The 72089-nt window shown below is 48.4% G+C and overlaps 2 pseudogenes; one reads left to right on the forward strand and one right to left on the reverse strand.

Annotated features, from left to right (window-relative positions):
* The first annotated feature begins 38833 nt into the window (after window positions 1-38833).
* Window positions 38834-39944, forward strand: LOC144128906 (uncharacterized; annotated as a pseudogene).
* Window positions 39945-43445: 3501 nt separating this feature from the next.
* On the reverse strand, window positions 43446-44462 carry LOC144107403 (uncharacterized; annotated as a pseudogene).
* Window positions 44463-72089: the final 27627 nt, after the last annotated feature.

The raw sequence follows: 72089 nt of genomic DNA on the forward strand, positions 1-72089 counted from the left end.
GCGTGTCGTGCCCCATGTTGCGCGGACGATGTCGGTCGGCAATCAGGTGGCCGATGACCCATTAAAGACAGCCGGAGAGCGCTGAAGAGCGGACTGTACGAGTTTATTTTACATATTTACAGATCTAGAAGAAGCATCAATTCAAAGAAGCCTCCATCGCATAGCCATGCGGAGGGTTTTATGCCCTCTTATGCCCGTAGCTCCCCAACTGGGGGATCTCAGCAATGGATGAGTGTCCAGTCATGGATCTCACGAGCAGGCTTCGGTTGCCGCCCGCCCACCGCACAGTATCCCTATCGTAGCGGATCAGGTGATGATGATGATGATGAAGTTGCAACCGTGACGCAACACTTCTTGCAGCGACGGCGGTTCACCACCAGCTTGAACAGAATTCGCTGAAGCCGAGCCTCGAGCTTCGTTGGGGGGGGGGGGGGGGGCAACTCCTAGGATGTCATCCTCTTTCTGTACGCGGGCAGCGTGGGAAAAAACAGTTGCTGCCGCCGCTGTACTCAGTACAGGGAGCCTTTCTTCCCCGCTGCTGTCTGCTGTCCGGTTCATTCAGTCTTGCGGTTCATTCAGTCTTGCGGCCAGCAGGGGCGGTAGAGACAGAATCTTCTTTCCCGAGACAAAAAGGGATCCGGCGTGCAATCGCCGCGAGGATGTCGGGGTTGTTGACAGCTCACGGATAAGGCGTGATCCGGTCCGCGTTGCTAGAAGTACGAGCATAACAGCACATTGAAATCTATTATACGGAAATAAAGCGAGCTGCTTTTCTTTGCAACATTTCTATCTTGTACAAAGGAAGTTAATGAATGTTTTAGAAAACATTGCATTTTATCTCAGGAGGTATATTTTGCGCAACTTCAACCTCCAAACTGGTTGCCGTTTATTGACGTGTGTGACTTCAGCAATGCTGATGTGCGGGAGGAATAAGATGGCGATAGTGGCGTGAGGCCGTTTGCCGAGGTCGCTGGACTTGACCCGGCCAAGTAAGGCACGACGGGATTCAGGCAAGTTCCTGATAGTCCATGCGACAGCAGTAAAAAGAACCTTCGGAGATGGCCGTGTGGCCTAAAGCATCGGTACAGTGCTCTAGAATATGGGTAGTGGGTTCAAGGAGCGGCCGCCGATGAGGCGGCTTGTGTCGACGATACCAGACGGCGCCACCAGAGCTTAGGCTGTATGAAATGCGGCGCACCGCGCAGTGGCTGCTCGCTGTGCATAGAATCGTCGGAGAAATAAACAAGGCTCTGTCTTTTAAAACAGGTCCTACAAATAGGTGAAGCTGTACACAGATATTGTCGGCGAATCAAGAGAATTAGATGTAGTAGTAGCCAACAGCCGATAGCGCGGTGGTGCGGACGAGCGGCCCCGTTAATGCTTCGCAACGCTGGTCGTGCTCTTTTGCAGGTACGGCTCCCATATTTCAACTTTAGTACATAGTAGTATTATCGCGGCCCATAGGAAAGGCTGATCGAAGGGAGAGGATAAACAATCTATCGATCATCGGGGTTATCCAGCGGCCAACTCGAAGCTGTCGGCAAACGTGGCCGAGCGTACTCCAGCTTGAGCGATCGGAAGTGTTTCACTAAAGGGGCGGGGCAACAAGAAATTGGAATAAAAAAAAAAAACGCTTCACTTAGAGACCGTTGTGTGTACCGCGAACTATATGCGAATGCGATAATTTTAAGTGTGGTATGCATGCCCCTGTTTTAATTGTTGTTCCGATGCATGCACTTTTTTTTCTTCAAAACGAAGGGTCGATTGCCGCTGATGTATAAACGCTGATGAATGCAAGACAAGACAAAATAACTTTTATAAAATAAAGCACTCCTTAATTGCAGCGCTCCAACTATGCACAGTGTGAAACATATTCTGGAATTTCTCAAAGGAATGCCGTGTTTTCTTGTTTGCGCAGTACATTTAGCCGCGCGACTATGAGCACTTGCCCATCTTAGCATGAAGCTTCTTTTTCCTGCGATCTTCTCGCGACTCATTGATTGCTTTAACATAAAAATACAGCCTTGTCAAAACATAAAACTTGACAATGCTGGCTGCGAGCGCTTTTGAGTGCTGGCTGCACCCTACACCACATGAAATCTGAGATTTGCCCAGCACCATAACATCTACTATGCTGTTACTGCACAGCTTTTCCTGACTAAAAACAGTTGTGAAAAGGTTTTCCAGCATTATCACCGTCAAAAAAGCACACGGGACGCGTATAGCAACCCTCCTTTGCAACAAATTGCATTAAACTCACTGTCATGGCTTTCCTCATTTGGTGCCTGTAGAAGCAAGTTTTACCTTCGACACAGTCACTGTGTGCAAAGAACTTGCGCGCTACATAACCTGCCATGTAGTCTATTAGCCGGTCATCGCTGTTTTCAATAACATAACCACTGTGATCTGGAGATATTTGGCATAGTTTGCATTCAGCCAATGAGAGATTGGCCAACTCTATGAGTTTGTCAATGTCTTCCTCTGCACTATTGGCATCATATGCGTCCAGCAAGGAACTAAGTGGCTCGTTGCTGTCGGCGTTGCTTTATCTCACTACGCTCGCTAGATTGTAAAACGAAAGAAATTCACTACAATCAAAAATTGGGTTGGTTTAGGGTGATTGTTAGATCCACAGGACTGCCTATCGATCCCGAAAAAGTTCTCCAATGAATCCTGGCTCAAGCGCGATGTCATTAAATACTTAAAGCCCTGCGTACACAGGAAGTCCAATCTTTCGAGGGTGGCAGAAAGTGTGACCTTAAAGCCAAGTGCTGTTGACAAACTTATGAATCCTGCACCATTTGCATGCGTTTCCCAGCGTGATAACAGCTGCAGGAAGTCCTTGATTTGCTGTACACCATTAGAGCCTGGACGCAATGCTTGCGCTGTAAACCCAGACGTCATGACCCTTATGAGAATTCTGACAGTTCTGAAAAAGTGAAAAGCGAACTTTAGTGCAGACATAGGACACCACATGGTAAAATATCCAAATTACGTTGCTGTCGCAACGGTGCATTAAATAAGCATAGGAGCAAGAAAGCAGTTATGCAGAAAAGTGAGAAATGAACATTGAGGTTAACATGTCCGGCAGTCATCAACAAATGCTATTACTTTCAGAGCTGTAATGTCACGTGATGGTGACAATGCCGCAGGCAACAAATGAACTGGCAGGTAGGTGTAGCACTCGTATGAACTCTTTATTAAGCTGACTCGCGCCCGCAAATCTACTCGGCGTTGGCGACAGCTACAAACGTACTCGCTGGTCGTCGAACAGAGAATACCCGTTTACCCGTCGAACAGAGAATACATATATAAATGATCCGCGCGCTACAATCACACTGATAAGGCCACATGCCGACGGCAGCTAAAAAAAACAGAGCTTTGAATGGTTCGCGATAATACCTTAGTGCCCTTCAATCCAATTACGAATAGGTAGTGTTGTTTCTAAAAAAACGCTTGCTTACCTGAAGAATGATATTGTTGCATCAATGTTACCCCAAGACGATTCTAACTTCTCCTTGCAGAAGTGCAGGCCATTGATAACACGATTTCCAAATAGCTGGAATGCAAGTGTCACCCTCATCTTTTCAAACCCATTAGGTTCCAAGTCTGCAGATATCAAGCCAGGCATTGCCTTTAGAGTGAGCTGGCTCGATTTGAGCTTGAAGGCCTGTTTTACAGACTGGATGGAAACCTGGAACAGTTAACATACCACATGTTGTGCTGTAAAAAAATGCAGTAGCTAGACCGCAGCTTTCATAAGGCTTGCTAGCACAAGTGCTAGTATACAAGGATGGGCACTTACCATACCACTTGGAGTGTTCAGAGGACCTTTGAGTAGAGAGTTCCTCAGGCATTTCAGTAGATGCGGAAAACCCGATAGGAAAAACAGCTGTCGAGAAGGGTCCACAGGGTGTTCTCGGCTGCACGTAATCTTTCCATTCTTTACGCCAATTCCCAATAGGTTCCACATACGACGATTCCATGACGCACCATCACATGTAATGTATTGTATTGTATTGTATTGTATTGGGTTTTATGGCGCATAAGCAACTCAGGCTATCATGCGCCAAATACATGGTATAATTTATTTCAACAATTGGGTGTCCTCAGTGAAAGTCCTTGTCCGGACAAGGACTCCGAGGAGCCCCACTAATCAAATGTAGACCTCAGCCTTCCTCTCAGGCCTAAAATGGATGAGGTGTATCATAAAATGCGTCAAAGCATAAGTTAAGAATTTTTAGAAATAATAGTTCTGTGATATTATATTTTGTTTAAAATCGCTGCGTCTTTCAGGAAACTAAAAACAAATGAGGTTCTTACAAGTGGATTATCCCCTAAATGTAAATTGTGGTGGAAGAGAATGCGTTCATTGTAAAATACGGTAAAATATTGTTTCCTTAGCCGTTCGAGTTGTGTGCACGAGAATAGGATATGATTTACTGTGAGCTCATCTCCGCATTTCTCACATAAAGATCTGTCTTGTTTTGTCATTATAAAATTATGTGTTAGGTGTGTGTGTCCAATACGGAGGCGGCATAGAATAACTTCGACGAAACGTTTTTGGTGTGAGCATGACTTCCATTCTTCTATTAAGGGTTTTACTAAGTGTATCTTATTATTCCTTTCAGTGTTCCATTGGGACTGCCAGTTATACCTGATTTTACACTGTGCCAGCTTCATGCCATCTTTGTAAGGGATGTTCACGTTCTTTATTTCTTTGTTCTGAGCTTCTGCAGCACATGCATCCGCCTTCTCATTGCCTGTGATTCCGATGTGGCTTGGCACCCAGGAAAATTTTTTGTCTTGTCCCTGTGTTGTGGATCTTCTTATGTTATGAATGATGTCCCCGATTAGTGGTGTAACCGCATTTCTATGGTGAAGTGAGGTGAGTACGCTCAGAGAATCAGTGCAAATGATACTATTCACAATATTCTCATTTATAATTTTTTCTACAGCCACAGAGACTGCGTAACACTCTGCCGTGAAAATGGATGCGTACTCAGGCAGCCGTACTGTTCTTTCCCAATTATTTTGAACCACAGCACTTCCGACGTAGTGTGGAGATTTTGATCCGTCTGTATAAAATGCTGTGTATTCTCTCTATTTTTCGTTTGGGGTTAAGTATTCTTGTAATATATGCTGATGTGGTGTTTGTTTTTTCTGAAACTGTGTTAATGTGAAGTCGCACATAGAGGGTAGGCAGTACCAAGGCGGGAGTGGGTCAGGTTAGTGGGCAATGTTAGGCAATGTGTCCATTAGATCTATTTCTTGGCATTTCTCTTCAAAGCGCAGAAGAAGTGGTCTGATTGCCAGAGGTTTGTTGGTAAACAGTGTTCGAGATGGCACTTTGTAACTATTGGGTAGCATATGTGTTTTGGCATGGAACGAATTTTAAGAATGTATGAGCATGTGAGCATAGTTCTTTTGTCTGTGAGTGATGGTTCGTTAGTTTCAACATAAAGAATATTTATGGGCGACGTTCTGCAAGCACCAGTCGAAAGACGTAAACCTATGTTTTGCACTGGGTCGAGTCGTTTTAAGTACGATGGCGTTGCTGAGCCATACACTATGCAGCCATAGTCTAAAATGGAACGTACTAGAGAACGATAAATCTGTAGAAGGCATACCCGATCGGAACCCCAGTCTTTACGGGAAAGGACTTTCAGTATGTTCAAAGACTGCGATGCTTTCTTTTTCAAAGCGTTTATGTGGAGTAGGAAAGTAAGTTTTTTTATCAAAAGTTATACCTAGGAATTTGTGTTCATTCTTAAAAGGTAACTAGGTTTTGTTTATGTGTAGAGTGGCATCTGTCTGTACGCCCCGTTTGAGTGAAAAAAGTAACGCCACAGTTTTCTGTGGAGAGAACTGGAAACCATTCTTATCTGCCCATGTTGCCAGTTTATTTATTGTAAGCTGTATTGGAGGATGTGCATGCTATCTGAAGGTCGTCAACATAGACAGAATACATAATAGACCGCCGGATTATTTTCCTAATAGAATTCATTTTTACTACGAAGAGTGTTGTACTTAAAATACATCCTTGAGGTACTCCATTCTCCTGAATAAAATTCCTTGAGAGGGTTGAGCCTAGGCGCACGTAGAATGAACGGCTGGCCAAGAAGTCTTTTAAGCAATTCAACATTCTGCCTCGGATTCCAAGCTCGGCAAGATCTTGAAGCATCCCGAACCTCCAGGTCGTGTCATATGCCTATTCTAAGTCAAAAAATACTGCAAGACAGTGCTGTTTGTGTACAAAAGCTTCTCTGACAGTATTTTCTAGACGAACCAAGTGATCTTTAGTGGAGCATCCCTTTTTAAAACCACACCGATTGATATCAAGAAGGTCACAAGATTGAAGGACAAAAGTTAATCTGATGTTCAGGACTCTTTAAAACGATTTGGCAAAGCAACTGGTAAGAGCTATGGGTCTATAACTGCTGGGGGAGGTTCGTTCTTTCCCGGGTTTAAGAAATGGTACAATATGAACTTTTTTCCAGGCGGCGGGTAGTTTGCCTGATACCCAAATTTTGTTAAAGAATCATAGAAGTGCATCTACGGCAGACTGGGAAAGATGGGCTAGAATTTCATAGTGTATTTGGTCGGGTCCTGGGGCTGTTTTTTTGCCGGAAGAGAGTGCTCAATTGATTTCCTGGATGGTAATTAAAGTTTTGTATTGTTCATTAGCACCTCGACTCGTTGGGAGTCTTCGTTTTTTGGCCAGGTTTTTGTATTTTAGGAATGATTGGGTGCAACGTGGCGAGCTAGGAACTGCAGGGAAGTGCTCACCTAGAATATCTGCCTGTTCTCTTATATTTGAACTAAAGCGGCTGTTTGGGCTTGTTGGTCAGTGAACATGGTAAAAGAATGCAGCGCGAAAAAAACAAGGACGAACAGAAGTGGACTGGACAGGGCGCTGACTACCAACACATTTATTCAGAAAGATGAGCAGCTTATATAACGCAGACCAACACCCACGTGACCAAGAAAATAGCAACCGCGTTCAACTATCTAATACAAAAAAAGAAAACGAAGTGCACATTATCAAAGTGATACATATCTAGGTAACGCAAAGTCAGCCAAGAACCGATGTTGGACGTACAACCCTCGCTCTAAGAAAGGTCTTTTTCCGCATGACAGCGCTCACTCGAAATTGATCAAGCGAGGCATTGTTTCTTCTGCCATCCAGGCAGCGCTCACAAAAAGCTGTCCCCATACGATGCAGAGCAGTGTTAACAACCAAGACCAACGTCTTTGCAGTGCTGGCTACTCACCAACACTAGTGAGTAGCATTTTAGAGACTCCTCTCCAGAAATTGAAAGTGCAAGGCAAAGACGCAGGCAAGCTAGAACAGGCCAAACGACCTCCCTTGGCCGTCATCCCGTATCTTCAAAAGCTGTCTCACAATTTAAAGAAGGTTGCAAAAAGAAACAACGTAAACCTTGTCTTCTCAGCCCCGTGCAAATTGTCACGAGTGTGTACACTGCTGACAAAGCAAAAGAAAAAGGTTTGCCCTATTAGACATGTAGAACCACTCACACATTGTGCTACTTGTGTCATTTACGAGATTCCCTTGAAGTGTGGACGCGTGTATATTGGGCAAACCGGCAGGTGTCTCAACGAGAGATTGTTTGAACACCGCCGGAGGGTCCGTAACAAAAGCGGCGGGCACCTGGACGACCATTGCAAGTCTTGCGAAGGGTGCGAACCTTGTTACACGCGGAGGGACGCTGAGCGGACGCTGAGCGGACGTGTTCCGCATGAGCTCCCGCCTTAAGACCGTTTTTCGGTGGAACGCGCTGTGCCTTGGTCTTGCTTTTTGTGGAATCGTCTGCAGGAAGTTGCCCTGTACCTGTGGACACCATATTTTGGCAAGTGTTCCCCCTTTTAGGGGTTTTCTTCACGATTTGTACTCGACCACGGTGCGGCAAAATTAGGCCTAATCTATAGGCCGAGCCGACGCCTACGGCGCCGGGCTCCAGGGCCGTGCCTTGTGGTAGTGGGCCTTTGCGAGGCTAAAGATGATGGAGTACTCCGTTGAGGGAGAATCTATAACGCCCGAAGAATTCGAGGCGGGAGAATGGGCCTGGGTTTTGAAGGCGCAAGATCGCTTCAAGACAACTGTGTACGGGGACCACACCGAGAGTAGGCCTACCGAGAAACAGGCGGGCAGCGACGGGCGCCAGACGCACGGAGCAGCCCAAGTCAAGCGGGGGAAAGCGCCGGTGTGGAAGAAACGGGGACCGTTTCTTCAGATGCCAGCCAAGGATTTCAAGGTTGTGTGCCGGCCCAAGAATTGGGACTTGAGCATAGTGACGCCGAAGGAGCTCGGATATGCCCTGAGAGCGGCAGCGAAGTTGACGAACGCGACTGCGGTGGAAGAAGACCTGGTGCGGGTCAATGAGAGAAACAACACGATGACGGTGAGCACGCCGTGTATGAATCGTAGTGGGGCATATGCGAATGTCAAGACGCTCAAGCTGGGCGGTCGTGACCTTGCGGTTTCGGCGTACGTGGCGGCGCCGGAGAATTCTGTGCGCGGAGTAATTTACAATGCGTACAACGGATGCCCACTGGCAGAAATTCGCGCAGGATTCTTGAAGAGGAATGAAGACATGGAAATTTTGGATGCCAGACCTTTGGGCAAGTCAAAGGCGATTCAGATCACGTTCGGGGGGAAGCGCTTTCCCCGGCAAGTCATCTATTGGAACTGTCTGTACGCTGTGATCCCATATAGAGAGTTAGTCGAGACCTGCTATAACTGCAGACGAGTGGGACATCGGGCGGACGTTTGCTATCGTCCGAAGACTAATTTGTGTCGCCGCTGCGGGAAAGAACATCCAGCACCACCGGAGGGAGAGTCGCTGACCTGCACGCCGGACTGCGTCGTGTGTCATGGGGCGCACAGCACGGGAAGTCGGAACTGCAAGTTTCGCCTAGCCCGTCAGCAGCCGACGGGTCTGCAGCAGAGCAACGAGGACAAGAGCCAAATGGGCAAGGAGGAGCGGCGTTCGAGGCCCAGGAAGCGGTCATCTAGCGGTGCGAGAGGCGATAGCAAGAGCAGGGACCGGTCAGCTTCCTTCCCGCCACTGCCCGGACCCGAGCCTGGCAAAGGAGGAGGGCAAGGTTCCGGTCATGGAAGAAGCCCAAGTGCCACGAGGAAAAAGGTGAGCTGGCCCAACGCGGGCACCCAAAATGAGACTGCTCGAGAGAAGGAGCTACAAAGGCAGGTGCTGCAGCAAGCCGAAACTATCAAAAAGATGGAAGCTAGGATAGTAGAGATGGAACGCGCGCTTAAAACCGGCAGAGTAGACAGGGTACAGACGCCGTTGGCCCAAGCCCCACAGCAAGCGGCGCAGGCGAACGCTTCTCGCGTGGACGATAACACAGCTATGGAAGTGGAGAAAGTGGAGAATCGGGGGACGGTCAAAAGGCCACCTCCGGCAGATGAGGGAGCTCGTGCAAAGAGAGTAGCAGAAACTTCGGCGGCGGACACGCCGCAGACAGTATTTACAGTCACTTGTCTTAAGAGAGACATGCTTACCCTTGCGGAGAGAGTAGGAAAACTGGAAGAAAGACAGGATAGGCTGGATCGCCGGGTCGACAGGATAGAAGCTAGACTAGGCAACATTGAGGAGCGTCTTGACGCCTTCACCAATGACATGCGGGGTTTCCAGACCCAGGTAATGGACATGTTTAAACAGCTAAATGCTATGCTAGAGGTTAGATTGCCTCCCGTAGTCGGCCAAGAACCGATGTTAGTGAACCTAGGGCTTCACCATGGCCCCTCGCCAGCAAATTGAGGTTTGGCAGTGGAACTGCAGGGGCTTCCGTCGCAAGCGGGGGAACCTGCAGTTGCACATACAAAATCTGGATAGTAAGCCGGACATTATAGCTTTACAGGAGGCTAGCGGCTCGGTGAAATTACCAGGATTTAAGACATTTACACCACCAGAGATTGATCGAGGGGGCGTATTGAGCGTCTTCACGGCCGTGTTAGTCCATCGCAACACCACAGTGATTCAGCATACCATAGATAGCAGCAGGGAGGACTACGTCCTGCTGGAGATTTTGCCCAAAAGAAAGGACGATAAGAGTCTATTTGTTCTTAATGTATACTCATCTCCAAAAGATAAGGGGGTGGGCCTGCCAGACCTTCTGATAAAGACGCAACGGCTAGCGGCTAGGTCTCAACTCATCGTGGTGGGAGATTTCAATGCGCCTCATCCGGAGTGGGGCTACATCCGAGCCAGCCCGAAGGGAAATAAGCTTTGGCAGGTTGCCCAGGACCTGCGATGGACGATCTTAAACAACCCGCTAGATCATACCAGGATAGGCAACAGCGTAAGCATAGACACCTCTCCAGACCTCACATTTGTGAATGGTATCAGGAATGCACAGTGGGTAAACACGGGACAGCCACTGGGAAGTGATCACTATATCCTTTCCACGATATTTAGTGCTGCTAAGCACAAAGACACGGTGAAAGGAACTCGAGTGACGGACTGGGACCGATTTCGGCAATACAGGAATGACATAGTGAACGGGGAAATCGAGGACTTAGGAGCCTGGATTGACACGCTCAAGCAGGCCGTGAAGAGTACCACAGAAGAGGTTCCGGCGGAGGGGGAGGGCTTTACGGCTGACTCTAGATTGTTACACATGTGGGAAGCACATGCGAGTCTCCTTCGGAGGTGGAGGAAACAAAAGGCATAATGGTGTCCTCCGTAGGAAAATGGCCAAGCTAGAACGACAAATCGAAGCCTACACATTGGAGTTGCAGTGTCAACAGTGGGGGCAGATTTGTGACCGGATGAATGAGCAATTCGGATGCAAAAAAACATGGCAGTTGTTGAGGCACCTTTTAGACCCGGCCGCAACCAAATCTGCGCAAAAGGGGCAAATGGCTAGGCTAGTGCATCGGTATCAATGCACGATTGGGGAATTCATACATGAACTCCGAAGTCGTTACATAAACAGAGAGGCGGGCGGTTGCTTGCCGGATTACTCGGGAGAGGAAAACCTTGAATTGGATGCAGACTTTACGGTGGCGGAAGTGGAGTTTGCAATGGGCCAGCTTCGTACCACGTCAGCAGCGGGTCCGGACGGGGTTACTAATAAAATGCTGCGGAACCTGGATTTCAAGTCAGTGGGGGCACTCACGAATTTGATGAATAAATATTGGGCGGCCGGGGAGATTCCGCCAGAGTGGAAACATGCTAGGATTACATTTATTCCTAAACCAGGGAAGAAGCTCTGCATTGAGAATCTGCGTCCCATCTCGCTAACGTCGTGCTTGGCCAAATTGATGGAGCATGTGGTCTTGAACAGGCTTCAGGGTTATGTAGAGGACAATGAGTTGATACCTGAAACAATGATTGGCTTCAGGGCTAATTTATCGACGCAGGACGTCATGTTACAGCTCAAAAAAGACGTGGTTGATCCTGGGTACGGCACGGGCACCAAGGCTATCTTGGGGCTCGACCTCACTAAGGCCTTTGACAATGTTACCCATGAGGCAATATTGAGGAACCTATCAGACATAGGACCGGGGGGTAGAACCTTCCGGTACATCAGATCGTTTCTGGAGGGTAGGACTGCGGAGATTGTAGTCGGAGAAATGAAATCGGATCCCTTCCCATTGGGGGGCAGGGGGACACCGCAAGGGTCGGTATTATCGCCCTTCCTATTTAATCTCGCCTTGATCAAGATACCACCCAGGCTGCAAGGGATATCGGGACTTAAACATACATTTTATGCGGATGACATTACTCTATGGGTAACAAGAGGCAGTGACGCACAGTGGGAAGAAACTCTACAACAGGCGGTGGATATTGTGGAGGAGCTAGCAGGGGAAGCAGGACTCTCGTGCTCTCAGCCCAAGTCCGAGCTTTTTGTTCTGAGGGATAAACCAAGAGGGATACATGCGAGGCACTATACGCCGCCACCACCTTTAGATGTGAAAGTGGGGGGAGTACCGGTCGCTGAGGTCCAAACGATCAGGATCCTGGGTATGTATCTGCAGACTAACAGGAAGAATAGCGAGTCCTTGCAAAGGCTTAAAAATACGGTCAATGCTACCGTGCGGCTAATCAGGAGAATCGCCAATCGTAAGAGAGGTGTTAAGGAAAAAGACTTGTGTAAGCTAGTGCAGGCATTTGTGCTCAGTAGAATAGTGTATGCGACGCCTTATTTGAAGTTGGACGCGGCGGAAAAAGGAAAGGTGGAGGCTATGATTAGGCAGGCGTATAAAGCGGCCCTTGGGTTGCCTCAAAATGCGTCTACCGAAAGGCTGCTGGGATTAGGGGTGCACAACACCCTAGAAGAACTGCGGGAGGCGCACTTGGTGATGCAGCTCGGTAGGCTTTCAAAAACAAAAGCAGGAAGGGACATATTGGAAAGGATCGGCATTAGAGTTTACGTTCCAGCCGGTGACACGAAAATTCAGATGAGGCGGGAAATGCACAAGGGCTTGTACATAAAACCTTTGCCCAAGAACATGCATCCAATGCATCATGAGGACCGCAGGAAGGCAAGAGCCAAAGCTTTACATGCTAAGTACGGGAAGTACAACGGGGCAGTCTATGTAGATGTCGCCGAGTATAAGGACAAGGATGCATTTGCAATTGCGGTGGTGGACGGGCGAGGACGCTTGATCGCCTCTGGATCAGTCAAAACCCGCTCCCCAGAAACTGCTGAGGAAGCGGCGATAGCACTAGCTATGACTAGTAGTAATGCTGACCTGATCTTCAGCGATTCAAAAACAGCCATCCGAAATTTGGCGAGGGGCAGAATATCTGTCACAGCGGCGCGGTTGCTGAATCGGGCCACGGAGCGAGGGATTACGGAGACGGAAATTGTCTGGGTACCTGCACACTCTGGGAACCCTGGGAACGAGACGGCTCACATGAATGCTCGAGGTTTCGTCAGCCGAGTAGGTGAGCTGGACGTCCCGGGAAGGTCCACGAGAGATGGGCTGGTATCCTTTCATGACATTACTAATCATTTCAGACTTGAGCGGAGGATTTACCCACCCCCGGACAAGTAATTGGTGAAGGCGCAGGAATGCGTCTGGCGACGATTGCAGACTAGATGTTTCTTCAACCCATGCGTATTGAGCAAAATCTACCCGGACATTCAGCCGGAGTGCAAATGGTGTCACGAATTGGCAACCTATGACCACATATTATGGAGCTGTAGCATAGCACCGCCACCGGCGGACATTATGCGTGATCCTTCCCTCGAGCAGTGGGAGGCCGTGTTGGCCAGCTCAGACCCGGTCGTCCAGACCAGGGCCGTGGAGTGGGCCACCCAGGTCGCCGTCAGCCATGGGTTGATGGCCATCTGACACGGAATCGTCCACACATGCTCTCTGACGAAAATAAAGTTTTTCCATCCATTGTTACACGCGCACGGTTGTCAGAGCACGGGCGCGGACAGAAATTGAAAGGGTCATCATTGAGGCAAGGATGATAGCCAAAGCTGGAGACAAGTGCGTCAGCACGCCTTCAATTTTACTTACAGACAAGGAGTCCAGTTTTCTAGGCCCACTATAAACACGTCTTTTTTTTTTTTAATCACGTCTGCTTTTAATTCTTGTTCTAGAGAACTTTCAACTTTTTTGACTCAGTTTGACTGTGAACGGTTGACTCAGCTTTTGCGTAGCGTTTTGTATTGTTTTGTTATGCGTTTGGCCCCGACCCTGCTTTTAGCTTCGACTTTTACTTAGTGTTCGGTGACTATATTGTTATTTTCGTTTTCGTTTTGCCTCGTGCTGCATTGGCGGGAAAAGGTCGCTGACTGATCATTTTCCATGCGTGCACCTTACGGTTCGTCGTGGTCCTCTCGCTTTTATCGGTTCTTGGCTGACTTTGCGTTACCTAGATATGTATCACTTTGATATCGTGCACTTCGTTTTCTTTTTTTGTATTAGATAGTTGAACGCGGTTGCTATTTTCTTGGTCACGTGGGTGTTGGTCTGCGTTATATAAGCTGCTCATCTTTCTGAATAAATGTGTTGGTAGTCAGCGCCCTGTCCTGTCCACTTCTGTTCGTCCTTGTTTTTTTCGCGCTGCATTCTTTTACCATGCTCTTATAATTGTTTGTGTACCAGACGGTGTCAAAAGCGGCATTGTGTATGGTGAGAAGTTGCCATTTAATTTTCTTACTTGTTCCCACATTTTTTTTTTGATGTGATCTGACTGTATATGGATGACACATAGCTCTGCCATGACGATTTCTCAGCACTACGACGGACATACCGAGCTTTAGCTCTTGCCTTTTTAAAATTTACTGGGTTATCGTGTGTGGGGTACCGGAAAAAATACCCCGAGCTCTATTTTGTCGTTTTTTTGCATCTTTACAATCTTGTGTCCACCAAACTTTTTGATTTGGCCGTACCATACCTGAAGACATTGGAATAGCCAAGTGGGCGGCAGCTAAGATACAATCAGTGAACTTCTAATTTATTTCATGGATGTCAATATTTTCTAAAACTATTTTTTCTAACCTGGCTTCTGATCTAAAAAAGTTCCCAGTCCGCTAAAGAGAGCATCCAGCGTCGCGGTTTTGTCGGGGTTATTTCAGGTGCAGATGTTAGACTGATTATTACGGGAAGGCGATCACTGCCATATGGGTTGTCTATGACATCCCATTTAAAATCTTTAAAAACAGTCGGCGAACTAAAAGAGAGATCTAAACAGCTCATTATCCCTGAGGCTGGAGAGTAGTAAGTGGTTTTACCGGAGTTCAGCAGGCAAATATTATTCCTCAGAATAAAATCCTTTATAATTTGTCCTCGGGCATCCGTTTTTTCACTCCCCCAGAACGAGGAATGTGCGTTAAAATCATCAACTACCAGATGCGGTTCTGGTAGCTGATCTGAAAGATTTTCTAATTCACATATTCTTACTATGAGATGGGGGTCAAGGTAAATACAACACAATGTTAGTGTTTTGTGTGTGAGCAGAGTAGCTGCAAGAGCTTCAAATTTAGTCTTTAGTTGGAGCTTACGAGCCGGGACATCATTTCTCACTATGATAGCAACGCCACCTGAGAGCCGGCTTGCGTTTTCTCAGTCACGGCGAAATACTTTGTTTCTTGAGTACATTTGTGTTTTTGGGGCCTAAGTTTGTTTCTTGGATACATAAGGCCACGGGTGCGAATGTGGCTAAGATGTGTTTTATATCGCTTAAGTTATTAAATAATCCCCTACAATTCCAGTGTATTAGGAATGTCATTTTGATTTTTTGGGGGATGTATTTAAAAAATTAGGTGCCTATTTCTTTCGGGGCCGGTTATGACGATTTTTTGTTTTTTCTATCAAGAGAGCTCCGCCGCCGATGCAGCGGAGGTGAGATCGGTGCTACGTCCATCACCTCGCTAGAAGTTCTGGCACGCCGCGGAGAGCCCACGGGAGTACTGTTTGCAGACCTCTCCCGACTGGGAGAAGCCTTGCGGGAGGCTGACCCGGAGGCCGCCGGGCCCTTTTTAGAGGTCGGCAGGGCAGCCTTCGCTGCGTCTGCCTGGGGCGCGGATGGCCCTGCCTTCGGCTACTGTGTGTGGCCTGGGCAGATGCCGAAGCCTGGTGTGGTGCCCCGCCTCGTCGCACCACATCGGCGAAAGTTGTTTTTGCCGTGAACAGGAAAGTTCCCTGAGTTTCTTTAATTCTTTTCCGTGCCTCCTGGAATGAAATGTTTTCTTTGGTTCTGATAGTAATAATTTACTTTTCTTTCTTCCAGGATGGGCAAGACCTAGAATATGCGGGGTGGTCCCCTTCACAGTTAGCGCACTTTGGTGCTGCATTGCAGACATCAGATTCGTGCTCATTAGATGCACATTTGGCACAGGTTTGGCGGCCACGAGAACTCTGCGATCCTTGGCCAAACCTTTGGCACTTGAAACAACGGCGAGGATTTGGAATGTATGGTCTGACTGCTATTTTCATGTAACCTACTTCAATGGTATCAGGGAGTTGACTGGAGGCAAAAGTTAGAACTAAGTGCTTTGTTGGAATTTCTTTGTCTTCTTTCCTGATTTTTATGCGCTGTACTGCAGTGACATTCTGGTCCTTGAGACCGTCTAGCATTTCTTCTGTCAGAGTGAGGAAGTCTTTTTCTGAAATCACCCTTTTCACAGTGTTGATGGACCTATGTGCACTGATAGAAACAGGTATTTCTCCAAAAGTTGCTATGTTTGAGAGCTTAGAATGCTGTGCTTTGTCTCTGATCTGAAGGAGTAGATCTCCACTGGCCAGCTTCGTCACCTTATAGCCAGGGCCTAATGATTCCGTGAGAGTCTTTGAAACTATAAAAGGGGAGATTATTCTCACTTGTTTTCCAGGTACTTCACTGTGTACGACGTGATATCTGGGGAAGATTTCATTTTTGCAGAAACTGTGTAGTGACTTCGGTTCACCCTCGTTACGAGGGCGATCATTTTCTAAGAGAAGGTTAGCCATATAGTATGTGTGTTTTTCGGCTACGGTGCCAGCAACCCACAATGGAGCACTTGGGGACGGGACAGGAACTTGCAAGCAAGTCCTGCCCACACCAGCTGTACACCCCAACTATAACCCAATATGACGCAACTCAGGGTAGTTGGTCACACAAGGTTAACCCTCGCCGCCAGGATGTAGGAAAAATAATTAAGAAATGCGAAGAGAGGATACTTGTGAGAAAGAAGATAGGAAAGTGAAAGATTGAGGGGAGGACAGGAAAAGGCGACTGCCGGTTTCCCCCGGTCGGGTCCGGCCGGAGGTGCCGTCTACAGGAAGCTTGGGCCAAAGTGGTGTGTTGCCTCCGCCGAGAGGCCTTAAAGGTCCAAACGCTCGTCATTGGCTCAACCACCAGGATCCCCTTATCTCCGGACACAGCGATGCCACGCGCGGCTATGCCCGGGTGCTCGGGTCCGTGGTGATGCACTGTTCACCATCATCCCCTTGCGGGGATGTCCCTGCGGATACTCGGGAACCCGTGGTGTCGCCACTCACCAACGCCTGCAAGCTGCAGACGCCGCCCTGCGGGGATCACATGTAATGAAATCAACCACAAGTCCACGGGCCTCGGCGACAATTGTGGCTCCTATTAGAATTTTTGCCAGCATTTCAGCCTTGGCATTGCCACTAGTAGCAAAAGTGCCAATAACTTGGGACCAGCGGCCAGTAAACGGCACAAACATTACGACCATCCCATGGTTAGATGGAACATTTTGTCTGTCAGCTGTAAACGGGCCCAAGTCAACGAATCCTTCAATACGATGAGATGATGTCACAGTTAGGTGTTCAGACAATTTGATTTCATCAACCAAAAGGCCGCCACAAAGTTTGAAGCTATGGACGCGTCCAGTTTTTTTCTTCAGTTGGCAAAGTACTCTGTGGCTGAACCCAAAAGTGGTTTTGTAAGCCTGTAAATAGCGCTTTAGTGTACTCTTGCTTGGCAGGCAAATAATGTTGTGATATCGGAGATGTTCACACCACTTGGCACTTTTCATCTTCATTAATATGCGTTCGAGAATCCAAGCTTTACTGTACACATTTCCCTTGCTGCTTTTTTTTTCGCTGCCGAGAAACATTGTCTCACGCATTCTTGCTGTTTAGGATCCAGGGCTGAGATCTCTGCCTCGAGCACTTCCATAGGCTTACAAGCATTTTTCTATTGCATCTTGCAGAGCTCATATTACAGGTCACTCATTCATGATGATAGCCTCCGGTTCTTTTGTCGCACTTAACGCAGCTTCTGCGTTGTACTTTCCACAGTCTTTCTAACTGACCAATTTACCCTTGAACACCGCGTCAGTAAGGCCTTTCTGAGGTAGCGGCAGGATACGCATGCCTGTCCTGCGAAGTAGAACAAAACAGAGGAAAAATAAATGACCACAACGTCGGCCTTGTTATATAATCGTGCATGCATTACAGTGTGAAGTTGGAAGCAAAATTTAAATGATTAATTTGAACGAAATCTGCATACCTTCAGATGGCTCCTTTCCGGCGCATCGTTTACTGAAGTATGTGCCGTCGTGTAGGATCGACTGCGCTTGAAGCCCTTTGGTAAGGCTGTTTTTCGGCATGCTGCTAACGGGCAGTGCTCCTTTACATAGGCGGTATAGGTCGACACTTCGAAGCAGTCTGTTTCCTTCCTCACGGCTGCAATGCATCCCGTTTCTACTAAGTGGCCGCAAAGGTGTGCACTATATGCGGCGCCGGGCCCATCATCGCGTGAAAGCATCACCATCCTCTCTGACTCCACGCATTGATTTTCGCCCATTCTTAGCTTGCAGTACACAGTCCCACTGTAATAAGGTATGCGATGGCAGTTCCAGTATCCTGAAGGAACATCCAGCCTAGAAAAATCGTCCGGCACAGATGCTTCCTCAACATCACAAGGGTCTTGGTCGTTCGCCAACACGCTACTCTCAGTGTCAATGTCCGGACCCCTCAATTCTTTGTTAACGTCGGAATCATTACTTTGTGGTCTTTTCGCTTCATTAGGATATGTACTTGTGCTTTTCCTCTTCCTAGGTGGTCTCTGTAGCGGTGTTTTCTTTGACAGATAGCTCGGCGCGTTCGGCAGCAAATTTGGCACCACATCTGGTAAAAGTTCAGGCTTTCCACGCGGGATGCGGACTTCTTTGCCGTCAATGATGTGTATAAAGTCCCTCACAATGCATGATGGCTCGAAATGTAGCTCACACACAGAGCAGGTTTCGTCCAAAACCTTATCTTTTCGATGAAGGTTGCGTTCCCACTGCTTGCGTCGGTTCTCATCCTTTCGCACAGCGAAGAGCGACGGCTGATCGCCTTTCGTCCACTGGTATCCCGTTTTGCAATCGGGAGAAAAACAATGCCGTTGACGCCGACGATTCGGCATGACCGTAGTCTTAATGCCGCGAACTCACAAAGAGGAAAAATGCACCGCACAAAAAGCAACAAAGAGCTGCAGGCAGCTTGGCGGGACTGCTAGCCGCGCGCGCGGGGGCGCCGAGCCTTCAGCCACGCTACAACAGCGCCACCGCTTACACCCGGGACCTGTCGACACTGGCCGCCTCACCGCATCGCATGGAGCGCGTCGGCTCCTGAACCCACTACCCACATTCTAGAGCCCTATAGCATCGGTAAACGAAGCTCCTCTATTGCGCCGCCACTGGTTCGAATCCCACTCGGGGTGAGTGTACGGTAGTTGTTTACTGCGTTACCAGTATGGCCTCCTTTTCCAAAAAAATTATCGTGTTGTGCGTCCATGCGTGCGCGTACGTGTGTGTGTGTGTGTGTGTGCAAGGGCATGTGCATGGCATGCAAGTACGAGCGCGTGTTTGTGAGAGTGCAGCCTGCACCCTTGATGTACACTCCGGGCCTGCACTAGTAAAAATGCCTCTTAACGCATCTCCCCCCTCCCCAGCCTGCAGCCGATCTAGCCGAGGTGGATTACTGTGAATACTCCACAAGTGCCGTCGCCCAAGAGTTCTACGAAAGAACGCCAACAAGCACAAGCCTCTTGCCGCAGACACCAACAATCCGAAGTGCGACAGCGAGAGGCAGATGAAACCCGCCCGTGAGAGAATTCAACATCCAGCATTCGGAGAACAGCTTGACGAAGCCGATTGCTATCGATTGGGATTTCGTTTTGTGGTAAGCAGAACAAATCCAGCACATCAGCATAACACAAAATCATTTAATCGTAGTTGGAGTCCAGTGTGCATGTATCTATATCTGCCAATAATACTTTATGCCAGCAGGCATACTGTCGCAATAAAAATATTTGATCGCCATTAAATTTCATTGGAGTACCATCTTTCTGGGCTTAATACTCATATCGCTTGCAGAGAGCGCATGCATTTCCGCATTGCCCCCTTGTGTATTCGTGTATTCCCTATTTATTCATTTTTTCTTAAGTATCTCTACCGCTGCTACAAGCCCGTCTTTCCTTGCTTATTTCTATCGCGTGCAACATAGACTGTTCTCTGAAAAATATACCGCACCGATTTATACTGACTTTATTTAGCATTAATAATAGTAGCAATGTCTAGGGTTTAACGTGTCGAAGCGACGCGGGGGCCATTAGGGAAGCTCTAGTAGAGGACTCCACATTAACGCAGATCAGCAGGGGTTCATCAATGTGCGCTGACATCGCACAGCACACGGGCGTTTTTGCATTTCGCCGCCATTGAAATGCAGCCCCCGTGGCCAGTATTGAACCCGGGACCTTGGGATCAGCAGCCGAGCGCCATAGCCACTGAGCCATCATGAGTGGTCTTATTGAGTATCTGCTGTGTGAGACAATTAATGCCTCCGAAAGTAAACGTTGCACAACGAGTTTTGCTCGTTGCGCTTGTTTCAAATATTTATGGTGCATGACAAAAAAAAAAGGAAAGCCATTCCCACTCGGCGCTGAGTTAGACCAGTGCCAAAAATTCGATTAAAACTCTACGCGAATGTGTGAAAGGTGGAGGCCAAATACTCATGATTTTGCATCAATCCGGGGTATAATGCTTTTGAATTGATGAAATCAGATTAGAGAAGCTCCAATTAGGTTTCTTTCTAGACACAACGCTTTCTGTAGTTTTGTTGTCGCATAGACTGGATGCAATTTTGCACTGCCCAGCGCAGAGAGCTTCCGATGGGTAAATTTTAGCATCTTATATTGTCTGAAAAAGAAAAATAAGGAAAAGTGTGCTGAGTTTCGAAAAAAGTGGGGCTGAACCGAGTCCCGAACCGGTTCGAAACGGCTGCTTTTAATCGTTCCTGTTCGGACTCAGTTCCAAGACGGCGAAATAATATGGGTTCGGTTCTTGTTCCGGGCAAAAATACGTGTTCGGTTCCGGTTTCGGATTCAGGTTCGGCTCCGGTGTGACCAGATGAGGTGAGGACTTGGGCAGCGGCTCTTATAGCGACCTTTGCCTCCACAGCTGAAGCAGAGGGGTCATGTCTCCGCGTCGAGTTCGTCGTGGCAAGTGACGCGCACCGGCTGCAGCTTGGTTTGAGCGTGTGGGGTGTCGTTTCTGCTGAAGGACGAATCCCAATATAAAAACGTCGAAACTGTTTATTCGTTTAGCGATGGCAGCGGACGAGAATACTGACACTACGCTCGTCTCGGTAGCGGATGGAAGCTGCTCTTCCCAGCCGGGCAGCCTGCTTTTGTAGCCACCGTCGGTGACGCATGCCTCGGGTGACGCAGCGGTGGCGCTGTGTTTTATCGGTAAGGGAGTGCAGCGTGTGGCCGTGTTACGCTGGGCCGGATGATAACATGGCGGAGGCTCCGCGGAAATATGCGCAATGTGGCGCCACATCACCCCCCCCTCACTGGAGTGGAGAGCCCTCAGGGCTTGTAAAACTCTGTGCAGCGTACCCGACATCCATAGCCTGTAGTGACAGAAGCAGGCTGCGATGTCGGGGGTCGTGGATGGACCCCTGTGGGTGGACTAGTATTTCCTGGTTCGGCAGAATCGATGTAGGCTGGCTTCAGATGGTCGATAGACATGCGGACGTCGTTCCTGTTAACGCGCAGGGTGACAGTTTTGTCGTCGAGACGGAGAAATGGGTCGGGTCCGCTGTAAGGTGGCTGGGAAGGCATGCGGACGGTGTCGTCGCGAAGAGAAGTGTGCGTGCACGTTGCCAGATCCTTGAAGACGAAAGGGGCAGTCTTACAGTGGTGAGCTGTAGGTGAAGGGCGGAGGGCAGCGATGGTGCGTCGGAGCCGGCAACGAAATCGGTGGGGTCTGACGTCGCGGTGTTGGATGGCGGTGCAGGAAGATATTCGCCTCGGAGACGGAGTGATTACCCGTAGACGAGCTCTGCGGGTGTAGCATGAATGTCTGGCTTGAAGGTGGCGAGAAGATCCAGGTCTACGGCCGGAATGGCTTCGAGCCAGGTTGAGTCCGGATGGCACATAATGGCTGCTTTGAACTGTCGGTGGAAACGCTCGATCATCAAGTTGGCGCAGGGCTGGTAGTTGGTAGTCCTCAAGCGCTCGAACCCGATGGTCAGCCCCAGGAACCTCAAAAGGTGCGATTCGAACTGTCGTCCTTGTTCGGTGGTGACGCGGTGAGGGGTCCCGAAGCGAGCCATCCAGCCGGCGAAGAAGGCCGAGCGACGTCTTCCGCGGTGATTCCCTCGAGGGGTCATCCCTCAGGCCATCAAGCATACCGATCGATGGCGGTGAGGCAGTAGCAACAGGGTCCAGGTGGGGAAAAGGGCCCTATGATATCAAGGTGGACGTGTAGAAACCGACCAGAGGGCTGGGGGAATGCTCCGAGCGGTGAAGTGACATGCCTCGGGACTTCAGCGCGCTGGAATTGAATGCAGGACTATGCTCAGGTGCGGCAATCGCGCTGCATGGAAGGCCAGACATAGCGGTCGGCCATGAGGCGTGTAGAGGCGCGTATGCGGCGTAGCTGATATTATACATCTGGTTGAAGAGGCCACGGCGATGGGAAAGGGGCACGTAAGGCCTGATTCGTGCTGTTGGCATGTCGCAGTAGATAGTGGTTGTCGATCCAGGTATGGGGATTTGTTGCAGCTGTAGTAAGGACCCGCACTTAAGAAGTTCTTGCAGTTCGACGTCAGTAGTTTGAGCCTCGGAGAGGACGTCAACTGTTATCTGTGAAGAGCTGATAGTTGCCACACATGAAAGCGTGTCGGCGACCACGTTGTCCTTCGCGCTGACATGGTGCATGTCGGTGGTAAACTGGGCAATGGACGAGAGCTGGTTCTACTGGACCGGCGGGAGTTCGTCGTGGCGTTGGGAGAAGGTGTAGGTCAGAGGTTTATGGTCGGTGTAGGTATTGCAGTGCTGTGCTTCTAGAATCTGGTGAAAGTGTTGAACTGCTTTGTGTATCGCCAGAAGTTCTCTGAACTAAGCTGGCGAACTCGACGGGTCGGGAGTCGAGACATTTTGGACGGGACTGGCCGCAGAAGGGGTCGTTTTCCGAGCTGAGAGTTTCTTGGAGAAGAAAGCCAAGGGATGCCAGGTATTGTCTACGCGTTGCATAAGGGCGGCGCCGACGGCGAAGTCAGAGGCGTCCGTGAATAGCCCCAAAGGAGCGTTTGGCGTGAGATGGGAGAGAAGTGTGGTGGTGCAGAGAGCAGCTTTGCATTCTTCGAAAAGTTGCGTTAAAGCCGGTGTCCATATGACGGGCTGGTTTCCTTGTTAACCAGCCAAGGCATCATGGAGGGGAGCCTGGTAGTCGGCTGCGTGTGGCAAGAAACGCTGTAAAAGTTCAGCATACTGAGGAAACGGCGAAGGTCTTTAATGGTAGTGGGATGAGGGTAATTTTGCAGGTCTCAGATGCATTGAGGCAAAGGTCGAGTTCCCTCTGATGAAACTTCATGGCCGAGGAATTTGACGACTCAAGCGCCGAGCGTGCTCTTTGGAACATTCACGAGTAGGCCGTGGTCATCGAGGCGTTTGAAAAGTAGACGAAGGTGCGTGTTCGTCGGCGTTACGGGCAAATATCAATATGTCGTCAAGATAGACGAAGCATAAGTCGAGGCCGCGGGCGACTTCGTCGACGAAGCGTTGAGAGGTTTGTCCAGCGTGCCTCAGGCCAAAAATTATAGAGAAACTCGAACAAGCCGAAATGGTTAATGATTGCAGTTTTCGGGCCGTCGTCCGGATTGACGGGTATCTGCGTGCAGGCCTTCACAAAGTCTAGCACGGAGAAAACGTGGCAGCCATCAATGCGATAGACGAAGTCCTGTATGTGATGAACGGGATACCTGTCCGGAATGATGTGGGCTTTGAGGGCACGGTAGTGTCCCCACACGGTCGCCAGCCTTCGGTCTTCTTCGGGACAAGGTGAAGTGGCGATGCTCACGGGCCGTGGGAGCGGCGGGCGATTCCCTCACGGAACATGGCTTCGAACTCTGCTTTGGCTATGCGCATGCGGTCCAGAGCACGGCGACGGGCGTGGCAGAAAACCAAAGGGCCTGGGGTGGTTCGGATTTATGGCACAGTGGTGTGCTGCACATCACGTGGCAACCCGCTAGGGCGCGTAAAACCGAGAAATTCGGCGAGGATGGCGTGGTACGGTGAATGATTTACAACACAAGGTATTTTGATGCTTGGCTGTTGGGTAGTCGTACGCTGTCCTGGCGAAGAATGTCGCGTTGTCGCGCGGATGAGACGGCCGTGGCGGCAATACGGCAATCGAGAAACTATGACGAAATGCCAATGACGGCCACGGCGTAGGTTTTTAAACTGGACGTGCAGGCGAAGCGAGCCCTAAGTCTTGAGTGTGGACCGGTTTGCCGCGCTGAGCTCGAATGACGTAGGAGGACGGATACCTTGAAGGTGGACTCGTGGGCAGCAGATGTCGGAACCGCTGTCGACAAGGAACCACTGCTTTGTAATTTGGTCGGTGACGAAGATGCGACGGCATCCAGGTTGGCAGCTCGCAGCCATGTCTACGAGCTGCCGTTGGCGTTTCTCTTATGTCCAGCGGAGCACGGTGGTGGACATTGCCGGGCTCTGTCTCCAAAGCGTTGATGGTAGTAGCTCCGGTCGTCGTCACCAGGCTGCTGCGACGGGGTGGTGTTACGGTTACAGCTTCGCGGGTGGCGTATCGGCAAGTGTTGAACCAGGCCTTGTTGTATGGAGCTGAGCTGTCGATTGATATCGTCGATACGGCGCGCAAGCTCTATGGTGTTGAGCGGTGCGGCGACAGCCTGGACGGTGGGCGACAACTGCGGCAAAACACCTCGATGACGCGACCAGCGATCCCGGCAATTCGGTCGAGAGGTAGCGTAAGCTGAGCCTGCAGAATTGCCTGGACGTGCGGTGCAAGTCGTTGAAGCCAAAGTGCTCGCAGTAAGAAATCCTGGACTTCCATGTTGCCCACGAGAGCACTCATTTGGCGGAAGAGCTGTGAAGGCTTGCGCTCGGCAAGTTCTGCGGACTGTAGTTGTCGCGCCTTCTGGTCTTCCGAGAGTGACAGGCGGCCGATGAGTTCAGTCTTGAGGTGATCGTAAAGGCTGGGCGTTGGTGTATTGGCAAGGAGATCCCGGACCTTGTTGGCGTAGCGGGCATTGAGGTGGGCGACGACGTAATCGTCGCGGGGCCGGTCTTGTGTGATGTGCGTGAGGAAGAACTGGGCCTTGACTTGGGCGAACAATACCTTGGGCGACTCGGCCCAAACCGGCGGAAGCTTGAGAGCGACACGCTGGACGTCATGCGGGGCAGCGTGCAGGATGCCGTCTGCCAGGGTTCTGAAGCCCTCGACGGAGACGGCAGGACGCTGCTGCACGGAAGCATTGTGTTGGCCATGCCGTTCTTGAAGGTGTTGCTCTTGCTCGTCCATGGCGATGCATTGTTGTCTGCTCAAGGACGAATCCCAACATAAAAACGTAACAACAGTTTATTCGATTAGCGATGGTAGCGAACGCGACTACCGACGCAACGCTCGTCTGAGTAGCGGAAGGAAAAAAAGCTGCCCTTCCCAGCCGGGCAGCCTGTTCTTGTAGCCGCTGTCGGTGACGCATGCCTCGGGTGACGCAGCGGTGGCGCTGTGTTTTATCGGTAACGCAGTCCAGCGTGTGGCTGTGTTACGCTGGGCCGGATAATAACAAGGCGGAGGCTGCGCGGAAATATGCGCAGAGTGTGTTTCCCCAAGCGGGAGCGTGCATGTTGAGCTGGTTAAACATGAAAGGTGGGCTAGTTGCAGCTGCGACACTGGCTGTGTCAAGTTAGGGAGCGCGAATTAAACAGCGGACAGAGACAGAGAAACAGATGGGACACACGCTAGCGTGTACCGTCGGCTTCTCTGTCTCTCTACGCTGCTTTATTCGCGCTAGCTGACATGGTGCAGGCAGTGTTGAGCTGGTGTGCCAGTGCTTTGGTGCACCATGGCGCAGGTCGACCGGGTAGAGACCGAAACTGATTGCGCTCAGCCACAGTCAATCAGTCCAGTAGTGCGGGAAACAATCAAAATCAAAGATTGCACGCAGTCATTCCCTCTAGGGGAGGACGTATACTTTTGGTGAACTTCGAAAGGACATGTCAAAAATCTAATCTTGAGAAAGGTCTGTGGCCGCAGCATCTGCTAAACCTGTTGCAGTGTAAAGGTAGCTGACGCAATTAGTCGTATGAGCTTGCGAGAAACGAAAGACTGTGAGGTCATGAACGCAAGTCTTCTAAAGAAGAATCTCTTATCTTCCAGGGCTTCGGACTTCAGACATCTTTATACTTCCGAGGCGAAGTCTAAATAAGAATCCGACCTTGAGTTCGGATACAACTTGAAAGCGAACCTTGTAGAATGGTTAAAGACTACAGGCGTTGACGCAGACGCTGAGAACATCGTGCAGTGCATGTGTCTGGTGCACTTTTACGACACAATCCCGGATTGAATGCGCTTGTGGATCCCCGAAAGGGCCGAGGTAAACACTGTTTAGAAGGCTGCTGAATTGGAGGAAGAGTATGAGTCATGCCGCTCGTTTCAAGAAACTCGTGGTGCAAGCAGCCATAAAGAGGGAGACCGGTACCTGGCTGTGCCTGAAAGGAGAAAAAAAAAACTGGCGCGAAGCCGCTTTTTTTAAGAACGCCGGAGCGGTGAAAGAGGAGGACCGCTCAAAAGCGGCAGCGAAGCAGCCAGAAAATTTCCCGAGCGATGCAAAGAACACGGAAGGAAAAAAAAAAGAATAAGGCACTAGGACAGAGTGTGTACTTGAAATGTCAGCAACCTGGGCACTTTGCATAAAGTTGCCGAAATCAGCGTATTGTGTTCTCCTATGTAAAAGACGTGGAAACTTTGTTATACTGAAACCGTTCATGAGACAATTCACTGTGAATGGGAAGAAGTGCAGGGCATTAAGGGATGTAGTTCAACTACTGTATGTGGCTGCGGAATATTTCACAGTTGAATTCGCGTGGATTACACAAGTGGGACAGGATGATACGGTCTGCCTACACTTTAGTTCTAGTGTGCATTGAGGGCCCGTCTGGTTACCTTGTTACGGAGGCGGCTGTTTCAGAGGGTCTGCCAAATGAGTACCCTTACTTGTTTTCAAACAAGAATCAGAAGTTGCTGAGAGAAAGAGAAACCACATTTGGGAAGGGAGACTTCTGTGCGCTAACCCGCTTTAGAGGCAGAGCACTGGCAAGTCAGTCAAAGTACGACTTGACAGACGTAGATGAAACACTGGGACATGGCACGGGGAAGCAAACGGCCGCGATGAACACCTTGGAGATGTCGGTGACACGGCGGTTAAGTGACAACAAAGAAAAGGAAACAAAGGAAGAATCGTCAGAAGCTACACTGCAAAAAATTTCTGTAACTTTTTGGCTGAATCGACCTTAAGTAGGATACGCATCTGCCGTTAGGGGAAAACGAACGATTCGTCAGTATTCGGTCCGTATTTTCTCCTTCCACAGTCTAGCAACGTTGATGCGAGCAGTAAAAAGAGTGTAGAAGGACCTGCGACCACCCGACATCGAAGGAGACGCTCCTATCTTCCTTCCATTTATCCGTGTGCGCTTTAGCATTTGGCGACTTGACTTGGCTATAGCCATGAAGGAAGGAAAAATTTGTCTATAGTGTACTTGGCGTCACCAGTATGGATCGCGTTGTTTAGCGTGCACGTTTCTTCGTTCCCCGCATCAAAGCAACGCAGTCTTTGCACTAACCTGAAACGACCTTCCCTCCTCAACGAGCAGCCCGGCGTGAGCCCGCTCTTTTTTGGAGCATTCTGTTCTTCGCGACAAGGTAAGGGTCAATTTGCTAGTGTTATCAAATGTGGTGTGCGGTGTTGCATCGCCTTCATAGCGCCGGGTCCCGCTTTGAGAGTGTTACATTCGGGCGCCCGCCTGTCTGTGTTGGTAGCGTCGTCAGCGAAGCTCACCTGCTGGAAGCCAGCACTAAGCTTCTTCTGTATGGTTCCGAGCCACGCGATAAGAATCGCTCCCACGTTCGAGACCCGAGTACCGAGAGCGTCGCCCAGGTGGGTTCCGGGAACCAAGCAAGGGGAGCGAGGGCCCACGGAACGCCGCCGCAGCGAGCGTCTAGCACCTGACAGCACCGAGTGCTGCTACACTGGACAGACTCTTGGCGAAGTGGAGAGGCCGCCGCAGGGATCGAGCGGCAGCTAGTCCCCTGTGGCCGTGACTAAGCTGAGGGGACCAATGTGGCCTCATTCCCAGATTACGGCAGCGAGCTGGCGGTCGTCGTCCGCTAATCTTCGCAGGCATGGCAAATGACGAAGCGTCTCCCTTTGGCTACTAGACCCGACGCTGCGTTCTGGTCCGAGCGTCGACTGACATCTAAAGGACAGGTGTCGGCGGTGCGTGGAATCTTTCGGCTGGCTACGAGATCATCCCCCTCCGCTGTCGACGTGGACACAAGGGCATCCTCCTCTCTCGATGGCTCGACACGTGACGAGGGCGTGTCCCTATGTACTAGTACGTTGGTACGTGTTTGTGCGTGATAATACAAGATAGGCCACTCCCACCCTGGCGGAAACGTCCTCAACCTGGGGAATCTGGGGAACAAGAACTGTATGAAACTGTACAGCGAGTGCAGTGAAAATAGTGCTCCTCTTGTGTGCTCCTCTTGGGTGCTTCTTTTGGGTGCTCCTCTTCTGTGCTCCTATGTAATGCTCAGTCGTGTTCCCTTTTGGGTGCTCCTTTGTGTGCTCCATTTAGGGATCATGCTTCCTTTTAAGGCTCCTTAAGCCTACTTTTAAGATCTTCTCTTCGGAGAGAAGTTCCGTTTGACCTCTACCTATAAAAATAATGCAAATAAACCCCTCCAGTAATCTTCCTCCCATCATCCAACTCCTTTAACTCGTCGGCAGTCCTGTCCTGGTGGTGGTGGCGGTGTTCAGAGCAAGCGTCGTCCCGTGACCGTGGTTCCGTCAGGAGCGACCCCGAAGAACGACTCCGAACCCCCATCCAACAAGAGCCATAAACGTGTTCGCTTCGCGACCTGTTGCGCCAACCTTGCTGTTTGTTCATAGAATAAATGCATATCGAATCCATAAGAAGGCCGTCCATGACAGCGTGCGGCGCATATCGCCCCAGCGCGCGTCTCGTGTTACCCGCCGCTTTCTGTGGACGTCGCTCCTTCGCGGATCTTAAGAGAAAGCCGTGGTTGCCGTGTCGGCTGGTCGTCGCGTCTTTGCGATCCACGCGAGACAGTTCAGGCAGCGGTGATCAGCACAGTCGATGGCCACAGTGAGAGTATATAGTGTTGGGAGGTTAAAAAGAAATAAAATTAATGGTGCCCATCTCGCATCGGATGTAAACAGGCCTAACACCAGATATAGGCACATAGCTCGGCCGTCTTCTCGTCACGGGATTGCAACCTGGTGAGAAATCGCGGCGCCATTCAGAAGTGACCACGAACGCGAATGGAGGGAACAAAAGCCAGACTCCTCATAGACACCGCACGGCCGTACATGGCACGTTCGCGGTGAATTCGAGACGGCTCCTGCACTAGACGAACTCGGGGGAAGAGGCTGGAGCCGACGAGGAGAGTAAGATGACGAAGACAGCTTACAAGCGTCGAGTCAGGTCAGAAGAGAATTGTAGACCGCCCTGTAAAGACCTTTCATGCACTCAGTACTGTAATACAGTCCTGTTTTTTGTTGTTTTCCCCTAAAAAGTGTCTCTCAACTGTTCAAGAACCAGTTCATAGTTAAGAGATCCCTCAACATGCAACTACGCCGGTGTGCTTTGCGATGTCAGCGCACGGAGCTCTTCACTACAGTATCCTTCATAGCTATCTTTTGGACTTTTCAGCTTTATGAAAATTCAGCATACTTTTTTCGATGTTTATTCCAGAACACAAGTATATTTCTTTGCTGATTATTATTTTTCGATTAATGAAAACTGAGTATCTTTGTTGATTTAATGCGGCAGTCCATTGTGGTCAGAAGTCACTTAGTCTGTCTCGGCATTTTGGTCAGCGTATACAGTTTATTCACCAGTATTTGAGGTGACAATGTTAATACTTGGAACGGTGCTTATAGCAGGAATTGCTGTTGTCGTTAAAAATGTAACACAGTTTAAATGAGAGCCATGAGACGAAAAGAGAAGTGGAAGCATACTTCTAAGAGCTAGTTTGACACGTTGTCATTGAGTTGTCGCACTGGTTTGAACGATTATGGTCTGCGCGTTGATGGCAGCAGTGGAACTGCTGCTTAGCCAGAACATGAAAGTTTTTCGTGACGGCCATGCCCGGTTTTGTGTCACTGTCCTACATGCAGTAGAAAAAATTACTTAACTGACTAAGAGCTTTGAGGTGGTGAAAATGAACAAATATTGCTCAGCTAGCAGGTGGCGAGGAGGTGGGGCTTCCCCGGCCCATAGAGGCATGTAAGTAAGCGGAGCAATACATCAAATCCCATACCTAGGGTGCTTATGTACATTACCGAGGTCGCATTACGCCCCTGGCTTCCCTATTATAAAATTTGACGAAATGTAACTTACTCAACAGCCAACTGTAGTTGGATACAACTTGGAGGGCCTCAGCAAGGCACTCTCACTAAAGTTGCGGTATGTTAAAGGATGCTGCTTCACAGCTATCCTCCAGCTATAATTTTTTTAATGCGTTTTGTGGAAGCTGAGTTATATGTAGTCAAAATTTGGACTTCAGCGTCATCGTGCCTTTCCCTTAAGAAAAAAAATTATGAGCTCTGGAATTATGGTATCTCGCTTTTTTGAGAGTCAGACATTGAGAAGCTAATTTTGCTCACTGTTGTGGTTGTCTGCCAGAATAATACAAGGCACTGCAGACTGTGGCCCAGTGTTACCAAATGCACCCTGCTATAGCGGTACCCTGCATGCCAATACTGACCTTTTTCGGTTCTAACCGAAAAGTCCAACATCACTCATAGCTCATGTGTCAGTTCAGAACGTAAAATCCCACATACCACCACTTCATGAGCGGTAACAATCTAACGGCGAACCAGTCCCCACAGTATGTACACTTTAATGTGAATAACGCTGATCGGAAAACAGAGTTGAATGCCTTTGTGCGTTACAAGTCGTCATGAGCACGGACATGATGGCCATGGCTACCTATTTAATATGGCTGATGCTGAAAGATATGCGACAGCAGAAAAAAAACTCAGATCCCACAGAGCCTGCAGAAATTTTGGCCTGCCCCCCCCCCCCCCCCCCCCCCCCCCCCCCTGCAATCGCTTTTTTCAGTTGTCTGGGCAAAGTGCAGTTCAAAGAAAGCAATAAATTTATTGCTTTGGAAGTCAATGTGCTGTGTGCACTGCACTATGGGAAATGAGTGCTCGCCCGAATCTTCTAATTTTCTGTGATTCCCAAGCCTGTGTTTAGAACCCCTGGGGACTGCAGCTTCGACTGTGATCCCGAGTTCCATTCTAAGGGTATGATTGGACAACCAGTTGCTACCAGAAGCTTCCATCAGTGCTTGTGTACAAAGCTATCAAGGACATTTCTTGCGGTGATTCTGGCTCTTGTGGAACACACCAGCAATCCTAGTGAAAGTCAAACTGCTTCGTGTGAGTGCAGCCATAATATTTCATGATGCATATTCTTTCTGTGTAGATGTGTTTAGTGCTCATCAATAGTCAAATATGCCCTCTTGTAATGTTTGTAGTCAAAGTTTTCAGTCATTGTCGCGCTACTTTGACCATTTCAAGTTTCATAGTAGCATAGTGACTGGTGCACCTTGCCCTGTCGGCTCATGTGGTGCTGTCTTTAGTAACTATGGAAGCTTTAGGAGCCATCTCTCGAGGCATCATAAGGGACCACGCCTTGACTCTTATAGTGCCCTTTTCCAGTGTCCTGTCTCATCATGCGTGACTTTAGAACCTAACCGTTCTCAATTTCAGTGTCATGTAGCCAGCCACTTGAGCAACTCAGCTGAAGCAGTTGTGTGCCCCTTTACTGGGTGCGTTAGTGTGTTGAGAACAGCTGGTTCATTAAGAACACAAGTCTCAAGGTACCACCAAAAGGGCAGAGACCTTTCAGAAAGCACTGAATTCCTCTGCTGCTCACTTGGAAATGGAGCCAGAGAGCATTGCAGAAGCTGACCCCAGTCGACAGTCATCAGCCACTTATACAAATAGTGTATGTAGCATGGGGGCCAGTGCTAGCAACCCCTCAAGTGGCAACCTCTTCACTACCAACCTTGCCCAGTTTCTGCTTAAGCTCGAAACGCAACATCATTTACCAGCAAGCACAGTACAAACCATAGTTAAAGAGATTGATACATTGCACAGCTTGAGCAATCAGATTTAACTGGAGGGCCTGGTTGACGTTCCAGAAGACGTACTCTCGAAAATTGAATCAGTGTTTGCAAAATACGCGCTTCATAGTGGGATGTCTACAACTGTGAGGTCATCACACTGCCGCCACAACTTCTATAAAAAAAACTTCAACTTTATAGAACCCGTGGAAGTGTCTGTAGGCCTTAACAGACAGAATAATGAGTCTATATATCACTATGTGCTAGTTGAAAGCCTCATAAAATTCAATCGTTATATTAATGATTTAATAAGCATTAGTGATCAAGCATATTTTGTTATCTATGCAGACGACACTAGCATTTTCTTTCAGTCCAAGGAGATTAAGGTACTCGCAAGTTTAGCCAATACCACCCTCGATAGGTTGTCTCAATGGAGCACAGTAAATTCCTTAAAAATAAACGCAGCGAAAACCAAATGTATTTTATTTGCGCCGGTGCAAAAGCAAATAAATCGTAGCTTGGATATCTATTTTGGCAATTCTAAAATAGAGCTCGCGAAACAGGTTAAAACACTAGGAGTCATTTTTAGCGAAAATTTAACTTGGGACGCTCATGTTGGCCTTGTAGCTAAAAAGTTGGCGAGGGCATGCGGAATGATTTGTAGATTGCGACAGGTGATTCCACCGAAACTCAAGCTTCTTGTATATAATGCCTTATTTCTCCCGCATATAAACTACTGTAACCTTGTTTGGGGGACAACATCTGCTACACACATCCACAAATTACTTTTAATACAGAAAAAAGCTATCCGCCATATTGCAAATGCCCCATACGATTCCCATACGCGGGATTTATTTCAATCATTTAATGTCTTGACTGTCACGCATGCATACATATTTAACCTGTTCTTAAAATACAAGAGCAGCTTAAAACACACAAATGAGCATTTTCTTCGAATGAGCCGCCTTAAAAAATCCTTGCAGCTGCCATACAGTGTAAGGCAAAGAGATACATGGGATTTGCCATTTTCCCGAACCAATAACAGTTTTAACAGGTTGCAATATCGTGTACCATTCCTGCTAAATAGCCTTGAAAAGCTACATATAGACCCGAGCACCATGACTAGAAAACAATGGAAAAAATTTTTAATGACGAACGACGGTATCCAAATTTAAGAAAAAAGTACAGAAGAAAAATGTTGTAATGGAAACGTTTTCTCTTATTTTGGAGCATGCTTGTTTTTGTATTAGGTTCGTACGATTCTTTTATTTGTCTGTACGTCCTGAGTGTAAATGGTCTAACTTAGACCAGAAACTCGTTTTTTTTTCCTTTCCCTTTTGCTGCATATGTATCCAAATATGTTGGCCTGCACGTGGGATGCTGTTGTACGCGAATACATTTATATTGCTTTTATCTGTGAGATGCAACATATATATATATATATATATATATATATATATATATATATATATATATATATATATATATATATATATATATATATATATATATATATATATATATGTAAAAACTTGCATTTAACGTGACTGAAAAACCTTCACGCTGCCAATCAAACAGGGGCAAGGGCCTTGTCAAGCTGCTTGTAGCAGCTTTTTTGCTCTTGTCCCAGCATTCCTTTGTTACACGCGGAAGAATGCTGAATAAAGATTTGATTTGATTTGATTTGATTTGATGTGCGGTAAGCGGTGAGGAGAATAGGACTTCAGAAGAATGGTTTGGATATTACCTTTCATGTGAGCCTTTCAAGAACAGGGAAGATAAATTGATACGAATTTTGTTATACCAAGATGAATTTGAAATTGCAAACCCGCTAGGTTCTGCGAAGAGAGATTTTAAGCTGCTGGGTGCGTACCTGACACTTGGAAATGTGCCTTTGTATTGTAGGTCTAGTGTTGAAGCCATGCAGATGGTTATGCTTTGCCGCCAGAAGGATATAAAAGAATTTGGGTTGGCAAAGGTGCTGTAGCCATTGATAGAGGACATGGTCAGTCTTGAGAGGTCAGGAGTGTTGATCAGTGGAGCCCATCATGATGCGTGCGGTTAGACTTTATAATGGGAGACAACCTTGGCAGTCATGGCATTGGTGGCTTTGCACAGAATTTTAGCACAAGCGCTTACTTTTATCGGTTTTGCCTTGTTACTCGGTCTGATTTTGAGCAGGACCCTCTTGCGACTGGGGAGAAGCGAACGCCTCAGCATTATGATGAATGCATTGAGCGCATTGCAGGAAGTTCTTCAACCAGCAATGACTGTAATATTGTTGAACAGTCTCCGTTCCATGCCCTTAAGTTTTTTTATGCGTGTAATTCTAGACTGCCGCCATGCATTGGGCATGACCTCTTTAAGAAGGTGGTTAAGCATGGTCTGGCATTGTGTATTCATTATTTTGTGAACAAGAAATGCTGGTTCACATATGATTACCTGAACAACAGGTTATCTACAATTAAATATAACTATCTTGACTTGCGCAATAAGCCTGTAAATGTTCTCAGCTGGGGCTTTAAGCTTTCTGGGCATGCAATGCAAAATTACACTCTGCTTAAGCTGCTGCCTCTACACATTGGCACCAAAGTGGCAGACATAGAGAATACAGTGTGGCGCCTTGTGCTTACGTTAATGCAGAGAACTGATCTTCTTCTTGCACCGAAGGTAACATCTGCCCAGGTTGCATACCTCAGAGTACTAATTGAGGACTACAGTTCGTCTCGAAGTTCTCTCTTTCGACAACAAAAGTTGAGGCCAAGACATCACTACATGATTCATTACAGCAGTCTTATCGAAGAATTTGGCCCACTTTGTCATGTATGGACATTGCGTTTCGAAAGTAAACATCAGTATATCAAGAGTTGCATTCGACATGCCAGGAACTTCAAGAATGTCACAAAGTCACTGTTAGAGAAGCATCAGTTGTCGCAAGCTTTTCGCTCACCACGTGACTTATTTGAGACAAAACGCCAATTTGTTGAGATGAGTCATTCTGAGCAGCCTCATGTGCTGAGTAAGATACAAGACATTTCAGTCCCTCCAAACTCTGTGCTTTTAAAAAAAATTTGTGCACAATGCTATTGCTATATTGTTGGAGACTATGTGCTTGTTTCAGCGACACGCTATGATGTTGTATTTGGTATTGTTGCGACCAATGTTAAAACTCCACTGTCCTGTTTGCGCTATTGCCACGAAATAAGAACTGAGTAAATTCGAGTTTTGATTTTTCAGCATTTGAGTTTTTTTTCTTTTGCACGTTACTTCGACCGAAAGCGATTAATTAACTGCGGCAGTCCAGGCTACTGCGCGTTAGGCATGGAGATAACAAGAGGGAAGGAAATGTTCTCTTACAAACCATTATCGCATATGATAACGTAAGATGATAACCACCTAAACAAGCAGCATTTGTATGACTCATGCGATGCTGTAGTTGCTTGCGAAACAGCGTTTAAATGTCTTTTTTGGTCGCTGTTAATCAACCCAAACAATTAAACACACATCAAAATTCTCATCACGACCGTGTTACAGTGCGCAACTATAGGGCATCGTATTCGCCTATTTACAAAGAAGCATTACGTGGCTACCGTCAGTCGGATATTGTTAACGGTAGCCTGCGAGGTGTCCGAGGTATATTAACACTGAAATAATCTGCAAGGTTTTCTGCTCTAAAATAATTAAAATTGAGACGAGTAATCACCTACACACTGAATAGCACAGCCCGTTGCACGAGCGAATGCGCCTTTGAGAGAATATAATATAGCAGCATTAAACCACCATCCGTTCGCATGTCGGTCTACTTCCTCTTTGCGGAGTTAAATTTTTAATAAGATTGGGCAAAAGACGGTGATGGTGGTAAAACTTTATTGAATGCACTGGGGCTGGTTTTAGGGGAGAGTGGATGGTTTCACCGCTCCCTTGCCTGGGTGGTAGTCCTCTAACCGGGACACCATTGGCGGTAGCCCCTGCCCGCGCTCTTTGGGCCAGAGCCCTCTGGGACTCCAGGTCCAAGCAGCCGGACAAGGTCGCCTTCCAGCCCTCTCTCGTTGGCTGATTTACTCTCTTTATTTGCGGATTTTTCTGGCAGGCCCATGCCGTATGATATGCGTCTGCCCATATCTCACAAAATTTATAGTACCCCGAAACATTTGGGTGTAAGTGTTTTAGAATCGCGGCGCTTAGAAACGACCCCGTTTGCAGCCTTCTGAGGTGTCGTTCCTCAGTTCTATCCAGGCCCTTGGCGGGCTCTGGGAACGTCTGCCTACTGAGGCGTAGATCGTCACTACCCCGGAGTTCCACTGAATTCCCAGAGTCTGTCGGGACTCCTGTACCGAATCCGCTTACCAAATACGCAAAAGAAGCCGGTTGAAAAACGCGACTCTGAGACATTCACTACAGCGCCCCGAGCTCGCTCGCTCACTACACTTCCACCGAGTGCATACGAGGAGGAGGAGGGAGGAGATGGCGTTACTATTAGTCTATTTATAGGGGCTTTAATCCACGCCGGCCGATAGAGACGCGCTCGCGAGCATTTTGCGCGCGAGAACCAACGCCCGCACTTCGCTTCCTGTGCATCCGTCTGATTTCAGTATAGACGGGGGCGCACGCATCGCACACTGGGCAGCAATAAAAAAAAAAAACGCCGCTCGGCTCTCGGCTGGTGACCGTGCGGGAGTGAATTGTCGACGCCGGCCCGGGCGTCGCGCGCGCGGCGCGATTTCGCGGGCAAAAAAACGCTCCATGTGGGTCACGTTTAAAGCCTGGATTACATGCGACGTTTTTTTCGACGATGTTCGCCCGGCAGGAAACATGTGGAGGCGCGACGCCCGGCCGGAGATACATGACGCGAACAAGCGGCAGCCCGCCGCCGCGTATCTCTCTGCGCGAAAGCAGTGATCAACAAGTGGAAAATACCAATTGAGAGAGGAGCTCTCTGAGAGCAGCGACGCTGACTCCTCTGTTAGAATAACGAAATTGTTCATTTAGACACCACTGTACTCTTTGCCGCACGCGTGCATAGGTGTCTTCAAGGAATTGCATGCTCGAATGCGTGCGGTCGCGCACCTTTCGATGCCCGCTCCGCAGTGGCTACGATCGGCTGCGGTTTTCGTCAGCACTTTCGCTTTAGGGCCCGTTAACACTTGTCCAAAAATCCGGCGAGCGAAGCGGATTCGGCCGCTTTTGACGCCGAGCGAGGCGGAAAGTGACGCGGCGAGGGCGATCGGGCTGGACCCAAATTTTCCGCGTTCGCCGCCGCATCGAAAAACATGGCGGGGCCCTGCGTCGCCTCGGAATGGATTCGTCGTTGTTGCGGCCTTGTTCAGCGCGTTCACTGGCCATAAATCGGACACCGGCACATCGCTTCGTCTCACCTCACCTATAAGCAAAAAGTATAAGTGATAAATTTGCTTTATTTTTTATTTTGAGTGACGATTCTGCCGCTACTAGGCCTACGAGGAGCGCCGGTTTTGTTGACAGTACTAGTTCCCGTCCTGACAAGCAGATGGCGCCACTAGGCTGGGCGCTTCGTTGCGAGTCTGTTTCCATACGCTGAACTAAAAGTGGGAATGTGCTTGCGTTTACGTACGCAAGCGTGCATAGGCTCGTAGCGAACGTCGTTCCCGCGCCGACTAGGGCGCCCCTCACGGCGGCGAGCGCACACTCGGAAGGATACGATCGGCCCGCTGGCGTTCGGAAAGCCTGTTTGGTCTCTGTTTCGCTCGTAGCTGTTGCCTTTTCAGAACAATGCCGAAATGCAACACGAATTGCTGCGTCGTGGGCTGCAACAGCACGTACACCAACTCACCAGGAACGAAGTTTTATAGGTTTCCGAGCCGACCGTATGAAATAGAACGGCGTCACCGCTGGATCGCGCTCGTCCGACGGCAGAAGTAAGCTGTTTTATGTTCCGGCGATATGCGAATTGCGTTAACGATGAATGTGTTGCTTTTACAGCGATGACGGCAGCAACTGGAGACCTGCAGTGCATAGCAGGATATGCAGCAAGCATTTCGTCGGTGGTGTGAAATCTAATGAAGAACGCCACCCTGCTTACCACCCGTCGATATTTCCCGCTGCATATAAAGTGACGAGTGGGCCTCTGTCAAGCGACCGCTATACGACGTAGAGCATATATTTTTTGAATTTGCCCTCAGCTTGACGTATTGTGGCTAATGCCACCTCATTTTGTGCATTGACAGTTGATTTGGTTGCGTGATCGCGGTGCTTTAGTGAACCAATATTGTTTGGCGGTGACTACCCCACAAATGCAAAGCGACGAGGTCCTTATTTATTTATTTATTTATTTTTTGCCAGAAAAAGAAAGCGCCAGAATCAAAAGATGCAGGAGGAGCGACAGATATCCAGTTATGACAGTCAACAAACAGGGTGTGTCTCAAGCCCCGAACCACAGATTTCAGACTGCCCGCTTTACAGTGACAACGTAGTGGCCTCCGTCGGCGGCCAGTCTGCAGATGACGCACATCGTGTGGATGTAAGCAAAAGTTTACTGCATGTAATTTGTGCTTTTCATTGCATTTAATTTGACTGGTGTGCTAAGCTAATTTTAAAATGCTGGTTTCAGGCCTCAACAATGACTGAAGACGGCAATGTTACCTTCAGCGTGAACTTCACATTTATGTCAGAGTTGTGCGATGGAAATGATTCATCCTACATAAGTCACAAAGTGTGCAGCACAAGCTTGGGCAGCTCATGCAGTCCAGGCTTTTCGGACAAAAGCACTGGACCAGCGTGCAAAGAGCCTTTCTTCGCGGGGTTCAGATCTCTTCAACACGATGAAAACGTCTTTCATGCGCTGACAGCGATTAATGTTTCATTATTTGCTCTGCTTTTAAGCATACTGCCACCTGCTCCAAGAAAGTTGAATGAGTTGTCCATTGAGAACAAGATTCTGTTATTTCTGATCAAACTGAAACATGGGCTGCCATTTTCTGTTCTCGCTGTTCTCTTTGGCGTCCACAAAACAACGGCCTCTCGCATCTTCAAGGGTCTACTTGTAAACATCCATGCTGCAACATGGAAATGGTTATACTGGCCATCACAAAGAGCCGTTTTGGCCACATTACCTCCATGCTTCAAAGTACACTATCCAAAATGCAGAGTTGTTATAGATTGCACTGAACTTGAAACTGAAGTGCCTCCAGGAATTGAAAAACAAAACCTGTGGTATTCAGACTACAAAGGAAGGCACACCATCAAGTACCTTGTTGGAATAGCTCCGAACGGCCTTATAACTTTTCTTTCAAAGGGGTTTGGAGGTAGAACTAGTGATACTACGCTAACAGTGTAATCAGGTTTTTTGTCTCTTCTTGAACCAGGAGAGCTCGTCTTAGCCGATAAAGGATTTCCAGGCATAAAAACAGGTGTTGGCTCGCAGGATGCAACGTTGGTGATGCCACCTTTTGCTGCCAGTCCACAATTCACAGAGTCTGAGGTGGATGCCACATATGAAACTGCCTCCGTGCGCATTCATGTGGAAAGAGTAATTCAGAGGCTGAAAATTTTTGATATCATTACACGCAGGATACCACATGAGCTGACTGGCTATGCTGATGAGATTCTTCATGTACTAGCAGTGCTAACAAACCTGAAGGCGCCCATTTTTTCCAAGCCACCGAAATAATGAGGCTGAAAAGGGAAAAAAATTTATTGCACGTTTTTTATATACACAAGAAGGGTCAAAATGACTGCCCTTACTGCGACATATATGAGGCTTTACATGTCACTGTATGAAAAGTGTAGAAATTAAATAAAGCAGTTCTCATTAACAGGCACTGTTTTCTGGTCTCTGTTGGTGATGGGATGGCGACACTTGTAAAAGGATATTGCCTCTACACGAACAATATTAAAATAAGTAAACATCACATGTCTGTACATTCATGCAATGCCCTGAGAAAGTGCTCAAAATAAAAGTTTCGCAGTTTGGGCACAGCAGACGACAGGAACTCATCATTTCTTTTTACATGGATTGTGAGTGAGTCCACTTCTGTGTGTACATAAAAGTAGCAGCGCTGCAAGCCTAGCACATGCAAGCAGATTTGTATTTGTGTGAAGTACGAATGGCTGCGTCTTAAATCCAGAATGTCTTCACCGCACAGGTATTTCAGCAGGGGTCTCTTGGTCAAGCTCTGCTGTCTTCTTGAGAATGGACACTTGAATTCAAGTAGCACTGCGCTGCCGTCTTCATCCCTGAAAGTTAAACTTTATATTTGGAAGAACAACCCGATAAAAGTGATTACCTGAAAATGCCGTCGGGGGAGCACGCAAGCCACGGCTCTCCAGGACAAACTACCAGGCCGAATTGGGCGACATTCACGTCGTGCTTCTTTTCAAACGCCTTACGGGCTGATGGCTCTTTTAACAGCCCATACTGCACCTGGTAGCCATTGTACGGCACCTCGGTAACAATGCACTTTGCACGCTCGGAGAGGCTTTTACAGCGGGTCAGAATCCTGTGTGCCTGCAGAAGACAAAAGGCAAGGATAAGACCACGTCTGTCTTAGCGTAATCAGTGTCAGGGTCAGAAAATTAATCAAGCTGCAAGATACTTCTCTGTACCTTTGTAGCAGTAATTCTCGGAAACCTTTCATTAGCCCAAAGACTACGATCAAGCGCCGTCCTAGCTGACAGGTCAGGTACATCTTCAGGCGACACAGCGACGTAGCGTTCATAAATTCGTCGCTCCGGGCCTGACAGCCTTTGTGGGGAAGGGGGGGGGGGCATAGCGAGCCAGGCACAATAGCAGTTACTACATCTTTGTTTTTAGTTAGGTTCTCTTAGAGAAGAAAAAATACGAATACTTAAGTACTTTACACTAGGATACAAACCTCTCTAGGAAGTTAACTCGTTTAAGAAGTATTTTGTTTCCACACTGCATGACAGTAAAGCTGTGGAACTCTTTCTCGATCCTCTCCCATTCAAAAAGCACCAGGGCTTGCGGAGAGCTATGAGGAGGGGTTGTAGCGGGCTCAGCTGGCATACACTCTTCTGCGCTCAACATATCAATTAAGGGGCAGTTGAGGTCACCGAAATATTGTGTGACATGGTTCAGTGGAACCTCCTTTGCACGCACTAAAAAATCGCAACATAAAAAGACTCGAACTTTCAGCAACTTGCGCGAAAATATTTTTCCAGAGTAAACACAGCTGGTAAGTTCCTCACCTTTTTCTTTTTTGGGGACAGCAACGTTAGAGTGCCTCGGGTATGCCTTACGAGACGCCTGTACGCCCCACGATCGTGGATGAGAGGTTCTCGAGTCGCATTTGCCGTCTTGTATGTACAGGGCAACTGCCGCGGCGTGCTTGCACTTCCCTGCGATGCCAGCACGGCAATCGCAGCTCCCCGCGAAGATTCGTCTTCTGCCGTCGATCTGCAAGCATTATGTCATCTATAATTCCATGCTACCACACGGTAAAACGAAGGTACTTACGCTGAGCTTCACGCATCTCGCCGGTGCGTTGATTTTCGTCTGCGGTATGCACCTAGCTGTCACCTCCGATCCTTGCGAGTCGAGCAGTTCCCTCACCTCGTAGACGTGCCCCGCTTCAAATAGAAGTCTTCCTTTCTGCAAATTCTTTCCACGAAAAAAGCTGTCAAGGTCGTGTAGCTCCCGAAACCCGGCTAAAATTAATATCGGCACGTTGTTTGCCGCCATCACTGGGTGTCAAACACGCAGCGCGAGCAGCTGACTGCGGGAGTAATCCTGCCGCATTTGAGCAGCTACTCCCCAGATGGCGCCAGAGGTCCGAACGACGGGCGCCTCCTAGCACTTGCAACTTGCCTATACGGTTATGGTACACAGACAGAATCGATTTATGCTCTTTTCTAACCATATCTGTGTACGCCGCGAGCGGTGACGTGGTGGCCGGGAAGTGTGTGGAAAAGCGAGAAACAGCAGCGGCGCGGCGGTTCCGCCTCACCCGGGTGTCGACAGATGAGAACAGGTCCTAGTTTTCCCGGCGAGCAAATCCGCTTCGCTCGCCGGATTTTCGGACAAGTGTGAATGCGCCCTTAGGGAGGAAAGGCAGGCATTTGGATCCAAGATTTGGTCGTGTTCTCCAAAAAAAAGTGACATTTCAGGTCTGATGAAGTGTTTATTGTCACGATAAAAACATTTTGTGTGCAATAAACACTGCATTGCTCGCCGGCCATGGCGGCCATGTTGGCGGGGGCGGCGGTGGAGGCAGCCAAACCGGGAAAGCGGGCATTCTGCGCTGCTATTGGCTTGCTCCGGCTGCCGCTTCCGGTCTCGCCGGACGCCGCGCGTCAATATCTGTTGGTGCCAGATCGCCGGAGGCGGGCGTTTTTCACGACGCGGGGCATCGAGGGCGCTCCGTCGTGCGAAAATCGCCGAAAAAAAAACGCTCCATGTATCCCGGCATTAAGACGGACAGCGATTTCCGAGCGCCCACCATCGGCAGTGCGAGACGCGGCTGTAATCCCCTTCCCGTCGGGGCGCAACTTTCCTGACGGGGAGGAACTGGTGTGACTCTGTTTACATCTGGGTTACCTTGGCACCAGAGGATACCATTTACCCACTTAGCGGACTTCTGGCAAGTCACGGAGGACCGCTTCTATGAAAAATTAGCGATCTAATCTGTGCTACGCCTAGATTTTTTCCACTGCAGGAATGCATGCGTGCTGACCCATGTTCTGTTGCTATAAAAAAAGTACAGTTTTTGAGAAAGTTTACTTTTAATCACGCGTGTGCTCTGGTCTGTCGCGCATGACAGCGAGTAATGGTTTTATGTTTTATGGGGGATTTAACGTCCCAAAGCGACTCAGGCTATGATGGACGCCGTAGTGAAGGGCTCCGGAAATTTCGACCACCTGGGGTTCTTTTACGTGCACTGACATCGCACAGCACACGGGCCTTTAGAATTTCGCCTCCATCGAGATTCGAACGCCGCGGCCGGGATAGCGAGTAATGGCATGCGGTAACTGAAGTAATGCACGTTGTTCATGCTGGTTACATCGACGTGTCGTGCGAAGATGTAATCAATGTCAGATGAACTTCGGGAAGGGGCTTGAAGTGGGTTGCTAACAGTTGTGACCCCGAGTAGTTCGCGCATGAGCACTGGCAACCACTGTGGTTTCTTAGCGTCGACATTAAAGTCGCTGCAGATGATGATGGGAGTGTTCGGTGCCGGCGCAATGCATGTGCTCACATGCACATGCGGATTTTCGGCCATGGATGGATGGATCGATGAATGGATACAGTTGAACCCTTTAAATCGGGCTGTGGTTCAAGCCACCTAGCCATGACTTGTGAAATTCTACTCTTGTCTTGACTTTAGCCACCAATTAGGTAACCTTCGCTTGGTCATATTTACCCGCTTAAAGTCTACTTTCCCTTCACGGTCCTTAAACCCCAAAGCCTTGGGCAAATCAGCCCCACTGCATTCCACTGTAGGGTGAAGCCCTTTACAGAAAAGTATCAAGTGTTCAGCCGTTTCCGCCTCCTCTCCGCACGCACCACCCAACGTGTCTATCTCGTGGTACCTGACTCTATATGTCTTAGTCCGCAAAACTCCCGTTCTGGCCTCAAACAACAAAGAGCTTCCCCGACAATTATCACAGATATTTTCTTTGGCAATTTCCAGCTTAAAAATCCTGTATGTTCCCAGTGCCGATTTCGTCACCATCCTTCTTTTCCACAGAGCTCTCTCTGTTCCTTTAACCTTTTTCTTAACCGATAATTGATGATTTGCCCCCCGACTGCAGCCGAGATATTTGCTTGTCAATTTTCTAGTTCGCTTTTTCCATTTGGTGTCAAAACTCCTTTTGTTCAGGTATCTGAAAACTTTCCTAGCCCACTTCTTTTCCCTCATTTTTCTCAATCGCTCCTCAAATGCTATCTTACTGCTAGATTTTCGGCTCTAGAACGACTGTCATCCCATATCACGCTGTACCCCCCGATTTGCTTTACTGCCATGCGCTCCCAACGCTAGCCTCCCTACACCGCGTTGTTTTATTTTTAACCTTGCTTGAACATCTGGTCTCATGTACAGGACCGCATTGCCGAAAGTCAGGCTAGGAACCATCACCCCTTTCCAGATCCCTCTTACCACTTCATACCTATTGTAATTCCACAGTGCCCTGTCTTTCATGACAGCTGCATTCCTACTAGGTTTATTCATTACATATTTTTCATGCCCTGTCAGATACTCAGCACCGTTATTTATCCACACCCCAAGATACTTGTATTAATCCACTACACCTAGCGTCAAGTCCTGTATTCTATGCTCGCTGTCCTCATCATTAAATATCATGACCGCAGATTTTTCCTTACTAAACTTGAAATCTAGTCTACCACCCTCTGTACCATAAATGTCTATAAACTTCCGCAAATCACTCTTGTTGTCAGCCATTAGCACTATATTATCCGCGTACACTAGCCCGGTAATGTCTGTTTAATCAATTCCCCTTGCTTGAAAAAAGATAGGTTGAAACCTAGTCCGCTCCCCTCTAGCTTGGCGTCCAAACCTTGCAGGTACAACATGAACAACAAAGGAGACAGACGATATCCTTGCCTAAGCCCCCGCTGTATCTCTATAGGCCCTGATAGATTATTTTCCCATTTTATAAGAACGCTGTTACTTTTAGATATATCTTTTAAATGATTAATTACTCCATCTACCACATCCAATGTGCCCAGTATGTCCCACACATTCTCCTGAATAACGTTGTCGTAGGCTCCCCTGATATCCAGAAATGCTAGCTATAGAGGCCTGTGTTCCTTTTCAGCAATCTGTATACACTGCGTCAATGAAAACAGATTGTCCTCCAACCGCTTTTGTTTCCGCAACCAATTTCGTAGCTCCCCTAGAACCCACTCTTTGTCCACCCAAGCCTGCAGTCTGTCTTTTATAATCTGCATCACCACCCTGTAAACCACAGATGTCACTGTTATGGGACGGTAGTGGCTTATGTCAGCTTTGTCCCCCTTTTCCTTATATATCATGTTCATTCTACTTAATCGCCATTCATCGGGGGCTTTACCATCCCCTATCAATTTGTTCACTACCTCTATTAATGTTTGCTGGGATTTTGGTCCTAGCTTCTTTATTGACATAATCGGAATACCATCTGGTCCTGTCGACGTGCCACTAGGAACCTTCTTCTCTGCCCTTTCCCACTCTCTTTGCCGAAGTGAAGCAATTGCAGTAACCGTTGTATCCCCCTTCGATAAATTATGTGCAAAATTTCTTTCTTTAAAATTGTCTGTCATCCTTGTTCCTATATGTTCCACTGCTTCATCCCCTTCGAGCTGAATACCCTGATCTGTAACAATAAACCTCTGCTCTAGCCTAGTGTTCTTACTCATTGTATTTAGATGTTTGCAGAATTTCTGAGCTGCTTTTCTATCCCTTTTATTTAGTTTTGACATGCATTGGGCACCCTTTCTTCTAATTTTCTCATTAATCAAATAGGATGCTTCCCTTGTACACTTGAAGGTATCCGATTTTCTGTCTACTTCAGCTTCGCGGCGGTGCCGCCACATCGCGCCACCGCCGCGATTCTTCCTTGAACGACTGTACACCGCCCGCGGCGTCAACCCTCGGCGCAGGGGCGCACGCGCTAGAAACTCCCCCAGACAAACAATCTTGTGCCCTCGCAATGCCGTTATTGTAGGTAGTAACTAAAAACACCGTTCGCCGCTAGAACTGCTTCATTTTGTGATATTTAAGGTAATGCTTACAACAACAGCTCAAGAAAATTTTTGAAACTCCTCTGAGCCTCACTAGGGCACCTACTCATCTCCTGTAGCCGTGGTGAACACAACCGCGACGGATAAGGGTATTTCAGAATGCAGCCACTAAATGCATTCCCGCATTAAAACCCGATTGTCACGAGCGCCACAGTGGTCTCTGCCACTGCAGAGCGTTACAAAACAACCACGAGAGCCTTTCTCGGACTAGGCCCGTCAATGAGCAGCGTACACAGCGACGCTCAACGGCTGTCCGGGTTGCGCAGACACTCCTCCCAGCTATTCGGGAGGCCGCTGTCACCTCACCTGCCTATAGATACGGTTTCGTCAAACCACTTTTGGCCTAGCTTCGATAACCTCAGTTCTGCCGTTCCTGGAGGCTAGAGGTGGCTCCAAGGACCGGCATGTGCTCGCGTGTGATTCACACCGGAAGAACAAAAGAAAAAGGGAGTCCACCAGCCACACCCTTGGAACAATCCAGCATCAGCGTCATTACCCGAAGGGAGCGCCCCGAAAAGAAAAGCTGATTGGCGGTAAAAGGCGGGAATCGGGGGCGAAATCGCTTGACTGCTTTATCCATCGTACTTCTCTGATCGTGTCGTCTTACTCTGTACAGTCTTTTTTTTTTTCTCCATGATACAAGTAGTGTAAATAGATACGTCTTGTTGATTTCTTCTTGAGCCTCCCTGTCACCTCGTCGTTAATCTTGCGGGGAAACCACTGCGGACCCCGCTCACTACAACCCTGAGAAGTATCGCGCTAAAAACATCGCGGGGCTAGTCATCAAATTCGCATATTGGTCGAGAGATGGATGACGTCACTGGGTCACCGCACATGTCCGAGCGCTGATTTGTTGACGGAGTTTCTGACTTGAAATCATGTGGGATAGGCGAGTGCGCACGCGCGCTCGTAAAACACTGCGTGGGTTGTCATAAAGTATTCACCGTTACGCCAGTATTACTTCCATGAAAAACACACTTTACCCGACCTTTCTTCGCGCCGTGCATGTTTTCGACTTTGTCTTCTCCACAGGATTTATCAATTTATAATCATAACCCTATACTAAAGGATCATCTTTTTGTTCGCCCTTCATACTTTTCACCAAACTCCAAACACATGTTTAAAGTTGACGTTCCTTTTTGTAGATCGAAAATGTGTCGTGATTATTTTATTCTCAAGACCAGCGCAGGCTAGAACGACCTTCCTCCTTCCATCGCTGCCATTTCTGACATTGCGAATTTCAAGACTACTTTATTTGCTGTAGTTTCTTAGCCTATTATTGTACAATTATGCACTGCTTTTTGTTTTTTTAAATAACAGCACGGAAACGGGGACTTCAAGGGAAGAAAAAACACAGGACAGCGCTTGTCCTGTGTTTTTCTCCCCTTGAAGTCTCCGTTTTCTGCGCTGTTATTTTAAAAGTGTATTACCAACTCGCCCGCCTAGCTATGCTGTTTTTTGTCCTTACTCCTTTCTGTAATGCCTTCGGGCCCGGAAAGTATGTCAAATAAATAATAATAAATTAAAAATTCCCTCTTTAGTCGAGATTGTTATGACGTCACAGGGTGGTGTGCAATGTCCGAGGGTAAATGATGCACGGGGTTTACCACTTCACGAGACCACGTGGCAGAGCCGAGTTGCAGGCGGAAATTGGCACGCGACGTGGTCGAGAGCTGAATAGTCACCGGGGTGTGTGACACTGTGAGACCACGTGACATGAAAAGTTTACGAGAGCGCTCGTCACTTAACAAAGCGTAGTGAGGTGGTGGCTTTGCGGGAGTTGGCAGCTGCGCTCTGTTGTGTACAGACGTGTCTAGACAGCTTCGCGACTACCGCACTGGAAAATCCTCGCAAGCGGAGGGGGCGACCATGGAAGCATGTCGCCAAAGATGGACTATCGGCGCTGCAATGGCTCAGAGTATACAGGGGCAGGAGTGACGAAGAAGAAGGCCGAGTGGATGTCAGACTTTAATGCTATCAGGTTCTCAACACCTTATCTAATTAAGTGTCCCTAAAGTTGTTGTCATCGTGCTTTGTTTTCAGGATGGTCATGCTTGTGGTGTTGAATCAGGGGGACAATTACGTTTCCCGCGCTTAACCGCGGCTGACAGTTGAAAACCGCCGACACCACACTACGATCGCGAGCGGTATCGAGTTCACACCGACCACGGCTGGCCTTACTCTGTGGCAACAAAGGAAATTGACAGAGATTTTACAAGAAAATGCATTTATTGCTACAACAAGAATAACTCTGGCTAGCAATAAAAAACACTAAGGAATCGCAGTCGTCCGACTCACCAGCAAAGTTAGGAGCGAATGTTCGCTAGGGCAAGGGCGAAGCCGATTTGCTCCTCGGCAGTGTTCTCCTTCCTAGTTATCCGAAGTAACAAGGGAAGGCTTTGCGTCGCAGCGACACGATCGCCACGGATTGCGTCATTGCTGTGCGCGCACAGAGGGACAGCGCTATTCCTCTTACGCTCGGGAACTCATCGCATGGAGACGTTTCGACGCAGCGCACCGCTCTCCGCCAGTGGCGCGAGGCCTAGTGGGAATGTTTCCCGCGAGCTCGTCCCGTCTGTCTTCGGAGCTTCTCCCCTGCTCTAGTGTGGGCTAGGGCATGGGAGAACCTTGCAGGTGAGTCGGACGACCTCGATTCGTTAACGTATTTTGTTGCTAACTGGCATTATTGTTTTTGCAACAATAAATGCCATTTTCTGTCAGCTAGTGTCATTACTTCGTTCCCGCAGAGCAACGCCAGCTGTGGTAGGCGCGCAACGCGGGGCCTGCTCTCGGAACATTGGACGACTGTCGGGTTCGAGGAACACTCTTACTCCGGAATTGACAAGTGCTATGCCTAGCGTGAATTTTGAGCGCTAGGACCTGCGGCATGCTGTCTTGAATGTAAGTTGGATTCCCAGGCCAAGCCCTCGTGCGAACATTTCCCCACGAGAACCAGCCGCGGAGCTTCTCCCTATTCTAGAGGGGCGAACATTCGCCTTGCTAGCGAGTTAAGCATCGCGCCACGATGCCCCTGAGGACGACCTTTCCCTTCCCGAAACCTACGTTAAGAAGATGCAGAAGGCGTTTGAGCAATCATTCAGATCCAGTGGAGCCACCTGGGCTCATCGTCTCGCTGCCATTAGCTGCGATGGAGCTGCCTGTATCCTGTCCGGCGCATCCATCCGGAGCAGCTGCGGCGAGATCAGGGAGCAGTCACCTCTGGCTGCTGTTACCCTGGCGACTACTGTAGAATCCTGGTTTGCCGTGTTCAAGCGGCCTTACCTTTGCGGGCCTGGGGACACGTAGTCCGAGGGCCATTCGAGTCGTCCCAGAGGAGACCTTCACGCTACCTTCAGAACTGTATCGTCTACGACCCTGCGGGCCGCAGGAATAACAGCAACGTCACACTCGGGTTGTCCAGACAGGAAAGAGAGCTGGCTTCATTTTGGCAGTGCGTATACAGGGCACTTCACCTAAGATTTTACGCAATTTTAAAAAAAATAGGCATTCTGAGTTAGAAGAGCGCTTTTTGGGCATAACCTTGTCAACGGTGTAGTAGAGCAGAATAAACCTGATTTGCTACCTAGCAGGATATTTAACTAACATTGAATAGATAACTTTTTAACTGTTTCTGTTAGACTCCTTAATTCTTGAGTGCCGCACAGCCCACCGTAACTATACTCCAGATCATTTTTAAGAATTGCGATAAGACGGTTACCCTCGGCGTGTAGGACCAACAAATTTTGGCTCGTTCGACAAGTTAAGTGCACCGGAGAGGTTGATTTACCAGCAAGCTTCGCGCAAGAGCATGCATTTTGGCGCGCTGTAGCCAAAATTTGTTGGGCCACAGCGCCGACGGTAGACGCATTTTGTAAATCCTAAAAGTGATACGGGCATTACTTACGGCTACACTACTCTAAAAAATTAATGAGCCTAACAGTAAAAGTTAGAAAGTTAACTATTCGATTTTAGTTATCCAGCATGCTAGTTAGCACGTCTTATCTGTATTCTGATGCACTTACTGCATCGTTGACGCCTATTTTTCAAAAAGCCTATTTTGAAAATTGTATAAAGTCATAGGTTAAACACTCTGTATACGTTTCTTGTTGCCAGATGCACATGGCTAGTTGTACAATTACAGAGTCCGCTGCATATCCCTTCCTTGGAGAAGCTTGCCACTTGTCTGAAAGAGTTATCGTACATCAATTTGTGGCATGGATGACATGTGCTGGAAGAACGTCGTGGGCCTACTGATGCTGACTGTGGCGTGAAGGGGCACAGTGCATCACTCTGGTTGATTCATTGGTGGGCTGGATTCCAGAGGCTGTGATTGTGCGGATGGTAGTGCTGACGCATTGGCTGCTGATCGAGTCTCTTCCGGTATGCTGAAAGTCGCCTCTGGGACTTGTTCCGGCTGATACTTTTCTCGCGAAGGCAGGAGATGGCGATTTCTGCGCAGTTCGTTGCCATCCTCTGTGACGACATGGTATGAGCGTGGCGCGGCGATGCTTTGAACCTGTGCCTTGGTGTGTAATGAGCGCTTACCCCTGATGCGGACGCAGTCGGCAGCACGTAGTGGGGTCAGAGGCGATTCAGACTGGTCTAGCTCACGTTTTTAACTTGCTTAGGTCACATGGCAGTCAAGTCTGGAATACAAGTGTGCAGTCGTCGGCGCATGAGCAGCTCACTGGGCGATCTCCCATCAACTGTAGCAGCACTTCTGTAGTCCAAGAAACCCCAAAATAAGTTTTCTTTGGATGTCTTGGTCTTCTTAAGGATGTCTTTTACAATTTGGACACCCTTTGTGGCGAGACCATTAGAGCGAAGAAAGTTCGGGCTAGATTGCATGTGGCTAAAATCTCCAACTTTCTTGCAAATGCTGGGAGTTCGCTGGACGTGAACTGGCGCCCATTATCTAAGCACACATCAACTGGGATCCCGTGACATGCAGAAATGGAAGAGTATTTTGAAATTACTGTTCGAAAACTGGTACTTTCCAGGTATTCTATATCTGGTTAGTTGAAGGATGCATCAGACACGACGACGTATTATTTGCCGGTGTACTGGAACCGGTGTACACCTACCCGAAACCAGGTGTGTCCCGGCGGCGGTCTCATCACGAATGGTTCAACAGCTTGGCGGTAGGCATACACTTTACAGGTGGGACACCTTTTAATCATTCCTGCGAAGTCCGCTGCCATCCCCTGCCAAAACATAAATAGGCGTGCATTCTGATTGCATTTGTTCATTCCTATATGGCCGCCATGCAACTTAGCCAGTATTTCCTTATGAAGGCTTTGAGGGATAACGAATTTTGAGCCTTTGAAGACCACAGCGTTCACAACACTTAGTTCCGACTCGTATGGCTTAAACTTTCCTTCACTTTTCACAACCTCATTATTCCTAAGACATTCATCACCGAGGAGAGGATTAGGTATTTTGCCGTTTCTGCTGACACTCGATGGTATGCCGCCTCTGTGACCGTATCAAACAGGATTGAGCAGGGTGAATCTCTGCGTCGTCAGTGGTGATGGGGACAGTGAAGCACGCACTGGTGCTCGAGACAAAGCAATCACGAGCACAAGATGCTTACCGGAAACGTGCTTAAAAGCGCAGCTATACTTCATGAGGCGAAGAAAGAACCTTTGGCGACGTGGAGGCATATCACTGATATTCTTTTCCAATATGATGATTAGTGGGAGATGGACAGTTGCAATTGAAATGTGCTTTCCGTAGATAAACGTGGGTTCGCACCCCACTTCTGGCACCATGTATGGTCTAATGTCGGGCGACCGTAGGAGTAACTGCAACATCACATTCGGGTTGCCAAGACGGGAAGGAGAGCTGGCTTTATTTTGACAGTGTATATACATTCCTTGTTGCCAGATGCACATGGTTAGCAACACAAGTGACGACTCCGCTGCAAGAACCCCGCGGAAGGCTGCGTGGACGCCGTCGGCGCGACTTCCGCTGCAAGACTTGCTTCATGTTCATTAAGAATGAAGTACATGCTATGGAGAAGCCTCCATAACATGTACTTGAAGGCGCGTGCGCCTTTCAAAGGTTAGGGAGATGTAGAGATCCACCCCGCACCATCCCCTTGTGGTTGCTTCTCCGCGGTGCCCTCGTTTCTATTTATCTTAACTTACAAGGGAGGGCGCCTACGTCGCAGCGACACGAACGCCACGGACGCCGTGTTTGCTGTGTGGTCCGTGGGGTGGGGTCGGCGCTTTTGAACTATCAGCAGCTGTGAAGCGAGGAGAACGCATTTATTCCTCGTATTTCAACCACGCATGCGAACAACTTTGCTCTGATATTTTTCAGCGGCTTCGTTCCTGAAGTGTAATACGACCAACTCATGTCAGCAACTCGAACTTGTCAGCACTTCACTGGCGGCGAATTATGTACCAACAAGAAAAAGAGCTTGTTGGCAGTTGGAAAGGTTGCGAACAGGCAAAGTTCGTGCCTGGCGATGGGATGACGGGCTAGTCCGCGTTCATACACATGCGATCAATGGCAGAATGCGCGCTCTAGAGTGGAAATAAGTGTAATTATGCGCTAGTACGGAATAAATTATGTTCGTTACAAAGAGATCCAGCAGTTCTTCCTGTCTACATACGAGGTGCCCCAAATAAAGGGAGGACAGCTTCTAAAAAGACGGATAGTCCAAGCCCCGTGAAGCCACCGCAGGGCCGTTGAGGGTCATGTCACGTAGTCTGCAGCATTTTAATGCGAAAGCATTATATGGCTCACTTTCAAAGTCATGTCTGCAAAACGTGTCCGCAGAAAATTTGTTCACAAAAACGGCGCCATGCGATGGGACGAGTCGGCGTCATGCCAAGTCACGTGATCAGTGTGATATGCCGTCAGGGGAAACTTGTGAGTGGTTTAATATGTCGTGATGATGATCAAGTCACATCGGTATTTAATCAACGCTAATTAAGAATACTAAGTTAATATGAATGAACACATGTAATTAACATTATTAGGCAGCCCAGAGACTAGATAATGTAATTAGTTACTACATCATACAAGTGTGACGTGATACCAAGTCATGTGATAACGCTGTAATGTGATGTCATACCAAGTCACGTGAGAAGGAAGCGATGTGACGTCATACCACGTCACGTTACAGATGATTGAAAAGAGTTCAGGCCACGTGACAAGTAAGCTACATGTCCCAATCCCCACCTCATAATGCACGAATGTGTATATGAAATCCCAACGATGGCATCACTAGCTGGCCTCACTGTGGTGTTAGTATTCCCGACTACATTCGCACAAAATTTTGAGCAACGATTCAACGCACAGCGTTCCGGGCAGTGTCATAGCATTCCTCTTTGCATATAGCCTACATGCTTTAGTCAAGTTGGAGTACCTTGCGACAGGGGTTCGGACCGATCACATATTCACCTTCAGTTGCATGCCTTAAGGCGCGGTTGCGGTGTCGACCGATATATCGAGAAGTGAGAGCTGCTGCGCCCTTAACTTTCCACAATGGACATATGATTTCGCATTCCTAGACGTAAGCAGACTTAAGTGCCCTAAGAATTTTTTCGCTCTTCAAATTTATGACCATATATGGTCATAGGTCGACGGGTGAGCTGTGCGCCAAAAATTCCTAGCATTTGTTTTCAGCATAGATGGAAGTGTGTTAGAAGATTTAATTTGGCATCTTTTAAAGCTGTGATGTATGATTCAGAGGATATTTTGTACGTGGACCAGCGGGTATCAATAGGTGAAGGTTTACAGGTGCGATAAAGACGTTTCTTTTTGTTAGATAGGCGTTTGAGGTGTATGTTATACCAGGGTGCGTTTTCGTTAATTGCAGTGCTGAAGCAAGTAATGTGTTTTTTGATGTGTTCATGAACTTCCAATGGAAAAATTTCCAAGTTATTTTCCACAGAGTGGCCATCAGAACCATCAAACAGAAATCCTATAAATCCGTACAGTTCATTATTTATGGAGTCAAAGTTAGCTCGCTTATAATATCACAATATGTTGACTTCTCGAGGCGTCTTTGACACATGGGCATCTATGAAAAATAAGAGCATGCAATGATCGCTTACGCCAGGAAGATATGACACAGAAGATGCCTAGTCAAAATGGCTGCAGAGTATTAGTAGGCTGTAATATTAACTGAGAGAGCAAGGATCTAGAACATAGGTCTAAAAATTCTTTGGCCTCGAAAGTAAAGGATGTCAGGTGAGGTGGCTGTGAGTTCTATGCAATACTTGGGAAATTAAAATCGCCGAAAACAAATAAAGGTGCAGAGGGAAAACATGTACGAACTATGTTTATTGTATCGTGAAGGTCGTTAGCTAGGGATGAAGGCGCACGATAACAGACGCTAACGGACGCGACAGACGCACGGCATTTTTTTATTCAGGAGAATAACTGAAGATCATATCCTTTCCAAATCGCCGTTAATGCGGATACACTAGGGTGATATGTCTTTAGATGTAGCTAGCAGGACCCTGCCTCCACGGCGCACGGTTCTATTGCAGCGGTAAATTTTGAAAGCTGATGCATTATGAAAAAGTTCTGAGTCAAGAACATTAGTGGAAAGGCAGGTTTCTGTCAAAGCAATCATGTGAGCGGAGCATGCACGCTAATCAGAGATGAAAGAGCGTCACGTTTGTAAAGTGTGTTTCTTGTGTTGCCAAGAGGACTGATACAGGCAAGTGGATGGAAATGAACACAGGCCACTGCCCCTAGCCCTTTCCTAGAGTATAACAAGCTGTTGAGGCATCGGTGCGTTCGTCGCGTGACTCAACCTCGCGTATGTTATCAGAGTTCGGGCAGTACACGCCGCTTTTCTTATTTAGTATTAAAGTTTTGCTAAGTAGCATAAAAAAAGAAAACCTAGTTGACTTTTGCCGAACTCAATCAGTTTTTAGGAGCCATGCCAGTGGAAGCAGAGTAGACTTCGATAACGGATATGTTGTTTTCATTTAGATTTTTTCGCGAAGAAAGAACTGTCTCTTTAGTATTGTAATTTACAAATTTTACGATGATGGCTTGGGTATTAGTCGGCGAAAAAGTGTCCAAGCGGTGCACACATTCAATCGCGTAGGTAGGAAAGGGGTCAATGACGGAAGCAAGAAGAGATATTATTTTTCTTTGGTATATTTACACGTTTCGATAGTGTCAGGGAGCTCATGAAAAATCAAGTTATTGCGACGCGACCGATCATCAAATTCGTCCAAACGCTATAGCAGCTGGTTACTAGGGCTATTTAGTTGCGTGGCAGGTTGTTTCAAGGTTTAATGTGCAATGTCAGTGCACGTTAAAGAACTCCAGGAGTACGAAATTTCCGGAGCCCTTCACTGCGGCGTCCCTCATAGCCTGTGTCGCTTTGCGGCGTTATACCCCCAAAATCGAATCCAATCAGATTGTTCGAAGGTTGTTATTTCATGCTGCAATTGACTGATGGGCTTAGTCCTCTCTTCCATGTCAACCAGCCGTTTTTGAAAATATTCCATTTTAGTTTCAAATGCTTTCTGACTGTTCTTATGCTTTCTACGTCGGCGGCGAGCTCTGCTTGGCATTTCCAGCTCCGAAGCGAACACACATGAAAATCTTTCAAAAGCTTAAACAAAACATTCGTTTAATCAGAAGGGTCATCCGGCCAAGATTCAATACCGAGCAAGGATTGAGAATGCGTACTGTGTGCAGGGCCGGATTTGGATTGCCCGTCCCCTGAGCGTAGCAGCAACAATGTCATAGAAAAACATTCGCGCACAGTGCCACAAAAAACCCGAGGGCGCGGGAGCAGAAAAAAAAGCGATTGTCTGACCTTTTATTGAACAGAGAAAACGTTTTACACACCTGCATAAGACAACCGTGATGGTTAGAAGTCATGATCCGAGGACTGCTCTCATTCCCAATAATGTACTTAGTTGTTGCTTGTGTGACCTATCTGAAACGCACTGGTACGCTTCTGACATTTTCTGAGTAAAAAATGCATTTTTTTTCGGAAATCAAGGTTGTGTCTAGCAAAATCATTCGTTCATTTTATCATCAAAAAAGCAAGGAAATAAATTTTATTATAAAAAATAAAGATCAATACATCCAAGGTCATGATATTCATGCCGAGAGGCTAGCAAGCAGACATAGAAGAAAGGCTGTTCCTGGGAGGTACGCCCTTAGAATTGCTAAAAAAACCTGAAATATTGGTGGGACTTTCGGCGATGAAATGTCATGAGCTAATCGTATTTAATCATTATCGAATACACTCTCCTGAGCACTCGGTGCACTGCACGATGCCGTCATCTTCTTCCAGGTTGATCTAAACTTTGCATTTATCTTGCGTCGTTTTCCTTTCCTATAAATTTCTGTTCACTAGTTACGGCCTCAGCCACAGAAGCATGTATTCAAACCATGCTCCTTCTTCAAACGAAAGCACTTCGCAGAGCTGCAAATATTTCCGAATTACATTCGTGTACGCTACTATTAAAGGAATGTAACGTAATAAGTATTGAAAAGGATTATTTAGTTCCATCTACTGTACTCTCATTTACCTGCTGATGACAAGTTAGGGTCTCAACAATTACATCGATTTAAAAGGACAGGAAAGTGATTCTCGTACATGCGAATCTGACGCAAGTCTGATGCCATGTAGTCGCCATAATAACGTGTTCCAGTCCTTCAGCTACAGCTGTAGGGCAATAAGATTAGCACGAGTGACGTCACCGGACCGGCAAAATCGCAAAGCGCGGCTGGCGCGGCGCCGCGGTTTGCGAAAACGCCTGAAACCCTTGTTATCGGCGTGTTCGTAACCGCGGCACCTAGCGTTGTCATCGGCTGCTCCGTTGGAACGTCAGTTATGCTATTTTTTATTTGCTTTAGCTGTACAACATGACATCTTTAATGAAGAAATATGTACACAAAAGCCTTGAATAAAACATTGCGAACTCAAAACAGATGCGTGAATACTCTAGAGCCATGTTATAGACCATATATCAAGGCTTTAAACAGAACTTAAGTGAACGTATATTGCCACGCACATAAAAGTATGGATATGCGTTCAACGTTTTCCAGAGAGTTTATGTACTGCTGCCTTGCACGGCAAAAGGTACCCTCAGGATATCAGCGGCAGCTTTTCCCCCTGAGCATCTCCAGCTGCTCGCTGGAAAATAAAGTATTGATCATTGATACTTGAAGCATGGTTGAAATAAACTGAGGGGGGCATTTTGTTGACCTAAAGTGCGGTCAGGCGAAAGCCTTTAGCGCGGTGTTGCTACTTGAGTCACTGATGTGTGGTTAAGTTGTTAAGTACTTGCGTTTGCTCGCATTCTGAGACTCCAATGAAGCGAGCGCTAGGAGGGAGATTGCACGGCACCCGACTCGGTCGACAGCTGCGCGGCGTCTGGCGCGGGCGCGGGGCGCGCGTCGGTGGCGCCCCCTCGCGCATGCGCAGTGAACTACCAATGGCGCAACAATAGCTTCCGAGATCATCTGTTAGCGCTAGAGTGCACGGGGTGATCTCGGAGGCCGTTCCTCAATAGCGTAACGGACGGACGGACGCACGGACGGACACAGAATGAGCCATAAAAGACATTCGCCTTAATATTGTTGAACTACTCTTGTACTGTTAAAATAATGATAGGGCCCATTGAAACGGTGCATTGCTCGCCTTTGCTCTGCACGGTTCTCGAGCGCGCGGCTCCCCAAGACGAGGAACGAAGTACATGGCTGGGCAGCTGACGTTCAGCCGTGCGCCTCACCAAGCTCTGTGGTACTGCGTCCTTTCTGGTATTCTGGTCCTTTTTGGTTCCGTACATATGGTGGAGGTGCTAGATAACGCAGCCCATGCTCCGCATCCCACCAAAAAGCCGATACTTGATCCCGTGGGCTCTCCTACCATCTAGATTACGCCTGCCCAGCAGGGGGGCCGATGGCTCCAAGGTCTTCAGTCGGAGTTCGGGCCTCTCTACTTCCCCATATCGCGAGGACAGAGCCAAATGCTCCAGCGCAACCTTCAGCCACCGCGCAACCCGCCTTAGCATGCAGGCTGCCATCACTTCGCCGTCCTTCGTGTTGGAGCATCTGCGGGATATACTGACCTTCCAAGGCTTCTCAGGCAAAGGCCCGGAGGTCTGGCTCAAAAAATTCGAGCGCGTCGCTCAAAGCAGCAGGTGGGCTTATGAGTCAAAGCTGCAACACGCGTTTTTTTTTTTTTTTGGGCTGTACGGTGGCACCCGGTTCGAAAATTACGAGACCACATAAGAACGTGAAGTAACTTCGAAGCCCAGTTCTTGCCAGCTTTCACCACAGTGCTCCCAAAGGAGCGAGCCAAGCTGCTCCTGCAGACACGAGTTCAGCTCCCAAGCGAGAGATTCATCGTTATTTCGCTCGTCTGATCCCAACATGCCCAAGGAGAAAAAACTCCGTTATCTTATAAGGGGCATGAAAGAGCCGATCTTCGTTGGCTTAGGGTGAAGCCCCCCCTCCCCTAAAACCGCGCCAGAATTTGTGTCGGAGGCCACTACAGCAGAGAAAGGTCTCCAAAAGTAGCGCAAGCAGTACGAGCGTCCGTCCTCCCTGATGGCTGCCGCCCTCGTCGACCGGCCGTAGTACGCGAGAAGGTCCATAAGTTCTTTTGATCGACTCAGCCGCCGCAAGTCTGATCCCTTTAGGACTTAATTTGTGAAGCGGTCCAGCAGGTGCTCACGCCACCGGAACCTCTCCAATCAAGACCGCCACAGGCAATGACATACGCCGCAGCCGTTTGTCGTGGCGGCTGACCTTCAAGTCAGCGCCTGGGGGCCCCTGCTACATCCGCCTAGCATCTCTTGGTCGAACTTCTCCGGTTCGCCTACGGAAAAGCGACGTCTGCCGCACTGCTCATCACAGCCTTCTGTTGTACACTGTCGCGAAGCTGGGGCCGATTTACGTACCGCTCTCAAAATCGCTCTCAAGTTTTATGAGCGGGACGTCATAATGACGAAGCAGCTTTAGATCAATTTTCACAGACCGTCGATTCAGTCTATCAGCAGCAGGGCTCCACTCCGGAAGCATTTATGTGCACGACAAGGGAGTTTATGCTAACGTTTTGTTGAAAACATGTAGCGAATGAAATGAGCAATGTTTTATTTTGCCAAGAAACAGCGTTTAGAATTTAACACCGAGCCAAACGAGAAGCTTTCTCAGGTTTGCAACCGAATTTGCTCTTCATTTACCTTTGGTGCCGCGAGGTTTCGCTGACGACAGTGAAGCGTGAACATGGCGATCTGAAAGAAAACAGCTGACTCCACAGCTGCTTTTCGCTTTTTACACGTCGTCTAAAATCAAGTTAGTGCTAAGAGAATGAAAAAATCTCATTGAAGGCAATAAATGCTATGGGTCTGCCGAGGTCACCTTGCAAAGATCGCTCGTGTTGTCTGTCGGCACTTACTATGAAAAAAGTGCTCTAAGGGTGACGTGCAGCAGGGATGTGATGTCGGTTCTGCTTAATGTTCTTTGGAAATACCTGAAGACCATGAATCATCACACTGAAGCCGCTGCGAACAGACGGGTGCTGGCAGGTGCAGCTGCTGGGAGCTTGAAACCTCAGTTCGGAAAACGAGAGCCAACATGACTCGCCACTGTGGGGAAAATCACTCTTCTGGTATACGTAACCAACTCGTACCGCCCAAATCGGTGTAAGTACTTGATGCTCTGTTGCTGTTGTCGCTGCTCCGTTCTGGTGGTGTTCAGTTGCTGCGGTAAATTTTTTATACTGTGCGCAAGATGAAGAAACTAATGTTTATGCTCCATTTGGTTAATTACAGAGAGCAGAAGCACTTGATTTGGTTAGTTTGCTATAACCATCGATGAGGGAACGGGTTTTATCCACCAGGGTCATTTGCTGATGTGATTCTAGTAATATGTGGGGTACTATTACAGATAAAATCTCGAAAATGCTGTTCCACTCATTTTAGGAACATGCCGATCATACTCTTAACCTCGGTTCTACATAAACACCATCGGTTCCACATAACTTCCACTTAAATCTCTGCTTTCGTTATTTCATCTGGAACGAGATAATCTTAATGTTCCTCTGTGTGGAACGACAATCATCAGTCGCATCTTATTGGCGCCTTTTAAGTGGGACCAACTGGATATAATTGGAACGACTGGCTTGAAGTGAAACAGCCGTGTTTTAAAACTTTTTTCGCGTTGCACTTAATACAAACCTGTCCCAGAAAAACCTGATGCGGTTCCAGATAAAATTATGGTCACTATAGTACTGAAAAAAAAATTATTTCCATCATATAGCGCACTGCAGGTATTCTGTTCATCACTTTCTCCTCTTGGGCGTTTGGAGCTCTCCTGTTTCTGGCTTGACATATAGCAAACATTGTGACGAACAAGACGACGAAATGTGCAGTGGCGCGGGCAGGAGCCCTCGCGCTAGGCCAGCAGCCATTAAATCATCTCATTGCCATCGATAATCGTGTCTCTTTCTTCGGCTGGCCGCCACGTAACATTTGGTGGAGGTGCGGGGTGTCATCGACATCCTGGTCCTGGAGCTTCGGCGTCCTTCGTCAGCCGTGGTCGCCGGCCGTGAGTTCTTGGCCTGCGCCGCTCGGCCGTGCCCCAGCCTTTCAGACCCGAACCAACCTCGCCGTTGTCCCCCCCACCCCACCCCCCCCGCCCCGTCCTCCGCCCAAACAACTCAACGCCACGAACTGAACCCGATGCAAGGACTTGACCTACCGACCCCACCTACCCGAGAGCCCGCTTACATCTGAAGACACCGTTGCACTGCCCAGGTCGTTCGGCGCGTCCTGGGGCCTCGACCGTCGGCTACTGGCGACATGCGGCCCGGAAGATTCGTGGACCAGGCATCATTCAGCCGTCTCATTCATAGTGGAGGCCAGCACCTCACCCTTTTCTCGTTCCTGTCCAACCATCCCGTAAGCCCGTAACCACTTCGCGCGTCTGTGTCACCGATCGGGACGATCGCTCGGTGGCCCCGGCTAGTGTGACGAAGAAGACGACGAAGTGGGCAGTGGCGCGGGCAGGAGCGCTCGCGCTAGGCCAGCAGCCATTAAATCGTCTGATTGCCATCGATCATCGAGTCTCTTTCTTCGGCTGGCCGCCACGTAACAATATTAATGTGCAATTTCGTGAGCTTGCAAGACACTGTACGCGAATCAGCGCTATTGCAAAGTTGATGAAAGAACGATACATACAGTCGTCTATTGTTTTCTGCTTCTAGGTCTGGATTGTTCGCCTCAGTTTTCAGTTCCGTGCAGTGATGTCTTTGATGTATCGCAGTCATTGGGCGGCAAATTTTATGACAGGAATTTTTACCATTCCTAATTGGTGTGCAGAAAAGTGCCCATATATATAGTGCGGTTCTTTCTTGCTCACGTCTCTTTCTCGTTAATGTCCCCTCTTTCTCGTTTCTTTTGGAAAAAGTACTTTTAGCGGCACTTGCCTGCGCGTTCTTTCGAATCTTAGAGGGCGTCGGCACTGATACCATCCACAGTTTTGCACTGCGTGTTTGCAAGAAACGAGCAAAATTGAGAGGGTTTGGTTGGAAAGAAGGGGGATAAAATTTATGAAAAGGAATATTTTCGTATTCCTCCGAATTTCTGAAGACAGTACCCTGCTCGCCTGTTAACTCGTGTACAGGTTAGCCTACCTTCCAGTATCTTGAGGCCAGAATTTGGGAGGCGAATGCGCGAATCAAGGGGTGTAGCCAGGATGGAAACGCGGAAAAGAAGGAAGAGAACGGCTACGCAACCACCTTGCGACAGCCTGCGAGCCATCACGAAGTACGGCAGTTACGGGCAGCCTTACTCTGCAAAGGCTTCGCGTGATTACTCTTTTCAATAGAGCAGCGCAAATATTTTAACATCTTGCAAATGCGGCGATAAGCGCACAGCCCATCCGCATCGAACACGCCTTTGTTTGGCGTATGACCCCTACTGAGCCGTCTGCCTCTACCCTGACTATGAGTAAAAAATGGCAGTGGCTTAGCTCGGCTATGCCAGGATATATGTAGCGAAAGCAAGTGTGAAACTCCCCGGTTGGCCTTGTTCTCATACTCCACAACATATGAAGCACAGGCTTAAACGTCCAGTATGACCTGTAGGTCCATGTGTGATTTCAGCATCGAGGCTATCCAAAAATTGAAGGGATCGCGTCACTCTTACGCCTATTCTCTAGGCTAACGGCACGTTGTTCTTCGGTTTCTTGAGCCTGCCGCTGAAGTCGGTCGCATTCCATCGTTCATCACGGGCCGTCTTCAGTGAAGCAGGACTCAAGTCTCTCTTCCGCCTGCTGTCGCTGCTGCTAGCGGTCGAGACACCGGACGTTAAACATGCCTGTCCCGCGGCGGCATATTCAAGGCGGCGTTTAGCCTGTCGTTCCGCGTGCTGTTCACCTGTTTCCTGGGCGATTCGTTTCCTCTTCATATCGTTCCGCTGTCGATTTCAGGCCTCCTCCAGCTTATCAGAATTGTCGCCGTCCATACTGTCGCCTCAACTGTGGTTGCGGCGCACGCCAGCTCTCCTTTTCAATCCTGTGGCATCTTATCTCGCATGCGACGCAGCTGTCGAAGCGAGCGAAGGCGAGCGCAACGACGAGGAACGCTGTGTCACGTCCTGCCAAACGGCGGCGAGCGGCGCGGTGTGACGTGATGCCAGATGGCGCGGCGAGCGCGCGAAGCACAGTAACCTTTCGCGGCGAGGCGCGCGTTGTGACGTCACGTGCCTCGATGGAGTACTGCCACGGCGAAATCACGAGTTTGCGGCCAATAAAGCTTTCGCTTTAAAAGCGGTCAAGAAACTGCATGTAAGCAGCCTCACTGAAGTAGGGGAAAAACAGAACTGCTCCCGCAAGTTACACTGGCTGACCACATCAGCGAGCTATACCACTGATGTGTCCGTTTAAGGACCGTTTAAGTAAACACTAATCACATCCCTCGGAAACGAAGCATGCTCGCGCTCGGCGTGCAGGTGCGCCGTGTCCTGTGACGGGTTCCGCTATGCGCCGCAGCAGCAGCGATGCCTAATATGATATGCCGGGCAGCCGGCTTACGCGCATGCTTGTGGCTCGAAACGTGTATTGGTCATTTTTTTTATTTCCGAAGTTGTCGGGTCGTGCAAAGCGCGATTCCGGGATCATACAGCAGCGCACGAATGAGCGCTCACACACCCCAATCAGAAAAGCGGAACTAAAATTGCAAGTAACTTATCGGAATTCGTCCGAAAATTTATCGGGACAGAAGTAACAATGTCCAACAGTCTGGGAAGGAAAAATTTATGAGATATCTAAAAATCAACCACTACGGTATGCTGCGACAGCGTTAATTGTTATTTGCTGCCTTCTTTATAATTTTTCCCTAGTTGTAATTTCACAGATCATTGACATGCATAGGTAGTAATACTAGACCACGTGATTCGCCACACGCCACAACACACAGGTCTCCCTTTAGCGAAGTCGAACAAACGTGTCTCAGTAGCCTAGGGGTCGCATATGTGAGTCTCATCGCAAGGGTCGCTGGTTCTATCCCACGATAATTATCGCAATTTATTCAGATTAATTAATTCACTTACATTCTTACATGTCATGATGACATTTCAGCCATGCTAAGGACTCACAGTCGCATTTTAACATGAGTTTTAATCATCCCCATCCCACAGCTCAACGTGTGACTGCACCGCCCTCTCGACCAATCCAAGTTAGTGCGACAACGTTAGATCGTCCGCTATAACACTGTAGCGGTAAAACAGCTTACAACAGGCAGCGATGTATCGGAAGAAGGAAGTGAGTACATCAAGCGGTTGACGAAGATGTGGATCTTGCGAGTGAAATTGGGTAAGGTGCACTAGGTGAAGTCGACATTTGCATTACAGTACCACTCGACAGGGAAGCATGGAATATTTGTATCTCGTCACGGCTGAGCTGTGGGACACAAACTTGAGCATCAAAAGATTGGAAACTAAACTCCTGCCAACGCAGCTGGCCATGAAAAGGAAAAAAAGGATCGGTAATAGGAAGTGGAGAAGAGAGCCCTTCCAAGAAAAGACAATATCCAGGACAAGGTGTGTCGGCGACAGATGACTATGTTTGCAGATAAAGTTGCAACGAATAATCATGCGCACTACACTAAGGCTCTGTTATATTCCGACGTTCTCGGCGCGCGCAAGCGCGGCGGTTGCGGTCGGACACGTCCCGTTGGCGACTCTGCGCCGGGCTGAAATTCGCACCCCTACACTCCAGCCGCGTCGACGCAAGACAGCGCGAGCGACAAGCGGCGCGCATGCGCAGAAATCCATTCGTCCGGCCTCCTGTCTCCGAGTGGTGGCTACGCGCTTCGCAGCTGACGCGCGCGGTGCATTCTGGGTTCGCGGCTGCGACGCGCCCGGCGCAGAATAGGCACATGTCCAATTTCAACGCCAGCACCGTCAGAGAGGGCCGAAGCCGCCGAACACATTGGTGGTCAAGCGGCGTCGGGGTATGGTGAACTTGCGCTGAAGTTTGCGGTGCCGATTGCAGCGCCATAACACACAGCCTAGCGAAAAGAGCAAGCAGTTTTGGGTACTACAGTCGTCAGCACGTCTGTCTAGAGCGCTCGAAAGGGCCGGTTTCGAGATAGCCTGCATTCGCCGCCTGCATGCGCCGCCACACTGATTACACTGCCTTCTGCTTTATTGCCATGCCGGTTCACAGCCGCGATCGTCAACGATCACCGGTGAAGGCGCTGCTGGCCGCAATAGCAAGGTCGAGATTACACGTCAGGGAAAATTTTTTCAACCTGGAACTTTGACGCCCAGCAGCTTCGTACCATATTTATCATTGTTGCTCGCGAGTTCACTTTCAAGCAGAGGTTGGCAATTTGTCTTTGTCGCAAGTGGGTGGATATTGAGGATGTCGCAGACTGTGCTGTTCAGCATGATCAATAAATAAGCCGAACAGCTTTAGGAATTAGACACTGTGATCACTCCGATTGACTTTCACGCTCCGAGATACCATCGCACAGAACATGCAGACATTCAGATCGCTTTATTTAAGCTATACACATGCGTGAAAATGCTTGAAAAACAAAAACGAATACAGCATCCCGTAAGACGCTTTCCTACGAAAGTAACAGGTATCACTTGTTACCCTGGAAGAAAAAGTCAGTGGCTCCTAGTAGACAATTGCGGCTCCTCCAGACTGCTTCACACTCAAAATCCTTTTTGGAAGCGAGTCATAAAGGGGTTCTACTACCATCGGATCTCTCTTAAGACGTTCCCACTCTCCTTGAATAGCCTCCCACTGCTGATCAGAGTTCGCTGTAGGGAGGCCGGACTGCCGCGAAAGCCTTTTTTTTTTCATTAACTCCCATACATTTTCTATAATGCTTAAATCTGGACTCTTTGCCGGCCAATCCAAAAGATAAATGCCGAGGCTTGGCAAACAATCTTTAACAACATTTGCAGTGTGGACGGAACAACATTTGCAGTGTGGAAGCTTCATCCTGTTGGAAATGGAAGAATCCATCCGAAACGGCCCATCCAGCACATCGGGGACAAGAACTGTCTGTATGATGTCCACGTAGGAAGCAGCTGTCATTTTTCCTTCGATTCTATATATACAAGGGCCCAAGTCCTTTGTGGCTCATTGCTTCCCAGACGTTGACTGACGTGCGGCCGCTGGACCGCACATTGAACGCATAGTCCTCGCAGTACCTGCAACGTACTGGATTAAAGCGGTAATTAAAGAACCCTTAACGTTAAGAAGCATTGTTAGAGCGGGAAAGTGCACTGGTTTTGTAGAGCCTATGAAAATCTTACCGACTTATATTTTGCGTGTTTACCGTTCTTAATCACTGTGGTCATTACGGACTAAGCCTAGGTACAATAAAAAAATGTCTTACGAATATATGTCTTAACGGAATTTCACAGGGCGCCACACCCGTTCTTGCTGGTCCCAGCGGGTGCAGAAAGTAGCTTCGTCACTAAAAACTACAGCCCTGCAGTTTTCGGGCATCCATTCTTCCACTACCGAAGCAAACTCGAGGCGCTGTTGCTTATGCGATCCTTGAAGGTATGTCTTCTGTGCAGCGACTCTGTTCTGTATACCTGCATGCTTCGTGAAGCCTGCGTCGGATGGTGCCCGTGGAAACATGTCCCAGCAGAAGTTCATCCTGAATTTCGCGGGCACTGAGAAAGGGGTCCGCAACTGCGGCTGCCGCTATCCATCGGTCTTCTTCATCCGTGGTCCTCCTTGGATGCCGATTTCGGACGGCATCAGCAAGACGACCTTCTCTGTAATGGAGAACCTGCGCTGCCAAGGTGGCACTGCAATTGTTCCATTCAGTGACTCAAAACTGCTTTTGTCAGCCGCTTGGGCCGCTGAAAACGCCAGAACACATTCTGCGCGATTGGATACCCGCGTTCGGCTGACACCATTCATTGCCTAGCTTCTCTAGGCGTAGCCCAGATAGCTGACGCATGGCACGTGCGCCTTCGACAGAGCGCGGAGGCTCACGCCAATAAGCGCCTGAAGGTGGCGCGGAAAAGTACTAATAGTACTACCCAAAACTGCTTGCTCTTCTCGCTAGGCAGTGTGTTATGGCGCTGCAATCGGCACCGCAAACTTCAGCGCAAGTTCGCCATAGGCCTGCAGGACTCTGTTCACTGTCACCAACGGACGCCCTGTTGCTGCACATATGGCTCGTTGAGACATCGTTCGTCCCATTAGCCATCGTTGAAACCCATGTGCAGCATTTTCAAAACCGCACATGGCTTTTAAATGCATTGCTAGAGTAAAAGTTTGCCGGTGGTGTTGGTCCGGTGATTTCCAGAAACTGGATGCACCACTTGAAGGCTTCTCGATGATATCACTTGCAGGCGAAGCGATTTAGTGAGAAACGAACTTTTATACAGGTTATTTACAGATGAGTACAAACAAAAGTCAGTATACGGCCACAACTATCCGCGGCCGGCCTAGCCGACCGCCTGCACAGAGGCGAGGGACGCCGCGTCCCAACAGTGAAACTGGCGCGCCTTGCACCAGCTCTCAACGGTCACTCCCTCCGCACTCGGCCAGACCGAGCGCCTGCCAGCTAGGAGTAGCTAGAGACAAAAAAGCACACGGGCGCGGCTCCCTTCGCGGGTACACCCCAAAGATGCCCGCGCCCCTTTCAACACGTAAAAATAAACTGCTAACTGCGGCTCATCAGTTTTGACGAATAGGAAAGCTCAGAACTGATGTCAGCGTTTCCCTTACCCCAGAGTTCCTCCCTAGGTGGTCTCGCAATCCTTCGCCAAGGGGATAGGGGTACAAGGTCGAGGCCGGCAGATAGCCCCGCCGTCCGGAGCGGCGAAGGAAACCGCAAGGACGAATGGGAAGACTAACCAAAAAGGCATGAGTCCCCTTTTAACGGCGTGCACCAAAGCAAAACAAAATAAAACAAAACCGGACGGATGGATGGATGGATGGATGCGGCTGAACCCTTTACATCGGGCGGTGGCTCAAGCCACCTAGCCATGTCTTGTGAAATTTTACTCCTGTCTTGCTTTTAGCCACCAATCAGATAACCTTCGCTTGGTTACTTCTAACCTCTTAAAATCCACTTTCCCTTCACTATCCCTAAACCCCAATGCCTTGGGTAAGTCAGCCCCGCTGCCTTCCACTGTAGGGTGAAGCCCTTTACAGAAAAGTATCAAGTGTTCAGCCGTTTCCTCCTCCTCTCCGCACGCAATGCACAAAGTGTCTATCTCCTGGTACCTGACTCTATACGTCTTAGTCCGCAAAACTCCAGTCCTGGCCTCAAACAACAAAGAACTTCCCCTACAATTATCATAGATATTTTCTTTGACAATTTCCTGTTTAAAGGTCCGGTATGTTTCTAGTGCCGATTTCGTCAGCATCCCTGTTTTCCACAAAGCTCTCTCTGTTTCTTTAACCTTTTTCTTAACCGATAATTGCTGATTTGCCCCCTTACTGCTGTCCAGATATTTGCTTGTCAATTTTCTAGTTCGCTTTCTCCATTTCGTGTCAACATTCTTTATATACAGGTATCTGAAAACTTTCCTAGCCCACCGCTTTTCCTCCATCCTTCTCAATCGTTCCTCAAATGCTATCTTACTGCTAGCCTCTCTGCTCTCGAAAGACGCCCATCCCATATCACCCTGTACCCCCTGATTTGGTGTATTGCCATGTGCTCCCAAAGCTAACCTCCCTACTCCCCGTTGCCTAATTTCCAGCCTTGCTTGAACATCTGGCCTCATACACAGGACCGCATTCCCGAAGGTCAGGCTAGGGACCATCACCCCTTTCCAGATCCCTCTTACCACCTCATACCTATTGTAATTCCACAGTGCCCTATTTTTCATGACAGCTGCATTCCTACTAGCTTTATTCATTACATATTTTGCACGCTCTGTCAGATACTCAACACTGTTATTTATCCACACCCCAAGATACTTGTACTCATTCACTACTTTTAGCACGAACTCCTGTATTCTATGCTCGCCGCCCTCTTCATTAAATGTCATGACTGCAGATTTTTCCTTACTATACTTGAAGCCTAATCTATCTCCCTCTGTACTGCATATGTCTAACAACTTCTGCAGGTCTTCCTTGTTGTCAGCCATTATCACTATATCGTCCGCATATATTAGTCCCGGTAATGTCTGTTTAATCAATTCCCCTTGCTTGAAAAAAGATAGGTTGAAACCTAGTCCGCTCCCCTCTAGCTTGGCCTCCAAACCTTGCAGGTACAACATGAACAACAAAGGGGACAGAGGACATCCTTGTCTAAGCCCCCGCTGTATCTCTACAGGCCCTGATACATTTTTTCCCATTTTATGAGCACTCTGTTACCTCTCTATATATATTTTAAAAGATTAATTACTCCATTTTCCACATCCAATGTGCCCAATATGTCCCACAAATGCTCCTGAGTAACGTTGTCATAGGCTCCCCTAATATCCAGAAATGCTAGCAATAAGGGCCTATGTTCCTTTTCCGCAATTTCTATACACTGTGTCAATGAAAATAGATTGTCCTCCAACCTCCTTTGTTTCCGGAACCCATTCTGTAGTTCCCCTAACACCCCCTCGTTCTCCACCCAAGCCTGCAGTCTATCCTTTATAATTTGCATCACCACCCTGTAAACCACAGATGTCACTGTTATGGGGCGATAGTTACTTACGTCTGCTTTGTCCCCCTTTCCCTTATATATCATGTTCATTCTACTTAATCGCCATTCATCGGGAACTTTCTCATCCACTATCATTTTGTTCACTACCTGTATTAATGTTTGCTTGGATTTTGGTCCTAACTTCTTTGGTCCTAACTTCTTTATCTTTATCCTAACTTCTATGCCCGAAGGTGAACAAACCTCTGATCGCCCGTGGGTGTGGGCAGACTCATTCGGAACAACTCGTCCCCTGCAAAACCGGCGTCGTCTACTCTCTGCCCGTATCCTGTGGGAAGAGATATATTGGCCAAACAGGCAGGTGCCTCAACATTAGGCTTCAAGAGCACAGGAATAATGTAGACAGTTTGGCAATTTCTGGGCACCTTGCCAAGCACTGCAAAAAGTGCAAACGTAAGGATGATGATCCGGACAAAACCTTTTACCCAGATTTCATTCGGTGCACAATTCTTGCTAAAGGACGGGATAGGATATCCAGGGAAATCGTAGAAGCATTCGAAATCCACAACGCAAAGGAACAATGTGTGAGTACACCCTCCCTGTGCTTGTCGCAAAAAGAATTGGATTTTCTTAGAGGCAGGGTAAACGTTTAATCCTGCTCTTAAATGCCCCTCTCTGTCTTTGTTAATCACCTTGTGCCGCGATTTTAGTCCCGTCTTTACCGTTAGTTTAACGCTGTTTTTTTTTTCTCCCTTTTGGCGCGTGCATATCTGTTTTCATCGTTTTCATCGCTTTCACCTTCCGTCCCGGCCTCTTACACCGTGGTTTTATCGCCTTTTTGTCTTTCTTTCGGCCTTTTCACCTTTTTATCGTTTGTACCCTTGGACGTGACCACACTGTTTCGGTGATTGTGCAGGATCGCCTTGGACACACCCCCATCTTTGTACTTTATATATGTGTCCTGCATCGAAATAAAAATTTCAGTTGTTAGTCAGCGCCCGTGTCTGTGTCTTCTTCCTTCGTGTTTTCGTCTCGTTCCTTGCGCTGTTTTTTCATCACGCCTTGGATAAATCAGCCCCTCTGCTTTCCACTGTAGTGTGAAGCCCTTTACAGAAAAGTATCAAGTGTTCAGCCGTTTCCTCCTCCTCTCCGCACGCAACGCACAACGTGTCTATCTTAAGGTACCTGACTCTATATGTACCTGACGCTATTGCGGCTTGCAGCGCCTTCACCGGTGATCGTTGACGATCATCGTTGACGATCGCGGCTGTGAACCCAAACGGCGATAAAGCAGCAGGCAGTGTAATCAGTGAAACGGCGCATGCTCAGATGCAGGTATCTCGAACAGAGTGTTATCGGTAGGCGTCGCGCGTGCAGAAAAAGCGGCCCTTTCGAGCGCTCTAGACGGACGTGCTGACGACTGTACTATTAGTACTTTTCCGCGCCACCTTCAGACGCTTATTAGCGTGAGCCTCCGCGCTCTGTCGAAGGCGCACGTGCCGTGCGTCAGCTATTTGGGCTACGCCGATAGAAGCTAGGCAATGAATGCTGTCAGCCAAACGCGGGTATCTAATCGCGCAGAATGTGTTCTCGCATTTGCAGCGGCCCAAGCGGCTGACAAAAGCAGTTTTGAGTCACTGAATGGAACAATTGCAGTGCCACAATGGCAGCGCATGTTCCCCATAGAGGGTCTCGCTTTGGCCGAAGTGATGTGGCTGTGCCGCGCGCGCCTGTGTAACGTCGGAGTATAACAGAACCCTAGCAGAGCCTTTATAGCGATGGGGCCCGCAGAAACCCTGTTTCTGAGCCGAACGAAGTAGTTTGGCTAAATAGAGCGTCAGAACAAAATTTTCGCGGTTCTGCTGATCAGCAAGCGCTGCTTAAATCCGACACCAAGATTACCAACGTCATGCGAAGCCGCTAAGGCCATCTCGTGAGCAGCACACTTGATCAACGGCGACGACACCATGAATGACACTGCACTTAGAGCTACTTTGGCACGGCCAGCGGCGCCAGAATCTGCAGGCTTGAAAACCGGCTTATCGCCGCTGCTGGCGATTGAAGCGTCGTCAGTTGCCGTCACTGGCAAGGTAGATGTATACTGGTAGCGAAGGCTCCATAGACGCCCATTGGTCCAAAAAATGGCGGCTCATGGGCACTCCAGCGCCCCCTGGATTTTGGGGGGCAAACTACGCAAATGTGACGTAGAATGACGTCACGCATACGTATGCTTTTGGCGCGAATTATAAAGCGGTCTTTCTGTAGAATCCGCGTTTTCGAGCCCGTACCTCTCGAAGGTTGCTGCCTTTCAGCGCGCCCCAACCTTTGCCAGTCAAATGTGCTCGAGTTCCTGCTAGTTATGGCCTTGTTAATGTGCAATTGGGAACGCAATGAAAGTGACTGGTAAAGGAGGGGCAGCATAGAAAGGCAGCAACACTTCCAGACACTGGCGAAGCATGCATGATTCGTAGTGCAAATACTGGTGCTAGTACTTTTGAGAGCTTTTGAGTACAGCAAGGTATGATGCAAGGTATGATGCACAAAGCACTGGCCGAAGTGCACAGTTCGCAATAGAGTGTACGGCAAGTATGGTTTTCATAGTTTCATATTCATTGTTTATTGCAGCAACCAAACAAATACAGTCACAAAGCACACCCTTGGCACACAAACAAAAAATACATGTCACAGGCAGCACAAGCAGTATTGTTTAAGTTGGCTAATCATCTCAATAGTCACAGTGCAGAAGGAAAAAGCCCTGAAGTGCCACGAACGTTGTCAGTTAGGAAATTGAAAAGTATAGAAAACAATGCTACGACAGCTTCAATTGAAGCAAACATAACATGACATAAGTAGGCGCATCAACACAGACCATAGAGCACACTGGGATTATTCTTCACATTTAATTTCCTCAGCTGAAAGAATATAGCAGGTGCGTTTACATCTGCAAGGCAATGTTAAAGCCAGCTTTAGCACCCTCAAACGTGCTCAACGTAGGAGCAAATACCATACATTGAAAAAGACATGAAGCCAAGTACGCACGAACGGGTTACAGCTATGAAACACGAGCGAACAGCCCGGCGAAGCCATATCGAAGCTATCGCGCATACCTAGAGCAGA

This window comes from Amblyomma americanum, chromosome 1 (assembly GCF_052857255.1).
Source record: "Amblyomma americanum isolate KBUSLIRL-KWMA chromosome 1, ASM5285725v1, whole genome shotgun sequence".
NCBI lineage: Eukaryota > Metazoa > Arthropoda > Arachnida > Ixodida > Ixodidae > Amblyomma > Amblyomma americanum.